General features: G+C 40.7%; 1 protein-coding gene across 1 annotated transcript; it reads right to left on the bottom strand.

Annotated features, from left to right (window-relative positions):
* Positions 1-21,219: 21,219 nt before the first annotated feature.
* Positions 21,220-32,096, bottom strand: Xrcc2 (X-ray repair cross complementing 2). Its single transcript, XM_080280997.1, has 2 exons — positions 31,965-32,096; positions 21,220-22,412 (listed from the first exon to the last, which is right to left on the bottom strand). The coding sequence occupies exon 2, from the start codon at positions 22,408-22,410 to the stop codon at positions 21,244-21,246; it is 1,167 nt and encodes a 388-aa protein (XP_080137123.1). The 5' UTR covers positions 22,411-22,412; positions 31,965-32,096; the 3' UTR covers positions 21,220-21,243.
* Positions 32,097-55,000: the final 22,904 nt, after the last annotated feature.

Genomic DNA, 55,000 nt, shown 5'->3' on the forward strand with positions numbered 1-55,000 from the left:
GAAAAAAAAACACAAGAGTAATAACAACAAGAAAGGAAGAAAAGAAGATGGAGAAGAAGAAGAAGAAGAAGAAGAAGAAGAAGAAGAAGAGAAAGTAGTAGAAGGAGCAGTGCAAGAAGAAGCGCTAAAAATACCAGTAAAACAGCTGTGGAAGGAGGGAAGCCACAAAAAGCACAGTCATCGTAAAAAAACATAGTGTACAAGGCTAGGAAGTTAATATGCAGGTAATTCCGAAAAAGATCCTGGGCAAAACAAAGGCAGAGTAAAAACAGAATATCCTGGAATAACCATGGTCACTATGAGAACCATTTTCTTCTTTTTCTTTTCCTTTTTCTTTCTTCTTTTTTTTGTGGCATGTATATATTCTCGTTCGTCAGTTATGTTGTTTGATTTTTTTACTGTTATTAAAGATTTAAGCAGCTTTGAAGAGAGTAGCCTATGAAGATGTAATATTAAAAAAATCGCTAAATGTTTTTAATTTGGCCTTGTTTATTTATTTATTTTTTATTTTTTAGCACGTCGTCCTTAGCAGTTTATATTTTAATGTTGCACGTTAATGTTCACCTGTATATTGTTCTTTTTTGTAATTTATTCCTGTATATAAGGGACATACAGTAATAATGAAAAAGACAATATAAAAGCGTTCAATGTAAAATAAATCACTACGGAACAGGTGCTACGAACTCTCCTAAGCTGACGATAATACGGGTCCTTTTCTTGTTTTCTTAGGGCACTGTCTGGCACGTCTTCCTCACCAGTATATTCCTGCCTTCTGGTTTGTGATTCCTCTCGTATATGAACATTATGAAAGCTACTTCGATATTTTACGGAAGAAAATAACGGAAGGGAATCTCCTAAAATTTTATAAACAAAACAAATCGTTAAGGAAGAGATGCCGTGTAGTCTACTAAGCCCACGAGCACACGGGACTTTTACCATGCCACTATCTAGGAAAACTTTAGGAAATCAGAAGAAAAACTCTGGGAAATTCAAGCAAAATTGTGAGGAAACTAGGAAAACTGTAACAAAACTCTAGAACTAGGAAAACTGTAAGGGAACTTTGAGAAAACTAGGAAAACTGCAGGAAAACTCTGAGAAGCTATAGAAAACTAGGAAAACTGCAGGAAAACTCTGAGAAGCTATAGAAAACTAGGAAAACTGCAGGAAAACTCTGAGAAGCTATAGAAAACTAGGAAAACTCAAGGAAATTTCTTTAGAAATTCTTGAAAGCTAAGAAAACTACGGAAACTCTAAGAAAAATCCAGAAAAATCGTAAGAAAACTGTTGTAGGAGAACTCAAAGAAAACTTTATACAGTATTTAGGAAAACTCTAGGACAACTAAGAAAACGCTAGCAAAACTCTGGGAAAACTCTAGGAAAACCCTGAGAAAAATCGGGGGAGCAGGTCATTCTCTTTCACTTTGATGCCGTGGCCTAAATTATTCTTCAGCTCACCAGACAATTGTTTCCAGATTCGGGCAGACGTCTGGGAGTGCAGAGGATAATGAAGGATTTAAAACCCTGACAATAATAATAATAATAATAATAATAATAAATTCCCAGGCTGAATAAAATCGTCTGAGCTGCTAATTAACCTCCAGCTCGAGAACGTTATTAGGTGTTTTCGTGGTGATTTCAGACGATTTTATCCAGCTAGGAGAGCATCTTGTAACGAAGAGGTTGATGAAGGGTATACGTAACCCCTTCAGCTCGAAAAGTCCCTTCTGGGTGAAATTAGTTTGTATGGATATTGCAAAAATAAAACACACACACACACACACACACACACACACACACACACACACACACACACACACACACACACACACACACACACACACACACACACACACACACACACACACACACACACACACACACACACACACACACACACACGATAATACTGACGTGCTGTATGTAGAGATAGCTGAGTAGGAAATAAATGCTGCGTCATTATATACAAAGCATAAATACACGAGAATACTAAAGTTTCATATGTGCAGTAGAAGTAAAGTGGTAGGAAAGACAAGTGCTATATTAGAAGGAATATTAACGTGCCATATAGAGATGTAAAATAGTAAAGAGGTGCTATAGGGAGCCTCTTAAACCTATTAGATTACAACTCCAGCAGGGCAGACGGAAAAACAGGAAATAACGACATACGGGGCGTCCTGAGGCGAGTACCGTATTGACAAAGTGGACAAAGACCCGCGCCACACCACCACCTGCCTCACATATTGTAGGAAAGTTTTTAAGACAGCTCATTAGTGCCGATGTAATTGGCATGAGTAATTGCGATAGAATTTTGACGTTTCCGATGCAGAGATAAGTTGGAACAGAGTAACTGCTTTACCTCTACTGGTATCGACATAGTTTACATGATTTATACTGTATATTATGCCATTTTAACTTCGCTTGGTTTATTGGGTTAGAGTGCATGCCATCGACTAGAGGATCACGCGTTCCATCCCACCCAAGGACGCCAAGGTTTACCCATTTCTGCAGTGTTACTGCTCATCAAAATTTGTCTAAATAAGGGTGCTGGCTGATCCCACTGATAAGGAACTGTACGGCGTGTAACTTCGTCATCATTATCATCATCATCGTCATCATCATCATCATCGTCGTCGTAGTAGTAGTCTTCGTCATCATCATCATCATACAAAGCGTACAGGTGCGGAAGACAAGCCTCCTGAACCCATGAACATACGGTCCCATCGCAATAGGAAGTAAGCAAATAATGGAACGTCTTGGTGTGAGTACCACCATGAATAAGACAAAGACCCACACCACACCACCTGCCTCCCCGTAGGAAACTTTTAGAGAGCAGGTTCATTAGTACTGACATTGTTTGCATAAATAAAACCGAGAAAATATTGATGATCCATAAGTAGATGTAATAAGTCACCAAAGCACATGAAAATACAACCGGGGTTCCAGAGTGTTCGAAGAGGAAGTAACCCAAAACGGACGATCCTGGATTGAGTTCCGTCGTGACAGAGTGGACAAAGACCCATTTCCCACCTCCCATACTCTAGGAAAACTTTAAGAGAGCACGAGTGATTATGGCAACGGTCACGCTTTCCTCTGACGCGAGCGGACCCGAAGGAGCGAACAAGGGAGAGCGGCCGGTGGTGGAGTCCCGGGGATCCCCGGTGGCCATCAACACCTGCCATGTTGCAACCGACGCACCGCACTCCACACCTGTTATGTAACTGGGTAAAGTTTGTGGAAGCTATGAAATTATTTGAATTACCATCTGAGGAAATTAGCTTTACGAATAATTTTTTATGTTTAATAATGTCATGACGTGATTAAGCAAAAAGGTACAGCTAAAGTAATGGATTTGCTCTTAGAGTTACATTTAAAGTCTTTTCACAGACCTTTGATTCATCAGAAGGACGAATTATTATCACGTTCTGAAACTGTGTTTATTATGATGATACAACAGTCTCGGCCCGACTGGACGCTTGTGTTAACTTTGCAATCAATACAAAATAAATATGCTGGTAATATTCATCCTTGAGACACTTTCTGTTTGTCTTTTATCCATAGGGAGAGAGGAAGACTTACTACTCATGTATAACTTCACACACACACACACACACACACACACACACACACACACACACACACACACACACACACACACACACACACACACACACACTGTAAGAATGGGAATATAGAGATCCCTCCCCTCCATATACAGGGTTAAGGATGATGGAACCTCACCGCCCAGCACTTGTGTTGCGAATGTCTCATATCTTTGACACAGGAAAGAGGAACGTTGTGCAGTACCTTGGACTTCATACTACTCTCATCTGCCCAATGAAATCAAGGAACCTCACTCAGGACCTCTCTATCCTATAACATGAAAATCGGAATTAGGAAGAAAATTACGTATGCTTGAATCAATAACTAAAAAAAAGTAAAGAAAATAAAAATAAAAAGAAAAGACAAAGAAAAAAGAACAGAAATAAAATGTGACAGGCAGTTTTGGAACATTGTCAGTGACTGATTTATGATTGGCTGTTTAGATTCTTTGCTTCTTCTTACGTAAGGGATGCAGTTAGAGGAGAGGAAAAACAAGAAGGATTAAATTTATGCCCATTGACTGCACGAAGATCACTGAGGCAGACAATTATTTTTCGTTGGGTCCCAGTTTTCGTCAAGAACACGGCCCGCATCAGTTGAATTTATATCCAGGTCCCCAGTTGTACTTCTACGTAAATAGAGACAAGGGGGATACAAACTGCTTCCTTCAATACAGTAATTCTTAGCCCTATGGACCGTCAAGCCCTATCAAGTCGGTCGGCAGTGATTTTACTTGTGGTGAGAGAGAGAGAGAGAGAGAGAGAGAGAGAGAGAGAGAGAGAGAGAGAGAGAGAGAGAGAGAGAGAGAGAAGCACTGAATGGTCTGAAATGCAGCATAAATGATTTAGTGTAGATTTTGTTAGCACATTTACTTAGTATACGGATTTTTCTTCAGGGGGATGCAACTGTGACCAAAAGCTAAAACTGGTCATCAGTTAGAAAAGCCACAGTCTGGCTGCCAAGCATAGAGTCGTAAATAAACCATTAGGCTATGGTTGAATAACTGGGACAAGGTGGTGATATGTGTGTGTGTGTGTGTGTGTGTGTGTGTGTGTGTGTGCAATACTTCACGCATGCTGACTATACGCATAAACTGAAGCACAGATTGCCAAAATTTCCTGTGAAATGGAAGAAATTCACACACACTCATACACAAAAAAAAAAAAAAAAAAAAAAAAAATCTAGCATTCAAATACCTCCTCGCAAAAGATATTAGACTTGACGGATTCGTGCTGTACATTTCGAGCGTTTCACGCAATATGTGTATTTATATGGTTCGCCTCTTTTCCCATTAATCACCCTTAAAAAAGAAAAAAGCTTAAATCAAATAAATGAAGAAGGTTTCTGAAGTTATTTTTCCAAGGAACGAGTGAACTGATGAAGAAATGAAGATGTGACACTTAATTTGACAAGCGTCTGGAAGAAAGAAGGAAAATAGATAGATAGATACATAGACAGAAACTGAACAAATACAGTATAGTCTCCCCAATTTGGTGGAAATCATTAATACGAGTATATACTGGTATTGATATTTTGTGCAGAGCTGAGCACCAGAGTTAAAGGAATGCATGGCCAGATAATTGTCGTTGTTTATTATGTTAACTATTTCATGTTTTTAGGGCAGTCACATATCTGAGTTTGTTTATGGCCAGCACGTCATATTATCGCTAATTCATTTCGTCATTATCTTCATTAACTTACTGTAGATACATTACTGACGTAGATAAGAGTTAGGCCAAAAGTTATGGGTCACAGAGGTTGCCCGATGTTTAGACTGTGGGTTGCTGTCAGAAGAGGACAACAACTTCTACTAGTCTCACCGATCCTTGGATCCAGCTCTGGTTCTTTCATTTGCAAGCTGGATATGCTAACCAGTGCACTACCATTTCCCCTAAGCATCCCCTCAAAAGAAAGAAAGAAAGAAAGAAAAAAATGGTGACAGCCCGTAAACTAGGGGCTTCGTAGTACCCCTATCTTTGCGATTTACTTTGCATGTTACATCTCCACATTCGCATTTTATTGACTCGTTTTAATATCAGTCTAGTTTGCATCAGTAACACATAAGAGGATACTGAGACGCAATGTGCAGAATAAGTCGCCAAGGATGAGATGTTACGAAACCTCCAAATCCACTTAGAATACGATACACAAAGCGCTCCGAACTCCTTGCCGACCTTAACCAACTCTTGCTGATTAAACCACACTGAAAAAATCTCTGTCTGGTGTTTGTGGAGTTTATTTCGTAGTGAGGCCCGTATTCCACGCGACATATGAGATTTCGTAGCTCCTCTTCCTTAGCAATTTATTCTGCATATTTCACCTCAGTATTATCTAGCGTGTTATTGCTGAAAGTAGAATCGGTATTAAAACTACATATTAAGAAAAAAAGGTGTAATATAAAAAACTGATCGCCTAATAAGAGGTGCTACGAAGATTCCGATATAAGTGATACAGAGTTTAGGCCCTGGGGTCGCTGGCTGCAGTTTAGGGTAGGTGGATTTTTCGTCATATTTCCTTTCTTATTTTTCCGACGCACATCCTGATATTTCATCTTATTACACACACACACACACACACACACACACACACACACACACACACACACACACACACACACACACACACACACACACACACACACACACACTTTCCGGTATATTGTTATTAGGTACAATAACGCTCTCATTCGCAGAAACCAAATAACGCCATTAGTATTAAAAAAAAAATGCTACCCAAAAAAAAAAAAAATCTCTGGGCCTTCATCCTTGGTTCAGATTTTCCTCTCATTGTTTCTCACAGCATTTACTGTATAAAAGGTATGATTAAATACATATCTATCTGTATCTATATCTATCTGTCTGTCTGTCTATCTATCTATCTATAAAGTATGATTATATATATACATATACATATATATATATATATATATATATATATATATATATATATATATATATATATATATATATATATATATATATATATATATATATATATATATATATATATATATATATATATAGAGAGAGAGAGAGAGAGAGAGAGAGAGAGAGAGAGAGAGAGAGAGAGAGAGAGAGAGAAATCAATAAATCACAGAGAATCAGCCTCTTCCACACTCTCTCATCCAACCACTTCCTCGTCTAGCACGTGTAAATCCCTGCTACAAAAACCAGTCAGTCTGCTTCACCAACGATGGCATTACCTAACCACACTACTGAGCCTTGAACGATGGCCTGGGCTTCCCCTTGCCGAGTAGAATCCTTTGGCGTTTGCTGGAATAAGAACAGAAGTCGTCAGCTGACATTTAGGAGTGTAGCAATCTCCACTAGAGGCAGTTTGCATTAAGAATAAAGCTTTAACCCATTCAGTCCGATGACTTTTTTTTTTTTGGGGGGGGGAGAGATTATGCTTGCTACCACCAGAGGATTCTGTTTAGCTTTGGGGAGACCTTTTGTAGTGAAGGGGTTAATGGAGGGTATTAGCTGACCCTTTCAGTGCGAGGTGTCTATCGTAACATAAATGAAAATTGCCCAGTGGTGGCAAAGATGAACATGAAAAGATGTAATTGTAGCGAGGAATTGACACCAATAGGAGCGGTTTTCTCTTAAATTGCAAGCTGCTTGACAGAGTTCAGAAGCAGCATGAATGAAATATTAAAGACAACAGTTGTACTGGAAGGGGGGTTTTCCAAAATACTAAATAAACCCTTCTGTCTGTAGTAAGAATATGAAACAGACATCACTGTAATGAAAAGCGTAATAGATATGTGAGCAGAAAGTGAATGTGTTTTCAATGCACTTAAATCATTACGTCATCAGCTGTGCAAAGAAGTGTTGAAAGTGCTATTGATTCTACAGTCACCATGGGGCAAGTGAAGGCCGGTTACATAACGCAAGATTATTTGTCTGTTTAAGCCGCCGTGACTTACAGTAGAGCGGCAATCAGGTGTGTGTGTGTGTGTGTGTGTATGGGTAATTTGCATAACCTTGAGACGTATGCTTGTGTGGTTGGGAGGTTCATTAGCACGTCCGTCTTACCTATTATATCGTGCACAGTAATACATACATACATACATACATACATATATACATACATACATATATATTGACGTTTGTTTGCTTGTGTGTGTGTGTGTGTGTGTGTGTGTGTGTGTGTGTGTGTGTGTGTGTGTGTGTGTGTGTAAACGTCTTTAGTACACCTACTTCTGCTTTTTATTTATTTATTTTTTCTTACGTATCAGACAGTGGGAATAAACTTTACCATTCCCTGATAACCAGCAGTCCTCTTGCCCACCACACACCTTCACTTGTCACCACTTGGGAGTTAATACCCACCGTCCATACTTAATACTGTACGTGATGTCTCATTCTGGACAGGTGTGATGCTGTGAGTGGGGGTATTTTTATATGTCGGTGGATCTTGTGGAAAATCATTTAAGTCTGTTTTAACGAAATTTACATAATCAAATTGATCCCTTAACTCTTTGGCTGGGAATCACCTTTGCAGCTTTAGGCTTACGTCAGACGAATTTACAACGCTCAGGAGGAATACTCGTACTGGAAACGAATATTACAAAGCGCTATCACAGCTAACTTTTGGCTGATGAAGAAAAAACGGATGTTATTTCAGGTTGCGACAGACATTAATATTTAGGCGCCAGATTATTTTCGTATTACATTCCAGCTTACGACAGACGACTTTATTCAGTTCATGGCAACTCACTGCAGCGAGAGAGTTACCTGGGGCCTTTTTATCAATCTAAACGTGAATGGAGTATGAAGTTGTGAGTGAGGCTGAAAGAACTGAAGGTTATGTAGAATGTTATGTGACCTGTGAAGAATGATTAGGCCGTATTATAGTGAGCTTGTGGCCCGTATTCTAAGTGGCTTTGTGGTTATTTCGAGACATTCTTTGCTATTTATTCTGCATGTTACTCCTCCATATCCTTTATTTATGTATTTAACTTAAGCCATGTCGATATGAAAGAGATATATATAGCATACAAGAGAACATTAAGGTATTACCGGTAGGAAAAATAAATCGCCGAGGAAAAGTGCATACGACCCTCGGAGTCCATCTAACGTCCCTTCTTCAGCAGTCTGGGCCCGAATTCACACAGACCTACGATAAATTCATTCTCGTTAAATTTGTAGGAGGAGCAAGAGATATAGGGTGTCTCTGCACTCTCCATTTCTTGTCTTTCCTACATAAATAAACAATAACTGCGATAATTGTCCTATCATTATGAAGATCTGTTTGCAGGAGAGAGAGAGAGAGAGAGAGAGAGAGAGAGAGAGAGAGAGAGAGAGAGAGAGAGAGAGAGAGAGAGAGAGAGAGAGAGAGATGGAAAAATTCTACATTTTCCATGTCCTTCCTGGAAAATCGAGCCAGTTACAAGTGGCAGATGATCCAATGGCTGCACGTGGAATTCGGCTTTATATCTATCTGTATATCTATACTGTATATCTATCTGTCTGTCTGTCTGTCTATCTATCTGTCTATGTATCTATACAAAAACATACATACATATATATATATATATATATATATATATATATATATATATGGCGTTCTGGAAAGAATGACAGTCAAGAAAGAGATGGGGGATTGTGGAAGGTCCGGACTTCCTGAACCTCCTCCTTCTCTTTGGATGCGTCACTATTTGTTGTCTCCCATGACTTCACTATAAGCTTTGTTCTCATTGGCTTAGCAGACCTCGTACCACCTCTTTCTTAGCGACTAATTTTGCTTATTACGACTTAATTATTTCTTGTATGTGATTTGTTTTTCTTAGTAATGAAAAAGTGCATGAATAATACCAGGGGTGAAGGTGCAATACCGGTATGTATAATTAGCAGCTGATAAGGGGGTGTTACGAAATCTGCAAACCTAACGAGAATATTTCCTCATTTCACATGGTGGCAGCAGAGAACCGCAGGAGGTTGATTCTCAGCTCCCAGTAGTTTCAGTGTGGTATTTTCCTCTTTCAGGAAAGGCAGGGAAACTAGAGTGCAGCACCTCCCAGTGTATTCCGTTCTTCCTGCAAACACAAATTTATCACAGTGATGTGTGGTAAGTTCCTCTTTCTCGTTCTTCTTAATATATATATATATATATATATATATATATATATATATATATATATATATATATATATATATATATATATATATATAATATTCAGAACGTATGAAAATTTCTCGTCAGATTATTTTTAATGTAAATATATTTTGTTAGTCGGTATGTGTGTAGCTGTTCTATAAGCTAAAAGAGGCAAATTATTATATAACCTGGTAATCTTACATCGTCATACCTCCTTATTAGGCTGCATACTGTAGATTTCGTAGGACCTCCTTCTCGAAGATTAATTTAGCATGTCACACAATTATATTTTCTCGTATGTTATGAATATCGACAGGATTTGCAGTAATAACAAACAAGAGGAAATTAGTGAGTAACAGGCAAAATAAATTGCTGTGGAAGCGGTGTTACGAAACCTTTTAAGCCAATGCCATTACGACCCTATTGTCCAGCTCTCCCACGATTTCACTTCAGGGCATCACGGGATAAAAAAAAGGCCATTCATAAGTGCGAAAACTCTTATTCTGTTTACGTTTACAGCAGCGTTACAGAACACGCGCTTACATTGGTCAGCTCACTTTTACACTTTTCGTTTCTTTATTTGTTCTTTTATATTTTATATTTCATTCATTCTTTTTGCCGTTCTCTCCCATTTCACGCTCCCAAAGTTTGAACTCGTGTTTCTCCTTGCTTACATGTGCGGTCAAACATTTCTTTATATCGTCTCAAAACTGCACCAGAATCTGATGATATTTTGCTAAATTCAACAGTAGTATTTAGCCCTATTGGTTCGAAACCCTAGGCGTGGAAAAGGATTATTAATCTCAAACGATACGTTAAATGGAACGTGGAAGTGTATAAGAGGAGCTGATAAGAATAGAATTTTAGGAAACCCCGGAATGATGCATTGTCATGGCCATTTTGTTGTCCCTTCTCCCATCTCTCCCCTACTCATCTCCTTCCCCCCTTTCCCCTTCTCCCCTTCCCTTCATACTCCGTTAGGACCTTCCTCTCTCCTCACACATCATCACAATCCCCTCTCCCCTTCCTTCTCCTCCTCATCCTCTTCTCCTTTCCCCCTAATCCTCTTTCCCTTTCCCCCTAATCCACTCCTCTTCCCCTCTCCCTATTTCCTTCTTTCAACATCAAGATGCACTCTCATCCACATCCTGTCCCAGCGCCCCTCTTGCCCTCCCCACGCCCCTCTTTCCTTTCTCACCCCTCCATTTACTCCCCACGTCCCCTCAAGCCCCTCTCCCTCACCACGCCCAGTTTTTCTTCCCCGCCTCCTTCCAGCACTCCCCTCCCCATGCCACCTCCTCACCCCTCAATAACCTTACCTCGGGGCTGCAGAGGACAGGAAGAAAGTCATTCACCCCTGCTGTACCGTGGAAAGCTCTTATTCCAGCTTTGCCACCACCAGACGGTTTTCTTCAGCAAAGGAGTGATTTTTCGTAGCGGAAGGGTGAAAATAATGCACTTGAACCTCAGCCCTGAAACACCTGCTACCTTCAGACGATTTTATTTAGCCAAGGGGAGACCTCCTGTGATGCAATGGTATGAAAGTAGAAAAAAAAAAATAAATTTGTCGATGTTAAGACGTCTTTTATACAGTATTCTTGCTGCCGAAGGAAAGGCTTCTGGCATCCTTTACATTTCATTCTTGCTAATACACTACCAGGCGATCTTAGTTTAATAGCGTCCTCTCGAACCAAAGGAGTTACCAGTAATTTACACGAGAAAGTCTTAATAAAACTCTTTGACCTGGGAAGTCCTTTTTTTTTTTTTTTTCGTATAGTTCTGGCCAACGAAATGCGATTTTAGTCATTAGAAAGAGTTTTAATAGCTTTCATTACATAATTTCCCCCTTGCTCTCCGAACCCTACCACACCCCATCCTTACGTGGGAAAAGAGGTCTGGATGATGATGATGATGATGACAGAGCTGCCCCGGTTTGAGGGTTAATCTTTTCTTTTTAGCACTTTTTTTTTTTCCCTTTAACCGTTAGACTATTTTACTCAGCTTTGGCGAAACTTGTCGAAGTGATAAAGTTAAGGTGACGAAACTTATTAACATATTTACCCAACACCCACTCTACAGAAAGTCTCATGTGTAAACGAATAAAACTGTCTGACGGTAGCACAGAGAGAGAGAGAGAGAGAGAGAGAGAGAGAGAGAGAGAGAGAGAGAGAGAGAGAGAGAGAGACATTTCTTAAGTTACAGGATACTTCTTCAATCCCTTTGCTACTGCAAGATAATATATAGGCTGAGTAAAGTTGCCTGACTGTACCAGGAATAAAATAGATATAAAAGTCTTGTAATTCCTCCCAGCGCTGTACCATAAAATTCTTGGAAAATATTGCCTCATCACGCAGATTAAAAAAAAAAAAAAAAGTTACTTAGTAACTGGTTTTCGTGGAAGGATCTTGACAATGCTGATATTAAGGCTTGGTTTTCCTTACCGATTATTTTTTTCTCTCTCTCTGGTTTTAATGGAAGGGTTCTGTCTCTCTCTCTCTGGTTTAATGGAAAGTTTCTCTCTCTCTCTCTCTCTGGTTTTAATGGAAAGGTTCTCTCTCTCTCTCTCTCTCTCTCTCTGGTTTTAATTGAAGGGTCCCGAAGATGCTGAGAAGGTTTGCTTATTATTTCCTTTAGTTATATTTTCTTTCTTAATTTACATACTGCGATCACTTTAATCCTCTTAGCACCATCACGTCACCTACATATTATTCTTGCAACCGGCAGACGATTTTATCCAATGAAGAGCCTAAAGTCAGCATTTTTAAGCCTTTCAGTCAGAAGTCTCCAAGGCTGAGCGAAATCGTCTTGTAGGAACGAATATTAACTTAAAAGGAGGAGAGGTCAGTCCATTTAACACCGTGACGTAATTTTTCTCGTGTTGCAACCACCAGGCGATTTTTTTCTTATTTGCTTTTTATTGATTGATTCATAGCAAAGGATAGAAGTGAAAAACTGTTAGATAAACTGTGCACTATCTGAACAGGATGAAATGGGGAATTATAGAGGGGCAGAAACTTGGATGTCAGAAAACCTGGTGCAGCCAACAGCAACAGTACAGGGTACACGAACACGAAGGAATGCGTACGTGATAGGTCAAATATCAAGCGAGGGGACGGACAGACGGACGGCTACACACACACACACACACACACACACACACACACACACACACACACACACACACACACACACACCGCTCGCTGGTGCAGTGGTAACGCTCTCGCTTGCCAACTGGTGGACGGGAGTTCGCGCCTCGCTCAGATTGCGAAAAGTTTCACTGACGAAGTGAGCGGTTACTGTCCCCCTTGAGCAAGGGGACGGGTGTGTGCGTGTGTGAAGGTCACAGCCTTGCCTTTAGATCGGACTATATGAGCTCTCAGCTCCCTTCCGGGAGGGTAAAAGCTGACGATCACGACCATCAAAGTGATCCTGACCGAACCGGTGAATTACACACACACACACACACACACAGGAAAGGAAAAATAAGTTGTTGTTCTCCCGTTCTACTTTCTGAAAAATGAAACAAAATGTTTTAATACCGGTACAAATCAGTAAGTTGGATAACGTCTGCCAGCATAAATAAAGTCAGTTCCACGCCTGAAAAGGTTGATGTACTGTAACTACAGTAACATGCGATTACTCTTTTTTTTTTTTCTTTTACCACTAGGAATTGCCACAGAAATGGAAACAACAGATACATTAATCTTATAGATCCACTTTCATCGAACGTGTGGGAAATGATACTTTTCTTATTACCATTACAATAGATTACATTATTTGGCACGGCGGGAAAGCAAAAGTGGTGTTCTGAGAATTCTGACCGGGTGTTGGAATTTCTGAGAACTACTGAATAAGAATGTTTATCCTGGAAGTCAGGAGATGAAGAATGAAATCAAGCAAGGACTGGTTATATGGACGTCAAAGTAAAAAAAAAAAAAAAAAAACTAAGGTGCGTGGAGGCTTGAAGTTGAAGGCTGGACCAATGAGTGCATGGATGAATTTTGTAATAGCTCTCCTGAAGGGGTTTATTCATTTTCATTTCAATGGTATGCTTTGCTCTGGGCTTCGGGATCGTCCCATATCCAGCTTCCAAGTCTGACTTAAGCCTTGTTCAAGCATACGGTCCTTAGTTCTAAAGGAGTCAATCTGCTGTGTCAAGGTACTGTTTAATATCCTTGTCTCACAGCCATAAAGCAAGACAGAGAACGCCAGCATCTTGAAGATGTGGATTTTCATCCTTCTACACAAATATTGATAATGCCAAATACTTGATGTGAGTGAATCCACAATATCTTAAGCCAGACTAATGTGATGAGACATCTCATCATCTGATCTGCCATTGTTATGGATCACACTACCAAGATAAGTGAATCTTTTCAAAAATTGTGTCCCCATCACATGCCTAAACAGACTCTACTGCTCAATGAAACAAGTGACCAAATGCATGGACCTGAGTCTTGGCCCAGTAGATCTTTAGTCTTAGTGGCTTTGCATTTTTTGCATCCCTCAAGAGTACTCAGGAGTGTCTCCAGCAACTTTGCTAAGATAATTACATCATTAGCAGTCATGGTCAATAACCTTAAATCCGCCAACTGATACTCCACAGTGACTCAAACTCACAGAACAAACCAGTACTCAATCCATACATGTGTTGGCAAGTGAGGGGGCAAGGAGACATCTCTGTCTCACTCCAAAACTTACTGGGAAAAAATTGGATGGTCCTCCCTCCACAATACAGTAGTCAGTACTCTGAATACAGTCTTATTTTCAACTGGATCACAAAGAGTTGCAGGAGTTTCTATAGAGATACAGAGAAGTGCTAGGATCTGGCCGACTAGACTTCTCGTGCGTGAATCCAGATTGCTTAGGCCTCTGAAACTTGCAAATGGCTCCAGATATGCGTCACAGCATGTGAGAATGAACCGTGCCTCGGACACTAAGCACTGTAACACCAAGTTAATTGCTGCAGTCACATTGGTTTCCTTTCCCCTACCAGACAGGGATGACTAAACCGGTAAACCCCTTGTGTGGTCAGGTGGAATGATATCAATATGCCAAATGACTTCTGTGTCTATCTGTCTATCTATTGTCAGACGCCTTAATCCCGTAAGGGGTGGCCACAAACAAATCACCTCCACGTCACCCTGTCCCCCGCTATTTTACTGCTCTCTCCCAGCTCACACCTCCGTCTTTTATATACCTCTCCACTCCATCCCTCCAACTCATCCTCGGCCTCCCCCTCCCTCTTCCCCCCCTCCACCCCTCTCACATACACTCTCCTCGTTAGTCTCTTGTTCTCCATCCTCTCCACATTGCTAAACCACCTCAATGTATTTCTCCTAAAGCTTTCTGTGACATCCACATCCACACCACAATTCTCCTTCAGTTCCTCATTTGCCAGTCAGTTTCTCCATGTAACTCCACATCTATCTATCTATCTATTGCCTGATGCCATAATCCCGTAAGGGGTGGCCATTTGACTCTGAGTTATTTGTTTTACGGGGAGGGACACTAACCCTCCACCAACCCACTTGTTGACAAGTTGGGAGCACGTATGGTTTGGTTATATGGTTACCACCCAGCATTGTAAATGGTTTCTTGGCTTACAGGAAACCATTTGGCTTGTCACTCAATGTAAAGCCACCTGTAAAGGAAAGCAATAAGAAGTGACAGGAAAGATGGAAGAAATAGGAAGAGAGGAGGGCACATGCTCCTCTCAAATAATTCATTTCTACTACTTGCACTCTTGTGTCCCTCCAACAAGGCCCAAGTTTTGCTTCCATTTGTTAGAGTTGGTATCACGATACTATCTTACATCTTTACTTCCATGCTCGCTTCCCTATTTCTTACCGCTGCTTTCAATGAACCAGCAACCTTTCTTCCTTGTACCCTTTCAAGCACTTCATCCTCCAAACTTCCATCCTTAATCATCACACTACCCAAGTACTGTACTTAAAAGCACTCACATTTTCTATTTCCTCCTCATCCAACCTCACTGTACATTCAGTGACTTCATTTCTCTTGAAGGCATAATCTTTCAGATTTCATTTCATACATACTCTCCCAAACTCATTCACCATGCCTTGCAGTTCCCCTTCGACTTCAAGTAACAATACAGTATCATCTGCAAACAACAGTACGGGAAGTTGCCAAACCCTACTCCAGCATCCACTGCCCTACCTAGTATCTCATTTATAACTCCATCCATATACAGCCTGAACAACCATGGAGACATGACGCATCCATTTCAGTCCAACATTCAGATAGAAAAATTCACTCAGGTCACTGTCCACACAAACTGCAGCCTTAGCACCCTCATACATACTCTTCACGGCATTCAACAACTTCCCATTTATTCCATATATTTTTAATCTTTTCTACATTCGTTGCCTATCCACTATGTCATATGCTTTCTCATAGTCCATGAAGCCATATACAACTTCATTCCCTTCTCTAGAAACTTTTCCACTAAAGACCTAAGGACGAATATCTGACCTACACAACCTCTTCCCTTCCTAAACCTCCCTGTTCTTCTCCAACTAATTCCTCTGTTATTTCTGTCAATAAATATCCTACCATATACTTTTCTGTGACTGCACATAATCCTGGAACATGGTTTCGACCCCAGCTTTGATCAGTTTTGCAGGGATGCCACAACACCAGCCTCCCTGCCACTTTACAACCTAATCACTGTCTTCCTGATTTCATCTAGAGAGGGCATGGCATCATCAGCTGATGGAATAGCAGTTAGTGGTCACGCACCAGCAATGGAAACACTCCATTTGGGCTTCTGCCATATACAGCTGGTAAAAGTACTCAGCTTAACAAGCCCTGTACTCACCCACCCCCTGACAAGCTGTGGAGTTAATATCTGAAAAATTAACCTGAGTGGTGGGTCTGGAGTGAAGTTTCTTCAGGGCAAAATAAGCAGGTTAAAGGTCATTTGCAGGAAGGCAATTTCCTATCTTCTCAGCTGTTTCTCTGACATAATTCTCCTTATCCTCTCTTAGTGAAACTCTTGCCCAGCAAGACCTAAGTCCACTAGCCATCTCTCTTTCCTAAACCCTCCCTTTTTTCAAGTGCTACCTCTACAGTTCTGTTCCAACTGATTTTTTTCTCTCACATACAGTTAGTCCACATTTCTTGTTCCAAATAAGAGTACCATTCTGCCTGAAGATATTCTGGCTTATCAGTGAGGGCTGAGTATAGTTTCCCTAGCACACTGAGTACATTAAGTTTCTTCCGTGGTTCCTTCCAGTGTTTCAAGGCACAATTACACCTTTCTTCCTGTCTTTTTAACCCTTCCCTTCTCCCATTCAGTCCTGTAAATTAATTTAACAAGTCAGTTACCAGTAATCCCAAACAATTCAATAATTATCTACAGTATATGGATAAGATGGGTGGAAGTGATAAATTTGGTAAGAACTTAATCCCTTCAGCCTAATGACATGTTTTCAGTTTTGTTCTTGGCTTTACCTTACAGTCTGATTCAGCTTTGGGGGAGACATCTTGTGGTGAAGGGAGTAATGAAGGTTATATCTAACCTCTTCATTTTGAGAAGTTTTTCGTTGGTGAATAAAATACAGTTGTCTAGTGGTTGAAAGAATATAAAAATACATCACTGTAATGAAGTGTCCAAGCTGAAAGGGAAATAATGAACTTAAACTATTTCCTGTGTTTTTCCTCTCACTCAGTTAATCCACTTGTTACTAAAATACCCTAACTGAGTGATGGGCTTGCATTAGTTCAGTCTCAAAGAGGTAACAAGAGGTTTTTTGAACATGTAATGTCATTGAGGGAAGTATATTAGATTGTGGAAGCCTAGCATTGGGTTCCAACATCCCAAAGAGGGTAAAACATTCTCTTAAAATCACTGTGTATCACTGACAGTTCACCATACATCTCGACCACTGTAAGAAATGTTTCCAAATTCATCACTTCCTTTTATCTACTTGTACTTTCCTTCCCTTCCACTACTGCCATACTAGAGGATGAATATGCCATTCATGTATAAACTGATTTCTTTAGAATATGAAGCACTTCAGCCCGAAGACAACTTTTGCTATCCCCAAACAACTTTATTCAGAGGAGGGAAGAATTTCTGAACTGGAGGGGTTAGATTTTGCTTTAATTTTCCTTCCATTTCCTGTGCTGAATGAAATCATTAGGAGTAAGAATAAAAATATGAAAGAAGTTCATTATACTGAAGTGGTTAAAGAGGAGACAAAAGATAAAAGATAGGGTTTGTTTCTTTCATCACCAACCCGATTTATATTAAAAAAAAAAACTGTTTTGTTATCATGTCTTGTTTTGTGCCATAACACATCCTGCCATCAGTCCATTTCATCACCAGTCTCAAATGGCAATTTGATCCAAAATGTTAGCATAGATTATGCATGATTCTCCTGTCCCCATCCTTGTCCATTTGTTTGTTAGGGCCCCCCGAGTTCATCAAAACTGACATCAGAATATACAATGAAGATGGCTTGACAGCTGCATGTCACATAATCATGGCCTCTGATGGAATGTTTAAAGCAGTAAGACAGTGACCTTATCAACTTTTCTGTTCAATTGTTCATAAACTCTGAAGATTTTGCTGAACATATTTTACTGGCTTTTGCATTAATGAGTGGAAGGTGTCAAGATTATGAAAAAATTTCAGGTAATCAAGCAGTTACTTGCACCTGACTCAGAAATTGAAGTCAACGTAGATTTTCAATTTGCCATGTGAACCTCCATGCAAAACCTGTTTCCCTCTGTTCACTTGCATGGCTGCACTGGGATCAGGTTGCCTGGCATAAGGTATTAGAAACTGGCCCAGCAACTCCTTCCAAGGAATATGTTCAAGGATAGGCCAATGACCTTGTATGGGATCTTGTAGCCCTTCCCTTCCTACCTTAGTCTAAGTGATATGTCAGACTTGCCCTTTGCAGAACTGCAGACTAGATTAGGACAGTCAGATCTTAAAACAAGTAAGTGAACCAAACCTAGTTTAACAGCATTGCAAGAGCACTGGGCAACTGGTGTAGCTTTGATGACTAAGAAAAACTAATAATGATTCAGAGGGTTGGCATCTGCATTTAGATCAGCACTGAGGGAAAAATAACCTTGGTTTTGATCTCTTAAGCCCCTTATTCACAGAGAGTCATCAATGGTTACCATACAGCAACAGTTAGCTGCAGAGGACAAGCTGAAATTAGCATCATACTGGGCCAACCAAAACATATAAATTCACCTCTGGACACTCTGGATTGATGAGAAAACAACCATCTCAACCACCAAGGTCCTTAAAGATTGTCAGGACCTTCTCAGTTCAGTAACACAGTAAACATAAGTGACAGGAGCATGATAAATATTATTCAGTTTTCGGCATCTGTGCAATAAACGGTGTACAAAATAGTGCACGTTATATTGCTTTTAGCAGATATATGTCCTTTTTTATTTTCCAGATATTAGTCTGCAGTAATATGTTTGAACAAGAGTATTATTATATATAGTTTTAATGCATTTTTAGTTATTCATCATTACGGTAATTGTAAACCATCCACTTATATTCACAGAAGCTCACTGCACTGAATACCTAATGAAGGTCCAAAGCCCTTGTAAGGTGATGACTAATTACAGTTACTCTGTAAAATGCAGTAACAGAACACAACATCCCATTAGACCTAAACAAGGAATGAAACTGTATTAATTTTCATAAACCCAACTGAGACCAAAGAGTCATCTAGCTGGCTGTAGCAGCCATGGCTCAGTGGGTTAGAGCGCTCTGACTGAAGGGTTGGAGGTTCGAGTCCACCCAAGGGTTCATGACATCAGGAAGGGCATCCGGCTGTAAAGTGCTACTTGCTCCAAAACCAAAGTCCTCTACCCAGGGGCAACACCTTAGCCGGTATCGAAAAAAGGGACACGGAGTTAAAAAAAACAAAAAAACAAAAACAAAAAACAAACAAACAATGAAACAAGCAGGATCTTTGTGATGAAATGGGCAGAATGTGGTGACAAAACTGGCAGAACACTGAGTTTACCAAATAGGTCTAAATTGTGGTGACAAAAAGGGTTGGGGTGTAGGGGCATACCCCCATTCCCTTCTTTTTGACAGATCAATGACTACTTAGAAGAAAAGTGTTGTTTACCAAAATATACACAATCAGTAACTTATATAAATGTTATCTTAGAACTGTATTAATTAAAAAAAGGCTCTTGTAATAAATTTTCAGGACTTTGGCAACAAGTCAGCATGAATTCAAATATACGTCAATTCTGCTAATAATTGAGCACCCTCTTTTTTCAGAGTGCTGGATCCAGCCCTGCATTTACATATCCATATATGCTGTCAGTACTTAACAGCTTCCCATTGTATTCTACAGATAGTAAATTGTTCTACATTAAAGAATCTGTACTTACAGTACATGGATATACAGTAGAGTACATCCTTGCTCTATGTCTGGGATGAGTTCCAAATAATTGGATTTTTTTTTTTTTTTCACATACTGTACCTGATATAGTACACCCTTGATATAATGAACTAATTGGTACCAGCCTCTTGACATTAAAGCCAAAAGTTCAGTACAGCCGAGACAGTACTGTAGTTTGTTAAAGCGGTAATTTCCCAGGCATCGTGGCTTTTACCAAACAAAGATTGTTAATAAACAGAGTGTTGCTTGGCTATGGAGTTGTACACAATAACATACAACATCTAAATGGCTCTTTTTCTCAATAAATGCTCTATTTATGGATCCTCTCACGATGATGGTCACCCAGAGACTGATGTGGCGTTCTGCAGAATGCGGAGGAACAGTGTGTGTGTGTGTGTGTGTGTGTGTGTGTTTGTGTGTGTGTGTGTGTGTGTTTGTGTGTGTGTGTGTGTGCTTGTTTGTTTGTACACATGCATGTACAATAGTATGTGGTTTTCTTTGTGTGTGTGTGTGTGTGTGTGTAAGCATGCGTGTGTGCGTGAAGCCACGCTGGTCAGTGTTTCCGGCACATCCATTCTTTTACCGAACAAAATTCGTTAACTGAAAATAACGTTCGGTGGTCATTAAAACTAAAGTTCATTAAAAGAGGGTTCGGTATATCGAGGGATTACTGTACTCTAAATTGGAGGAAACTGGTGCATCAGCTTTACAGGTAGCAATGAAACTGTACTATGCTAATGCTTTTTGTAATTTACTGTGGGCTTGTTGGCGGGGAAAAAATAAAGGCAACATATAAAAAGAACTTTATGTCTATTGTGATTAATAAACTCCTTCCTCATGAACTACAGTATATTTGGTTAATTATTTAACTGTGATGAAATTGCAGAATGATAATATTAATTTTCATATTTTCCTACAAATCAAGAAAATAATGATATACTGATACTGAAACTGGTATAAAATAAGATATAAATTCTTATAAAAATATAGTATAAAAACTATTCTGAATTAATAAGTATAAACTCATACCCTGGCTTATGGAAGATGCAGAGTATTGCTTTATTTCTGGCTAAACTGTGGCTAAAAACTGTTTCTGCATTTCACAATCCTTCCAAAAATCAAGTCACTGATTCTCCCATTTTAAACCATCCTCATGTATTGAATAAATTAATTTAGTTTTCTTCTGATTGGCTGAAACTTCTGCAAAGTATAGCTGTCGAGTACTCTCAGAGGGCAAACTTAAATTATCAGCAGATTTGCTAGCATTCTTATTTGGCACTGAGTCAGTTACTGAAGTGTTGACACTGTCCTTGCTAATACTGTTAACACTGACACTGCCATACTCAGAAGATATGTCAGTATTTACCACTGACAATGTTATCTTATGAGTCACACTGTTGGTCCACACACTGCCTAGATAATCCCTATCACTCCCTCCTACTTCCTGAAATGACTCATCCGGTTCTTTATGTTCATCTTCATCCTTGCTTTCTCCTAGTTGATTTTTGTATCTATCTTTATACTTTTCTTCTGTAAAATTCTTAGCAAAGAGGGTATGCCTTGTGGCTACCAATACAGCACTATACTTTTTGATGGAAGCTATAACCATTGCAAATAAATCATTATAATACTCTCTGAGCTTGAACCAATTCCTTGCTCTATAAATTCTATCATACCATGAGAAAGCTGAAAGGCTGTCTATCACAACTAATGATATGTTACTTTGCTCTACCAGATATTCCTCCATAGCTAGCATTGTGATGGAATACTGTGGACTGTTTGTGCATCTTAAGTAATAAAACGATTTCAAGCACTGCTTCACCAAACTGGCAATTTCAGCCTTCAAGCTCTCTTTGTCTGAGTGCAACAGTTTCCTTAACTCCTCAGCATTATCAATCAGACTCTTGTCATACTGTTGTCCCAGTTTCTTCTTCTTTAGAGCTTCTTTACCTTGTCTTAGGCTGTATTTTATTCTCTTCTGCATCATGTTATCAAGATGTATGATGCTGAAGTGGAGATCACAGTCCAAGAACAGAACGCCAGCACCACAACCTCTGATCCTGATGCCCCTCCATGCTTTAGGAAGGAGTGCAGCTGCCACCAGATGGACAGCAAGAGAAGATTTACCACAGTTTGAGCCTCCTGACACTTCTATCACTTCACCTGGCTGTGGTCCACCAGGAAAGAGGTGTGGGTCCAGGTGTAGTAACTGGGCAGGTGGGGTGTGGCAGCCCAGGCCAGTTATCAGAGATTTGATGGGTGAACTGGTCATGGCCATGGCTCCTAACATCACTGGAATATAAGTCACATTAAGATTTTTTTTTTTTTTTTCCAAATGAAAGGAACTGTAGAATGGGAAAAGATTACATACATACTGTACAAACATACAGGACAAATATACTGTAGAAGTTATTTGCAATCATACAGGTATATGAAAAAAAAATATAGCTTTCATGGTGGTAGGTGGGGGCACTCACCATCCACTCACGTGATGCAGTGCTGCTCTCGGGTGGCTGCCCTTTCCTGTCTTCCTTCCTTCCTCTTATGTCCTTCTTTCCACTCTTCGTTTCTTTTTCCTTCTGTCAACGGGTGACTCTACACTAAGTGACAAGCCAAATGGTTTCCTGTACACCAGGAAACCATTTACTATGCTGGGTGGTAACCATATAACCAAACTACGATGCCTGATGGTTTAGTGGGTAGTTAAGGCACTCTAACCGTATTGAGCCTGTCAGTTTATATCGAAGGGGTGGCTGGGGTTTATTGCTCACGTAATGCCACTCAGGGATGAATGAGGCTGGTCACTCTCATCTTAAATGTCAGGACAAACTTGCCTAGCTCCAGGCTCCTATGCTCCTCATGGGGCAATGCAGGATTGGATGATGTATGCACTGTATGTATGTAATAACTTTCAGGAAAATCTGAATCACAATCATCATCGTCATTATCATCATCATCCCTTTTAATATTAGCACTGGATTGCACTTATAAAAAATGGAAATACTGAAAGGGCAAATAACAATACTGAAAGTGTAAGAGCTACAGCAACATAGAAGACAATATTGAAACATTTCAAAAATGTCTATCTATCTCTATCTATAGCACGACGCCCTAATCCCGCAAAGGGTGGCCGCAGACAAAACGCCTCCAAGTCGCTTTGCCACTCACCATTTGACTACCGTCCCCCCAACTCACCCCACCCTCCCTCATATGAAAAATATAAACAAGTACAATTCAATTTACACTTGCAAGACTTGTGAAAGGCAACAACTGTGTGAGCTAAAATTGTAAAGCCAAATTTAATAAATTCTGGGGAAAACTCACTTAGGACCAGACTTCACAAGATTTTACTTTCAATGACTCTTCATCCCCTATTTACTCCAAACTTTAGCACCCTTCAAGCTTTACCTTACATACAACTTAAACAGGGGCATATTTATAGTACTTACCACATTATCCCTCCCTGACATTATTAAAAATAACTGCACTATATTCCACTACCTGCAAAACTTGAATAATAACATGATTTGTGTAACACAACTTTTAAATGCCAGTCAAAGGATAAGTTTTCATGAAACTGGGCTCTGTCAGTCTGGCTTTGGGCTCAGATTGTGCTGGGACTTAGATCTGTGCGAGACAGTACAGAGCACTGTGGTTCCCAGGTTGTTGTTTCCACCCAATAGTGAGGGGCATGAACCTGAGAGTGACGCCTTAAGAAACTGCCCCATCATTGGCTGTATAACTGTGAGGCAGTCACAGTACCAATGTGTGCTTGGATGGTTATCTCTGTGGCTGCCCTTGTGGGATGCCCTGAGGTCACTGCCACAACTACTGGCTATGGCTAGAGGCTTATGGCTCCCTGTTCCCCTGACTGAGCTCGGGGTCATTTGGGCAGGGCTGTGGTCTATCTTCTTTTATTTACCATCCATCCATCATCCAATCCTATGTTGCCCCATGAGAAGCATAGGAGCCTGGGGTTAGGCAAGTAGGTCCTGACATTTAAGATGAGAGTGACCAGCCACACTCATCCCTGAATGGCATTATGTGAGCAATAAACTCCAACCACCCCTTGGATATAAATCTACACAGGCTCAGTCCAATTGGAGCACTTTAATTACCTACAAAATAACCAGGCACCATAATTGGTTATATGGTCACCATCTATTTACCAACTATGACAAAAACCAAGCATAATATGAAAAGTATGGTCATATGAGATCTTTTAGAAAGTATCTGACCTTAGGCTCTAAGAAATGAAACAGCTAACCTGTTGAGCTAGGACACTAATCCCTCTCAAAGTAGGCCCCTTCTGACTTGACACACATAGCCAAGTGTTCTTTCCACTGCCTGAAACATTTTTCAAAGTCAGTTTTCGGTACCTCCTGCAGGTGCTTTGTCGCATACATCATAATCTCTTCTCTTAGATGAAGGTTGCTCAAGACATGTTGGAGTGTGGAAATTGTGATCCAGACTTTCTGAAGACTGTTATCACTGGCATGAGACTTAGGTGTATGGGTATGACCCAAAAACCAAAGCATAGTCGTCCCAGTGGAAGTGTACAGGGTTGCCTCAGACCCCCAAAAGCACACCAGGTCTGCAGCAAGATGAAATGCACTCATATGTTGACAGTTTCTTTTTTTTACTACTGTGGTGTTGTGCATCACAAATACACACCAGAAGGTCAGACTGTTTACATTACTACCTCGACGTTACTCATCGTCTTTGTGACACAGTTTGGCAGAAGAGACCAGACCTTTGGAAAGCAGCAGGTTGGAAGCTGCACCATGACAATGCACCTGCCCATGCATCTCAACTGATTCTGGAATTTTTGGTCAAGCACAACATCCCGTAGGTCCGGTAGGCTCCCTGCTCACCAGACATGGCTCTGTGTGACTCTTGGTTATTCCCCAAGCTCAAAACTCCGCTGAAGGGCTTCTGATTTGAGACGAGAGAAGAGATCATGACAAATGTGATAAAGCACCTGCAGCAGATACCGAAAACTGACTTTGAAAAATGTTTCAGGCAGTGGAAGAAACATTGGGCTACATGTTACATGTCAGAAGGGATCTACTTTGAGGGGGACTGGTGTCCTAGCTGAACAGATTAGCTATTTATTTTTTTACAGCCTAAGGTCGGACACTTTCTGAAAAGACCTTGTAGTGTGTGACTTCAGAAATATAGACCTGAACAGTGAGGCTGCTAGAGACTGAGCAGTGTGGAGAGCTGCCACTGGGTGACCAATGCAAGCATGTTGGAACCTTTATAAATGAAATAAAACTAAATAAGTCTGAAGGAATAAATTAACCTGATGGGTTCAGAGTGGCATCCTGATATAAGGGTAGTATTAGGGGCAGAGGTAGGAAGGAGGTAGAAATCTTGAGTGGGAGGTTCACGGATATCTGCTGCATACAGGAATTGAGATGGAGATGAGAATCAGCAAGCATAAGTGTTAGGGTGGACTGTAGGTACTGCACATGTTATTCTGGATGAGAAGTATGGAGAGATATGGTGGGGTGGGCATGCTTGTTAAAGAGAACTAGATGAGATATGTTGTAAACATTGTGAGAGTAAATGAAAGGTGTACAGTGTTGAAATTAATGGTTGGGAAACTCCTGGTAATGATAATATTGGCATAGCCTATGATCTACAGGTCGGCTTGAATGATTAAAAAAAAAAAAAATCTGGGATGATTTGATATGTATGGCTGGAGGTATGAGGGATGATGAGATTGTGGTTCTGGGTGAGGATTTTAATGACCATGTGGGTGAAGCAGCACAAGGGTATGAAGGTGTGTGCTACGGATGCAAGCATGGTACAAGGAATGCAGAAGGTGAAAGGATACTAAGAGTTTTGTGATGCAATGAACATGAGTGTGTGCAACACAAAAGAGTAGACTGATTACATATGAGTCTGGGGGTTAAAGTAAACAAATTGACTATTTCCTGTTCAAGGGGGCTAATAGGAGGCTAGTAAAGGATGTGAAGGTTATAGGTGGCAAAGAGTACGTATGTGTAGCAACACAGACTACAGATATGTGATGTGATACTGAAGATGATAGTGAAGAAAAGGGCCTATGTTCTCAGGAGGAAAGTATGGAACTTGAAAAAACAAACTGCAAAGGATGACTTCTACAACACGATGAGTAGAGTGGCGGCTGAACAAAGGACCAATGTCAAAAACTGTAAATGACCAGTAAAGAGCTCTCAGAACAATCTCTTAGGTTATTGATTCAGTGTATGGGTGGACTGGGGACCTACCAAAACATAAGGTAACATGGTGGTGGGATGAGGGAGTAGCAGCTGCAGTTAGAGAGAAAAGAAGACTGTTAAGGGAATGAAAAATGGGTGGTAACAAAGAAGAATATCTGTAGAGCAAAAAAGAAGGTACCATATAAAAATCAGAGTCAGAGTCTCAGAGACTCTTTCTGGAAAACCTAAACAGTGCTGAAAGGATAAATGCAATATTTGTTGTGGCTACACAAACTATGAGAGAAAACAGGGATATTATAGATGAGCACCGCATGAAGAATGATGAAAGAAGAGTAGTGGTGGATAGTGAGGATATCAAGATGCTTGGAGAAAGCATTACTGTGCAGTACAACCAACTGCTGAACGAGGAGTTTAACTGGAACAAGGAGAGTCCGGCGATGGCAGGTCCAGTGTTTGGCCTTTGGCTGATGTAGGTACCGTGGGCAAGGTAATTGACAGAATGCAACTGGGGAAGATGGTAGATGTGTTTGGGTTGACTGCTGAGGTAGTGAAAGTCTTCAGAGATATAGGAGTGAGTTTTGTTACTGATCTAATAAATTCTATTATGTGAATGCATTTCATTTTGCTGTGGACCTGTCGTGCTCTTGGGGGGCAGAGGCGACCCCGTATACTTTCACTGGGATGACTGTGCTTTCGTTTCTGGGTCATACCCAAACACCCAAGTCTCATCTCCAGTGATAACAGTCATCAGAAAGTCTGGATCGCAATTTCCACACTCCAACATGTCTTGAGCAACCTTCACCTGAGAAAAGAGATCATGATGTATGCGACGAAGCAACTGCAGGAGGTACTGAAAACTGACTTTGAAAAATGTTTCAGGCAGTGGAAAGAATGCTGGGCTGTGTGTGTCAAGTCAGAAGAGGCTACTTTGATGGGGATTACAGTAGTGTCCTAGCTCAACAGGTTAGCTATTTCATTTTTTAGAGCCTAAGGTTAGATACTTTCTTAAAAGATCACATATGACCATACTTTTCACATTATGCATGGTCTTAGTCACAGCTGGTAAATAAGTAGTAACCATATAACCAAATTATGGTGCCTGGTGATTTAGTAGGTAATTAAGGCGCTCCAATCAGATTGAGCCTGTGTAAATTTATATCGAAGGGGTGGTTGGGGTTTACTGCTCAAGTAATGCCACTCAGTGATGAGTGTGGCTGGGCACTCTCATCTTAAATGTCGGGACCAATTTGCCTAGCCCCGGGCTCTTACGGTCCTCATGGGGAAACATAGGATTGGATGATGGATGGATGTTGTTCCAGATGACTGCTTGAAAAGTATGATTGTAAATGTGTAAAAGACGAAGAGTAACGCCATGGAAAGAGAAAAATATAAAGAAATAAAGTTTTTGAACCAGATGATGAAGATATGGAGGAAGTCCTCAAAGGTATGATTAGCGAGAGTGAATACAGGTGAGATGCAGTTTGGGTTTATGCTAGGCAAAGGACCACTGGTGCAATATTCATTATCTGCCAACTTCACGAAATATATATAGGAAGAAAGGGAGAGCTGTACTGTACTTTATTTATGTTGATCTGAAGAAGGCTCTTGACAGAGTATTCAGGGAAGTGGTGAAGTGCGTATAGTAATGAGGAAGCTTGGGACTGAGAAATGGTTGGTTAGAGTGGTTATGGCAATGTATGAGAATTGCTCAAACCCAGATGAGACTGTACAGAGGGTTGAGAGGTGGATTTTTCATGAACAATCATGTGCATCAGGGGTCATTTTTAAGCCTCTTATTTATCATCCCATTATTATTAATCACTTATCTGACTTCAGAATTGGGCTTCCATGGGAGGTTCTATAAGCTGATGGCTTGGTGTTCGTTCATGAGAATGAAAGGGTAGCAAAGGAGAGCTTCATGAGGTTAAGAGATGGAATAGGGAAAAGTTTGAGAGTAAGTGTGGATAAACAAAAGTAATGATATCTTGGGCAGGTGGTGATACTGTCAAAGCAGAAGTGTGACCATGTGCAGTTTGCCACATGGGTGTGGGAGGTAATTTCATTCTTGGCATTGTTTATAAGTGGGTACATAAGTGATGTAGTGGTATTAGTGGAAAACAGCATAATACTGCAGATTCTCATTGTGCAATATGTAAAGGAGGGTAAAAAGAAACAGATAGGCAGGAAAGGATTAATCATACTGAAGAGTCTCTTCAGTATTGTATGTGGACGAGTTCTGTTATTTAGGGGAAGTGATATGTGCCGGAGGTGGGGCTGGAGCTAGCTCAGTAGCAAGGGTTAGGTATGGTTCAAGAAGTTTGGGGAGTTTTTGCCTCTCTTGACAATGAGAGGGCTCTCTATCTGTGTTACGGGATTCTTTTATGTATCACGTATTAGAAATGTAATGCTGTATGGCAGTAAGATGAGCAACAGAGATGGAGGGCATTCATAGGTTCAAACAAACAGTGATGAGAATCATTAGATGGATGTGTAGTGCATCCTTGAATGACAGGCCTCGGGGGATTTAGTACTGCAAATGAAAAGTTGAGAGGAAAGATGGAACTAGAATGTATTGCTGTTGTTATGAGAAGGGGTAGACTGAGATGGTTTGGGTATGTGGAGAAGATGAAGGATGACAACTGGGTATGGAGGGTGAAAGGTGTGAATGTTGAGGGCTGAGCTGTGAGAGGAAGATTGAAAAAGACCTGGGACAAAGTCACAGAGTAAGACCTCAGGGATAAAGGTATTGACCAGAGAGGCTGCTAGAGGTCAAGCAGCAGCGAGGGCTGCCAGTAGGTGATCAAGGCCTATGCATGCAAGCATGCTGGAGCCTTTATAAATAAATGAATGAATTCCATGTAGTAATTACACCAAGGTATGGATAAGAAGATTGCATTTAAATATGTGCATACTGGTGCAGGTGCATCTGAAATGGTGAGTTTCCCCCGTTTTTTTTTAATTCTTGTGGTAATGTGGCAGTCAGGCTAGTAATTTAGTTAACATATTAGCTTTATTATTATGGGTTGAAGGGACCCACTTAAATGGTATCCAATGACACAAGGAGTTAAAGCATTAGTCATGTAAGTTGAAGGTCTATTGTAGAGTATGTTATTCAGCTTAAGGGGAAATATCTTGCAGTGAAGGGGCTCATGAAAGCTATGCCTTACCTACCCTGTTTGAAAAGTCTATTCTAAGGTCTATCTATATACCTAGGCTGCTTCCCCCAAGGAAAGGGAGGTAGCCGAGACAGGACGACACACTCCCAATTTACTCATCCACACACACACATTCATTCCCATCTTAGCCCCAAGGGAAGAAGGGACAGATCCTTGCTGCACCACACCGCACTAGGGTCAACTACGCAATGCAATTAGCGACATCTGCAGCAGGGCCTGACAGCAGAGTTGGTTTACCCTTGTCACATCATAATGGATCCATCCCCTTACCCGCACCTGACCTGATCAGACCAAATGTGGGAGAATATCCCCTCAGGACTACGTCATCATTTATTCATTCACAGCTTCTCTCCAATCATTCCTATCATGCGCAGCCACTCTTCCTTGCTCAACAGACATCCTAAGGTACTGGTAAATAAAAATAACTTGATAATTGCTAGAAAAAATATGAAATAAAATTGTGTGACTGAATTGATTAGCATTATTACCATAAAGTGTCTTCCTCATGACTACAACCCTCATAAAATGATATTACTGTACCTTTTATATTCCAAACCATACCAAATATACTCAGAACCTTCCATATACTTTCTAAATACAGGAGACCCCTGAAATAAGCATTTCTGATATGCTTTTACAGATACTCGATTAATTCAATCATAGCCCATTTCCAGCTACTTGGCACTGTACCAACGTACTGTACATAGACTAATCTTGTTGGAAAATCCTCTGCAGAGGTTTTAAATCTGCCATGCAGCGAGATTGTTGCACAAAAGCCTCCCCCACAATGCATCATGCCATGCCACTTCTGTCTTATCATGTTTGTAAAAACTCTCATATCTGGATTTGCTTTGCAGAAAATCTCAAAAGAATTCAGTGCTCAAGAGTTACCAAGGTTACTTGTGTGTGTTATCCCAAGTGCATTACGGTACAGGCATTTATAATACCACTTGTGGTAAGTATGTCAGTTTGTACTAGGCCACTAAAACAAGAAATTTTATGATGCCCAGATAACCATGAGTAAGTTGTAAAATGTGGATTGTGCTTTTTTTATGTTAATGAATTTACATTGTACAATGGGTAATTCATCATCATCATCCCACCACTCTCCCACCTGCAGGAGGTCTGATGAGGAAAGCTAGGAAAAGGAGAGAATGTAACAGTGGGAGAACTAATCAACAAACCTGCCCAATGACGTGGGCCATACACCCATTCATTCACCAATCAAACCCCTGCAATCTTGGCTCCACCTACTGGGTGCACCTTTTTACACACAGCTTCAAAAGGACTTATCAGTCATGTCAAAAATGGGATGCCATACCCTTGTCATGAACTCCTCTGTACAGAACTCACCCAACCAGCTTGAACTCTTATCAATTCCCTAGCCTTGTCAGCCTCCATACTTCTCTTCCTCACAGATTCAAACACTATATCATATACCCTTTTCATCACTCTATTTATACCAATTTTCATGATATGATCATACCATCTAAGCTAACCATCTAAGCACCCTCTCTTCAACTCTATTGTCCACAGACTTCCTCACTCCACATCATTCACAAATCACATTACTTTTTTATCCTATCCACTCTCTGCACTTCACATATGTCCCTAATGAACCCTGTCTCCACTGCTCAAACTCTTGACTTTCTGTTTTCATGTCACACCAGAGTTTCACACCTAAATGTTAATGTGAGTGCTATAACTCCTTCATGCTGTCCTCTTGCAGCCATCATGCTCAGACTTGTTTTGTATCAAGGTAAAAATCCTGAAATAGTACAATATATCATCTTAAATCTGAGGAAGTGAAGTTTGAAGTGTTGTGAAGGACAGCGCACAATAGGAAAAGGTATCCTTTAGAAACCTGAAGCTGTTGTTGAGCAACCCCAGTCTGTTTTGCCGAGCAGACCCATCAACTATAGGCATGCAACTGCCCCTGCAGGGCCATCCCACGCACTGAACTACAGTAATGCTCCCCTGCTGCAGACAGCGCCTCACCACAGAGACGCGCAGGGAAAATTGTAGAGGTTTGGCTCCTGGATGGAGGCTGGATTTGCATCTCTCCACCCAGTTAACGAAGGAACCATTCGAGGTTTCATACCACCCTCTTATCTGGTTACATGATTACCACCCAGCATTGTAAATGACTTTCTGGACTGCAGGAAATCACAAGGCTTGTCACTCAGTGTAGAGCCACCTGAAGTGGATAGAGGACTAATAAGAAGTGACAGGAAGGATGGCAGAAATACAAAGAGAGGAGGGCCAACACAGAAAATGATTGCTAAAGGTGATGGAAGAAGTAGGCAGCACTACATCAAGTGACATGATGATGGTTCCCACCACCTATCATCAGACTCTTGAAGGAAGAACATACTATACCATACTGTTATTGTACAGTATTCCTGAAATAAATATATTAGGAAAAACATTAGAAAGTCTACATTAGAAATCTGGTTTACCAATATTTTCAGTTAGGAAGCTTCAACTGAGTCAGAAGATTAAGTGATTTTGGTGATGTCTTGAGTGTCCTGGTTAAAGTCTGGGTTTGACGCAAAACTACAGCAACAATAGTAGTGGAGTTTCTTCAGCCTTGTCTCCTTCCCATGCTGAAGTCACTAATACTGGTATTCATGATGGCTGTCATGGTTGTATCATCTTTCATAACACCTCTGAAATAAAATAATACACTGAAATTTTATTATACACTACTGTATTGTTTTAACGCTTGTTTTATGCATTAAAATGTACAACAGACTGATATTGCTGAGCCAAGATACATATCACTGTACTGAATCTATTTACAGATTAGTCACAGTTTATCTCAGACAATTTACTCTGGTACTTATCTTGTTAACAAGACAGTTTTTATTCAGCTCAAGAAATACTTTTCAATATGGTAATGCCATTTACATCTTGCTCCTGATGCTACCATACAATTTTTATGCAACTTTGGGGAGACTTATCATAATGGAGGGGAGAAAGAACATTGTTGTAACTGTTGTGGCCCCAGGCTCATCTGAACATTATCTTGGTGGAATGCAGACTAAAGTTGCCCATCACCTGCAGCCTGCCACCCTCATTTCTGGGGATGCGGTGGGAGGTGCGGGATACTTGCATAACCAGGCTGCAGAGCAGCCTAGTTATTTCAATATCACCACATTAAGGCATCCCTCTCTAGCACCCTACAAGCAGAGAATAACTGTAATACATATTGTTAGAATACTAGAGGTACCCCTTAAAATTTATGTTAGGTTACATAGTGCTTGTCATTCTAATGTTGCCAGTTAAGACCCAGCTTTTACCTATACTCATTAACCCCTTCAACTGGAGGATGTCTCTCTCTTTTATTATGGGCAGATGCATATACTGTATTCAACTTGGGAGACTCTTTGAAATGGAGGGGTTAGGTATGTCCTTATTAATCCCTTCTCTATAAGGGAGCTCTCCTAAACTGGAGTAAAGTCATCTGGAGATGGCAAAACATAATTTCAAAAGACACCACAATGTTGAAGGGTTAACTATGCACTGTAACATAATTTGGAAGTCAGAAATGACCATCTTTAACTTATAATTCCTTAGCCATAATATGTAAAACCCTAGCAGCCAAATTTTTATTACCAATACAACCTCAGGGATCTGGGGGACCACGCTGGGCTAACAGAGTCCACAACATTTAACCCCTTTGAAAGTGATGTGGTTTACTAATTCCATTCTTATTATCTCCAGTCAATTTAACTTAGCTTTTGGGAGACCTCATGTAGTAAAGGCTGTATTGAGTCTCTCTAGTTCAAAAAGTACTTCCAAAGCTTAATAAAAATGTCTGAATACAGCATGAATAAAATGCAAAATTCATCACTGGATTGAATGTACAGTACCTGTATTAATGACAAGCAAGAGGTCTGACCATGACTGCATTTACCTAATCAGAAAATTCCATTCTCCTCTGAGACATTCAGATTACTGCACACAAGGCAAGGTCATTGTGATGATTGGTGTATTCCACCATTAAACCATCAGGTACAGTTTGTATAAGAGCCCCCTTAATAAATAAATAAAATAAATAATGACCCATGCAAGGAGAAAACTACAGTCAATTTATGGCACTAGCTGTAGTTTGGGTTGAAGACATTTTTGAATTGGAATTAAGAGTGGTAGGTGGGTGCGTTCGCCATCCACTCACTCGATGTAGTGCTGCTCTCTGGTGACTGCCCTTTCCTTTCTTCCTCTCCTATCTTTCTTTCCTTCATTCTTTCCTCTTCCTTCTGTCTACGGGTGACTCTACACTGAGCGACAGGCCAAATGGTTTCCTGTATACCAGGAAATGATTTACCTACCCTGGATGGTAACCATATAACCAAATTACGACACCTTGTGGTTTAGTGGGTAATTATGGCACTCCTGTCGGACTGAGCCTATGCAGGTTTATATCCATGGGGTAGTTAGGGTTTATTGCTCATGTAATGCCACTCGGGGATGTGTAAGGGTGGTCACTCTCATCTTAAATGCCAGGACCAACTTGCCTAGCCTCAGGCTCCTTCGCTCCTTATGGGGCAACACAGGATTCGATGATGATGATGATGACTAATAGTTCTGCATTTTACAACTAGCTTTGCTCAGAATATGATATTAACCTTTCTTCCCAAGAATGCCTCTATTCTAAGCTAAAGAAAATTGTCTGATGTTCCATGGAATACAAACTGGCATTCTAGAGTTGAAGGAGGTACAGTAATGGAGATTGTTTCTGACTCCTATGGCTCATGGATAGTTTTCCTAATGTAAATTAAAATGCCTGGTATTAGCCAGAATATAATTTTTAAATAGAAGGGGTCAGTTGCAATGATGAATACACAAACAAGAATGCTGTGATCATCACCATCATCTCCAATGCTGTGCTTCTTACTGGGTACCCCACCGCTAACCTGCAAGAGAGAGAGAGAGAGAGAATGATAGATGGATATGCAAAAATGAAATGGCTTTGTAATTTACTAGTACACATCCCTCAGTTTGGCAAGTGAGCAAAAAATAAATATGTTAACAAGTAAAAAGGATATGGTAGCAATAAAGAATTACAGTGGGCTAGTGAAGACGCAAAAAATGAAAAAGAACTATGCTTTCAAAAACTTTCTTACTGTTTTTAACCTTGACAAAATGGAGCCTGAAGCAGAGCCACAGTGGGAGAGGTGGAAAGGGAAATGAATCCATCAGAAGTTTAATGAAAGAACAAAAAGGAAAAAAAAAAAAAGAAAGATAAATGGTGAAATGAGAAAATGGAACTTGAGGAACAGATCTGTGAAAGCATGAGGAAAGAACGTGCAATCAGGATGGGACTGTGTGTATGGAATGTAACATTTTTCATTTAAGCTTCAACTGATACCTTACCTACTGCCTGGTACCGTACTAAGAATATAACGGATACTGGTATGTACCTAAATTCTTACTCTTCTACTTTTGCAGACTCCATTGCTATCCCATGGAGACACTAACTAGGAGTCAACACATGACGGCACTGTGTATCCTGGGTGGGGTAAAGCAGCTGTGGTGTTCATCCAGGATCCTAATCTCCTCATATTTTCCTGCATCCCACCGTGGGGAAGGACCCTTGTCCAACCCTGGTGAAGTAAGTTACTGTCCACCACACAAGGATGTCACTTCTTTGCACAATGCATGTATTGTACTGTAGCAGTAGGACAGTCCAACAGAAGCATTTGCTTACCTGTAAGCTATGAGTTTGCTCAGCCAGACTGACCAGGGTTAAGCAACAATCATCTTTTCTTGGATAAGAGCTAACACTGCAATATGTTACGGTTGATTCCAAATCTCAGGATCACCCTCCTATGTTACTATAAAAAAGTTTATATATTTCAGTTAATTTGACAAATAAGAGGGCTGGAAAGCAGGCTACTGAATTTCCTATTTCAGAGCATGGCAGAAGCAGGTTATGACATGTGTGACTGATAGTTGAACTGATTCGCCAAAAACCAACATGCTACAAATAAAACTTTACCTAGCTGGTTGCTCAATTAGCACCCTCCAAATCTGCTGACCTGATAGTATTATTTCTTTAAAATCAATACTTCGTTTGCCAGAAACCATATTTCGGAGCCTGTGCTATTTGCTTTTAGATCTGAACTTCTCTACGTTAACGTTGCGATAAAATAATCCACTCCAGGTACCTAATCTATGTTAACGAAGGAATAAAGTTAGGGAATTACCAGTAGTATAGTCTTCCTGCAATTAGTGGCTACAGTCAAATATTTACATTGAACAGCTGATAAATGTTTACCTCGAAGGAAGTCTCCTCCTAAACATCCAATATCGCTAGTCTCGTTCTTGTTTTATTACGATACGGCCTTAATGATCTTGACATGTCTGCACTGTATCTAACGGAAACATTTACTTTATCTTATTTTAGTTATTTTTAGTAGGTTACTGTTTCTGTAACAAACTGGACCTTTATTTGGAAGTGGTACAAAAATAAGAATGTCTAGAACTGACAAAATTTGAGACAATCTCGGCTCTCGATTGTTCAACTGAGATGCAAATTATTTTCTATTAACTTGCTTTAAGAGAAAGAGGGACTCGTACTAGGACGCAAGTAATCATATGGTTGCTAAATCACTCATTGCAAATAATTAATTAATCAATCTATTTTTACATACTTATTCCAAGATAAGCCTTGTAGCATCAATCTAGCAGTCGACGGGAGGTGAGTGTTGCTGTATCCAGAATGCTTCTGAGCTTATGCTAATTAGCCCAGTCATATGTAATATGATTTATATTTTTTTCAACATGTGTCAGGGGACATAAATTTGCAATCTGAGCTCGATTATAAAGGAGGACTCATTGATTACCACGGAAGTACTCGAAGTCGTTACATAAATAGTGACTCGACATCACGTAAGGAAGTGTCATAAGATGGTGATATCTTAAATTACAGTAAAACTCCCCCTTTCATCATTATATAAATTCCTCTCGATAATTATATAAATCATATAAATTCCTCTCGATAAGTTTCCTCGTGAATCCGGGCCAATGAATGAGCTTGGGATATGTAGAGAGGGGAGGAGAGTCTAAGTTTAACCGAGTCACTATGACAAGGTCTTTACTAAACTGAAGAAAGTCGTTTGGGGGTTGTAAGAGAGAATTTATGTTATCGAGTAGAAGGGATTAATGAGGACTTACCCCTTCATTATGAGGATTCCCCACACCCCAATATACCAACATCACCTGCCTCTCCATCAACTTTCTTAACCCCCCCCCACCCACACCAGCATACTACTTCCCTTCCCCTCGCTCATGCCAACACCACCACACCAGAGTATCACCTTTCCTCGCTCATACCTGCACCACCACACCCACAGTGTAGTGACCAAACCAGCCACCTCACTTCTCTCTCATACCAATACCGTCGTACCACCTACCTTTCCCTTGCTCGCAACACCGCCGCCACACCATCATACCACCTCTTGCCCTTGCTCATACCAACACCCCCACGCCATCTCTTGCCCTCGCTCATACCAATACCACCACGCTATTGCCCTCGGTCGTACCACCACTACCATAATACCACTTACCTTTCCCACGCTCGTACTGGCACTACCATTCCACCTCCTTTCCCCTTGCCCATACCACCACCACCACATCATCATCACACCACTTCCCTTCCCCTCTCATACCAGCATCATTACATCCCCCTATCCCCCCCCCACCCTCACGTTATCAGCACACAGTCATACATGCCATTTTCACTCAATTTCTCCATCATCACCGTATTATCAACACCATACCACTTCCCCCCACCTCACCCACCTCAGTATACCTGACCCCAAGCCAGTGGTACATTGGTTAGCACTGTTAAATCGCAACTGGGAGAACATAATTTGGATTCTTGCACCGGTCAGACAAGTGGATTCAGTTTGCTTCTCCCTAATTCCTGTTCATCCAGCGGTAAAACTGGGGACTTGTATGTAAACTAAACAGACTTGCGGATTGTATTCTTGGAGAAGAGTGGGATTTAGCAGAAGGTGATTGTTTTAAGCCTATTGATCCTCGTTTAGTTAATAGGCACTCATCCAAGCATTCGTCTTCTTCCGCTTTGAAACATTATGGTGCACTTTTGTTGCACTGAGGCACTTGGACATAATTCAAAATAAAGCCATTAGATTAATCAGTAATCCTGCCATTACGCAGGACCTTCCTCCATTATCAGTACGTAGAAATGTTGCTTCTTTAGCATTATTTCATCGATATTTTTACCTTAAGTTCTTTGACGAACTGGCTTCAATTGTGCCTCCCCTTCATATTTTCTCCCGAAATACTCGGGCAGGTGGGAGCGCCCGTGAACTCACACTCTCGCCCCTGCAATGCAGAACCTTTGCTTATCAAAATTCATTTATCCCCAGAACTACTATTCTCTGGAATTCACTTCCTGGGAGTTTTTTCCCACAAATATTTAATCCACTTCAATTTAAATCCAGTTGTTATAAATATCCTATGAATGGAGGATGTTTTTTAGGCACATGGACTTATTTTTTTCCCTTTATTTTTCTTTCCTCCATTCATTATCTTAAAAAAAAAAAAAGATCTGTGCAAATCAGAATGTGCTGGTGGATGTGCTGACAACAAAGGAGGGATGACAGGTATGTGTGTGTGTGTGTGTGTGTGTGTGTGTGTACGGTCATGTGCACTGATGCTTCTTGCACTATGCACCCTTGACCCCTCACACACACACACACACACACACACACACACACACACACACACACACACACACACACATTTGTTATAGCTGTGTTATGTATGTTAGCACGTGTGTATAAATTTATAACATATTTATACAGTGATATTTTCATGACAACACGGAATAACAGGTAATAATTAAGATGCATTTTGTAATTAATCCTCACAAAATGACGATACCTTTCTTATTTCAGTATTTCTATCTTCAGACGCTGTTATTGAGCGAAGGAAGAACTTTTCGAACTGAAGGGGTTAACTGTAGGCTTCATTAATCCCTTCAATACGAGAGGTCTTACAGTAGTTGAATGTAGTCATTTTGCGTTCATAAGCTAAAATAAAAAGTCATCAGAGCCAAACGGCTAATTACTTCAGTAACGTCTCTGATTATTTTTTTTTTTTTGTCACTTCCACTTGTAATAGATCAATCTGCTTAAATTAGGAGAGACTCCCAGCTGGAGGGGTTGCTTATAGTGTTCATTATCCCCTTCAGTATTTGCGTGCTTTCTTGATGTCATTGCAATTGCCTGGGAGCCGTAAGAAATTTAAAAGACTCCATTTTATTGGAAGGATGTTAAGAGGAGAAATAGGAAAATGTGTGTTGATCATGTGCTTGCTAATTGGTTGCGTGGGTGCCGTCTCTCTGTCGTGAAAAGTGTGAGGTTACAGTTTTATTCTACTTCAGCTAACTCTAGGCGATTTTATTATGGTTAGAGTTAGAATGTTAATGGGAGAAATCCGGAATGTGCACATGCTGTTGTGTCTGGTTACTGCTTGCGTGGGTACCATCTGGCCGTAGCTCGTGATGCGCGTGACTTCACTCTCGTGTCCTTCCATTGGCTGTCATCAGGCGTCACGAAGAGGACTTCTTATGTAAGATTACGTCATATTTTCTCGCCGCGAACAGGTTTAGAGCAGCGCGTGCCGCCTCCTTCTCCTCCTCCTCCTCCTCCTGAGGCACGGATCTGGGAGGTGGGGGAGAGGGGGGTTGGGGCATACGTCATCTTTTTCTTGCAGACCAGTTACATAAAATTATGTAATTTACTAATATCTGTCTATCTAATCATGTATATATATATATATATATATATATATATATATATATATATATATATATATAGAGAGAGAGAGAGAGAGAGAGAGAGAGAGAGAGAGAGAGAGAGAGGCTATATATTCCATGTAATATCTTAAATAAACCTTATCAGCGATAACGGAATTATGGTAATACATTTTGAGGAGTAATGGTAATGAGGCAGCATGAATTAAGACTTTCTGTAATTCCAGTATGCTGGATACGGCCCTGTATATTGGTTTTAGTCGGTATGATGGACCTAGCGTGACCTGAAAGCCTTGAAAGTACCTGGGGTAAATTGACCATCATGATTATCATCGTCAGCCCCACTTTGTTCCATTTAATGAAGCGTAGGGGCCCGGGGCTTGGCTACTCAGTCCCGACATTTAAGGCAATAGTGACCAGCCTCAATCTTCTCTGAGCGGCATTACGTGAGCAATACTTTCAGACCACTTCTCAGATGGAACTCACACAGGCTCCATCCGGCTGGAAGCCTGGAACGCCTTAATCGACTAAACCACCAGGCACCTGTTCATGGAGGCTTCAGTTGATGTACTTGGGTCTCACATGGCTGAGATAAAGTAAATTAAATAGAATTTATCTACGTGAACTGGTGTATATGGATTGATGCCGTGTTATTTTGCTGCTTGCGACGAAAGAAAATTAAGATTTTTTTTTTTTTTCAAGCAGGAAATGCAGATCAGTGTGGTATCTTGAAACTTTTCAAGTGTTTCGGAATGTAAAGCACAGCTAGTGTAGCAAGTAGCCTTATTCTTATTTATACTACTGCTGCTACTGCTATTTTGTACTTCACTACAACTACTACCAAACTTAAAATTATTCTTGATTATATTTTAACACACTTGGAGACGGTGTAAGTGAACTGTTGACCGCACAGGGTCTAATATTTCTCTTTTTTTTTTTTTTTCTCTCTGCCTCTTCATCGTCTCCCTCAGCTGCGTCTCATCCATCATCATCATTAGCCATTTCCTCGTCCCTTACTATCCTATTCTCCCTCTCACACACTCTGATTCTCTTCATCCTCTTGCGACATCCCGTATTTTTCTCCAGTTTGTCATTCCTCCTCCTCCTTCTCCGTTTGTAGTTTTTCCTTTTCACTTTCTTCTTCATCATCTGCTTTGTCTTTTTTCTTTTTCTTCTCGTTTCTTTCACCTTTTATTCCTTCTTCTTCCTTTTCTTTACTACTACTTCATTTTCTTTAGTTTTCTTTCCCCTTTATATTGTTCTTTTTTTTCATCGTTTGTTCTACGACTCCCATAATTTTCTTCTTACCCTTCTCTTACAACATCTCTCTTTCCTCTCTCACAGCTTCTCATTTCCTCCACTAACATTATTATTATTCTTCATCCTCCTTCCTCTCTCCTTCTCTTCCTCTTTCAACATCCCTTTTCTCTCTCCACTACAGTCTGTCATTCCTACGTTTTTCTTTTCTGCTCTTCCTCCTCCGCCTTCCCCTCCTCCTCTCCCTCCTCCTCCTCCGCATCTATCACCCTCACGATTTCTCCATTTTCCTTCTTTTCCTTCCCCATCTTCAAAATGAGATGCAAATAAATCTTTATGGTATTATCACCCCCCGCTTCCCAGACCTCAACACACCTCTCTTCTCTTCCCCTCCACTCCCCTCCCCTTCTTTCCACTCCACTCCCCACTCCTCCCATTACCCAGCATCCGGTTGAGGTATCGTAAAAAAGGCAAAAAAAGAAAGAAAAAACTGCACACTCATTAACCTTTGAGAATATGGCATTGGTAAACAGGCCAAAGTTCACACGAAGAGATTGGTACTAAAGTCACGTATATGCCATGTAAAAGTTTTCTCTTCCTTCTCCTCCTCCTGCCTCCTTTCTTCTTTTTCCTCCTCCTTCTCCCTCTCATCCTCCTCTTCTCAGGTTGGGTGTGGCGTGAGAATGGAGGGAGGAGTCAGATTTGCAGTACTCGGTTTTATAGTTATAAATTTTCTCTGTTAACTTGCGTATTGGTTCCATAATTTTATGTTTTTGAACTTACTCGTATATTGTGTAGAAGATCGTATTTTTTTTTTTTTTTGTCTCAGTAAAGCTACCATACACATCACAAACAAATCATAGGGAATAATGACGTGATAATGCGACAAAAAATGCGACAAAAGAAGCGATAAAGCAAAGCAAAATACGAGAAAACAGCATCAAACAACGACAGTTACGAGAACGGCAGAGCATAATGCGACAAAAGCTTAAAACACAAAAAGCAACAAAGCAGACCTAAAAGCGAATAAGCAAAAAAATAAAAAAAGAAACTATAAAAAAGCGACAAAAACAAAATGCGACAAAAAAGCAACAAGGCAAAACAAAAATGCGACAAAAAGCAACAAAACAGAGCATAGTGCGATAAAAAAGGAAAAAAAAAAAAAATGCGACAAAACAAAAAATGTCTGACTTGCTTATCCTGCAGTTTAGTTAACCTTCACTCTGATAACGTATTTTTATTCATTTATGTTGCTACCAGACGATTTGTAAAGCTAAAGTTGGACCTCTATTAATGACTAGACTAAGTAAGGCCATATCTAACCCCTCCAGTTCGAAAATGTCTCTCTCAAGCTAAATAAAATGGTCTGGAAATAGCGAGAAGCCAACAGTATACGTCATCGGATTTTTTTTTTTTTTTTTAACGAAACCGAGATCCCGGACGCTGACTAGAAAAACTGGATCGTGGCCTTTCTTTTTTTTTTCTTTTTTTTTCGTTTTTATTTTTGTCCTCGTGGTTTTTGCTTCCCCAGGCAGGCGGTCGGACGTGTTTGGGTGGCTGAGATCAGAGGGTGGAGAAAGAGATGAATGCTGAGTGCGTACCTTCGATCCGTCTTCCCGCCAAAATGCCTTGTGTGTCGTTTTTGTGGGTCGAGTTTTGTAGGTGGCCCTAGAAATTTCGTAACACCTCGTCGTCAGCGATTTAATTTGCACACTTCTCCCTAATAATTCTTGTGTATTTTAAAATCGCAGACTGCATCAATATTTAGCAGACATACAGTACATACTCGTAACATACCAGTACTGGAGAAAACAAGGTACCCTACTGCTATATAATGGACAATAAATCACACAGGAAGATGCATTCTGAAGACTCCAGTGCCAAAGAGATTATTATAAGGGTTTTTGTCGAAGGAGGCTCTGCACCGATTGTTATGTTCTTAGAATAGTGCTAGATTTTTATTTTCAGTTATATATAAATGTAAATAAATAAATAATAAATAAATGAATATATGTAGATAGATAGATATAGATAAATAGATAGATAAATTGATCGATTGATAGACTGAGATAGATTGATTAAACTGATATGCAAAAGATGCTGTTCGAGGTGATAAGAAGGAAGTGGGTGAGTGATGTCAAGGCAGTAAAATAACGTGCATGAATGCAGTAGACGGAAATTCCCAGACGCACTGAATCAGTATTTTCACAGAATGCAGTATATGATGAAATGTGGTGATATCACACGGAAAGGATATCAGTGAGTTCTTAGTGAAAACAGCTTAGATAATAGAGATTTCTTTACTTGTCCTCCTTGCTTCCCGCCATATCAAAGTATCCCCTCCCCTCACCCTCCCCCCCACACACAGTCCACAGCAGGTAACTTTATGAAACCTAGAGGCATACAATCAGCGCAAATAATACTATAGGTGACCCGAAAAAGATGACCGTAACAGTAACATGGTTAGTCTTAAACCGGTTTTCTGTTACGGGACGCTCGCCCTTGTTTAGCAACGATTTCTTTCCGAACAACCTCCTCCTCCTTCTTCTCCTCCTCCTCCTCCTTGAAAGCGACCGCGCCCTTTCCACTCAGTGGGACGAAAAAAATTCTCGTTCATTCACTTTCACTCTTAATGGTCTGACCCTTCACTGCAAAAGGTTTCTTCTGGCAGTAATAAGAATAACGCAAAAGACGCCATTGTATTAAATAAGTGAATGGAGTGTTTCGGACCCCTTCACCGGTAGAGGTCTCGCCTGAGGTGCTGAAGAAAATTGTCTGTGGGTAGGAAGAACATATTATAAGACATTTTGGCAGTGAAGGGTGTACAGTATAAGAGGATGTAAAGTATGTGAAGGTTATAATGCAAGAATGAAACACGTAGCGGAATAGTAAAGATAAATAATAATGATAACGCCCAAAGGAAAGTCCGGAAGGCTGGGTGTGGAATTCCCTGGTCGTGAAAGATTTAAAAGAGGATGTCAGAACGTATGAAAGGCCCAGTAAAGAAACAGTAAACAGGTATGATAAAGATAAACTATGATGATGAAGCATTTTAAGGCCTTTAAAAACAGGTAAACACACATATAAAGAGATAAAGTATAACAACACTGCCAGTACTCCCAAGGGAATACACGATGGTCTCCACACAGATACAGTACACTGACATACTTCTGTGTAAAGTGCCATAGTGACTATGATCATACAAAATACAGGATGTCAAAACTTGTGTGTTTATATGGTTTGAGGTTTGTTCCCATAAATCCCTTTGGAAGACCCCTAAATTAAAGAAAGAAAGAAAAGGGTGTCAGGGGTTATTGACTCAAGGAACAATCGTGCCAAGTTTGAAGCGAACTGGTGAAGAAATAAGGGAATGGCACCAACTTGAAAAACCGTTTGGAAGAAAGAAACGGACGAAATACAGTAGCTCTCCATATTTTGGTTTGGAGGGCTGATGAGAAACGCCTGAAGGAAAGTCGATGAGGCAGGTAGGCTGTGGAATCCCCTGGCAGAGGAAGATATGAAACACGAAATAATGTAATGCCGATAAAGAAACAGAAATAAATGATAAAGACGAAACGTAATGATAAATGCCTTCAGGAAAGTCCATTGGGCAGGTACGTTGTGGAATTCCCTGGCACTGAAAGATTATTGAAGACAAAATACCGGATGTAGGACTAAGCCTGATAAAGAAGCAAACGTGTGCAGTAAATATAAAATATAACGATAAATGCCTTGAGGAAAGTCCATGGGGCAGGTAGGTCGTGGAATTCCCTGCCTCGGCGCATGAAGCGATGGTGGAGGTGCCGGAACCACTCGCAGTGCAGCCCAGCCGAAACAAAACCACGGCGGACCCGACCTTGAGACACTACAAAGACGACACGGACGATGTTACTGCCGATCTACACGCGGTGATAACCCTCACCATAGAAAAAGTAGCAGACAGTAAAGGGATGTTTAAACAACTAGGCATCAAAGAAAACAGATAAATGAACAGCCGCACCCAACATAAATTGTGCAAAAACCGAGGCAGAAAAGGGAGCTGAATCAAAGGCACATCCCCAAACCACCACCTGACTTAATTTGGCTAGATCCGTTTGCATGCACTTTGGAAGCTGCCTGACATTCCTTCCTGACCTCTTTGTTTCTGCATTATTCTTGTGTGTGTGTGTGTGTGTGTGTGTGTGTGTGTGTGTGTGTGTGTGTGTGTGTGTGTGTGTGTGTGTGTGTGTGTGTGTGTGTGTGTGTGTGTGGTATAAATCCTGCATCGATTGGCGGTAGCCAGAATAAAATAATCTGAATGGGAGCCGTCTCTCGGAAGGCTTAATTGAAATTTAAGAGTTTAAGCGGCAGGGGTTTGATATCTCTGAATAAAATCGTCTGTTGGAAGCTAAAATAAATTGACAGGGATCTGCTTCGTAATGGGTTTCTAACAAACTAGGGAAACTAAGCTGATACTATGGCAAATAAGTTGCTAGTGGGGAGATGTTAGCAGCCTCCAAAACACACTCCCTGAACGACCTTGAGTTTCTAAGGCGGTAATGGCGTGTCGTGTGTCAGGCGTCGCTCACATGAAGCAAAGGGAAAGGAGGGGGGGGAGGGACTGGGCCAAGGCTGATCCAGATTGAAGTGATTTGCTTGTTTTCACGACAGGGGATATTTACCTGGGTTGGAACAAGGCCAATAGCTTCACAAGACGCGCACCGGGTACCTGAGAGCGTCGCGTGCTTATTTCCGTGTTCTTCGTATTCTTTTTTGCCTTTTTTTAAAGATTTTTGTTTAGCTTTGACCGCCGGGTATATGAGAGCGTCGCGCGCTTATTCCCTTGCTCTTCTTATTTTTTTTGATTTTTTTTTATATAGCTTTGACGGAAATAACTAGAATTGAGTGCATGTTGTTTGATATTTCTCCTGTGATGTTTAACTAGAAATTCTTGTATAAATTAGTAAATAGTTGCATAAAGCAGACTGTGATACACGCAAACACAGGCATTAACTACAATATTTCCACTTTCACATACGTTGCTCTTACTAAACGTACCCCTTTCATGATTCGTATTTACCACCTATAACCAGACGCCTATTTCTCGCAAGGACTGACTTTTGCTATTAGGCTCAGGGTTGCCAAGGTCGCGGTTTTCCCGCCAAATTGGGCTCGTTTTGAAGCTCTTCCGCGGGCAGATTTTACCGGTCGCGGGTTGCGGTTTTTTGGGCTGGTTTGAAAACTGTCGCGGTTTTTTGGGCTAGTATGGAGTTAAACCACATCACGACAATATGCTGAGAGAGAGAGAGAGAGAGAGAGAGAGAGAGAGAGAGAGAGAGTGTTTAAACATATGGCGGAGAGAGACAGGGACCAGTGGATGCAGCCAGTGCGGAGACTCCGGAGAGAGTTTTGTTTTATCCCAATTATCGTTGCCAGCAAGCACTGCTGCAGTAGAGAGGTTTTTCTCTCAGTATAATTTAGTGAAAAGTAAATGAAGAAACAGACAGCAACATGAAACAGTTGAAAACACTCTTCATGTTAGAGCAATATGCAGACATAAAATGTGTTGTAATGATTTCACAAACAAAATTGTTAGCAAATTTCACATATGACGTACACAGCATCGAAACACAGTGATGATGATCATATAGATTTTTGAATAATATAAGTGTGATGGAAAGTTGACTCAGAGGGAGAGAAAATACCTTCACTTGCATGTTGTATTACCTAGTGTAATGATAAGTATATTTCAACAGAATCATTGTTGTTTTAAGGGCAATAGTGTATTTATGGCAAATAGGGAAAGTTTAAGTGAATCAAGTGATCATTTCAGGCATTAATAGGGACCTATATATGAATTATTAATATAAAACACTAATTTCGCATAATAAGAGGATTTTTAAAATAATTATTGGTGTTGGGCTACTTTTGGGCTGGTTTTCAGTTGGGTTTCCGCGGGCAGAGCAGGGTGCGACTTGGCAACCCTGATTAGGCTGCCCATCCTTTAACCCTCATACTGTATATCTCTTGATCCTATCCCTTCATCTTATTCTCAGTCGCCTCCTCCCCCCCTCCCACATTCGCATCCACTCATTTAGTCAGTCTCTCAGTCTCCATCCTTTCTACGTGGCCAAACCATTTCAAGAATATTTCACTCAGCGCTTTCATTCACATCCATATCAACACCACAACTTTCCTTCATTGGTGAGGTTAAATGATCCTGAAATATTAATATGCTGCTGTACACTAGAGTTTCATTATATCCGTTGAGAATGTACTTGTGTGTATGTGGAGTGTTTTTGTCGTGTGTGTATGTGTAGGCAGTATTTGTATATGTGGGTGTGTGAGTGTGTATGATTGTGTGAATGTGTGTGTGAATGTATATATGATTGTGTGAATGTGTGTGTGTGTGTGTGTGTGTGTGTGTGTGTGTGTGTGTGTGTGTGTGTGTGTGTGTGTGTGTGTGTGTGTGTAAGCTTGTGTATGTTTATGTGATGGGTGTGAGTTAGTGTGTATGAATGTGTTTTTTTTATAATTTTGTATATGTGTATGTATGTATGTTTGTATGTATGTATACACATGTGTGACGTTTGTTTGCATGTGTTTGTGTGTTTGTGTTTATGTGTGGTATGTGATAAATGCGTGTGTATTTTCGGTATATGTGTTTATGTGTTCTACGTAGAATCTGTCAGAGGTGGACGAGTAACTGTGTTGAGGTGGCTTTGTGTGTGTGTGTGTGTGTGTGTGTGTGTCCTACCTAGAGACAGAGGTGGAAGAGTGGCCGTGTGGGGATGGGTTTCCCAAGCCTGACGTTGGATGATATGTCTCATTGTCCTTACCTGGAGAGCACACATACACACAAACACACTACGTCATATATGCACACTCATACGTCACACACACACACGCACACACACACACACACACACACACGCACACGCACGCACGCACGCACGCACGCACGCACGCACGCACGCACGCACGCACGCACGCACACACACACACACACACACACACACACACACACACACACACACACACACACACACACACACACACACACACACACACACACACTCCGTAGTTATATACAGCCTCTGTTTATTAATATTTTATCATCTATGTATATACTTTTATTACCTATTGATAAACAGACATCCTTACGTCTTTCACACACAGCATCTATATTTTGTATCCTATCCTCTCTTTGTGACTTACGGTATAGACTAATTCCTGAACAATCCCAATGCTTTTCTCACATTTGAATTTTTTTGGCGACTCCATAATGGGCCCCACCTGCATTTTGCCTTATGACATTTAAGCACATGATAAGCATTACAATAACATCATTACTTATCAGTATTAAAAGAACTTAAACACTTTACAAATACGCACAGAAAGAACATATCATCATTCTTCTAGGTATGGCCCAAAAATTGCTGGATAGGACTCATAGGTTTTAGAATGCTTTATATAGCAAGTATATTTAATGCATTGCTTAAAACTTTGTGATCCATAGTGAACTATAACCAACAGATTTGTTTTTATTTTGCTATCAACAGTCAGTAGATATTTTTCATACTGACCTTTGCTCTCGGTTAGACCCTTATCAGACATGATTTTTTGAAATTTTACTTTTGAACATCTGAACTGAATTTATGATGTAGTAAACTTTATAATAAATTTTTTCTTTATATAGGGCCCTCTAGAGACGGAATCTCTCAAGTGGTATCTTGTACCGCTTGTACCCAGATCCTGCTTTGGGTATGAAGTATGGTATTGTGGGCGCCATCACAGCCACCACAGAGACCAGTATTCTCGACGGTTAAGAGAGCCCCGGCCTAACACCTTTTCCTTTGCGATTTACTTTCCATAGTACACTTTTGCCGCTTTCTTGTGTGTTCTTTGTGGAAGGCAGGAGCAACCCATAAGAGATTAATAACGAGTTTGTGCAAAAATAAAATGGTAAGGAAAAGATGCTAGGGGGCCTTCTTAACCTATTAGAATACGACCCACAGTGCTCTTGAGTCTTCTTGCAGCCTCCGTACTCTGTCTCCTATTCTTCATTAAGGCCTCCAAAGCATAAACCATTTTTCGTACTCTGCCATTCAACTTTGTACCTCATTTTCTACAAGTATTTCTTTTTCATATCGCGTAGGTTATGCCTTTTTTGCCTGTCCTGTATACCATCTTTGTTTCCCGAGTTACTTTTTTCTTTTTTATTTCTTAATGCACCAAATACTTTTCGTACTCTCGCCACTCTGTTTTCGGCATTATTTATATTAGGCTTATTTTTCTTATATTTATGCCGGTTTAAGTGTTTATGCGTGTACCAGCTCTTATTTAGATATCCTCTCTCTCTCTCTCTCTCTCTCTCTCTCTCTCTCTCTCTCTCAGCAAGCGTTAATTTACATCCACATTCATACTTAGCCATTCACTACATCCATAAAACCCCGAACCAGTCTGCAGGGGTCACAGTCAACATTAACAAGCAGCACATGATCATTTGCATACATCAGTTTAAAAATATTCCATCTCTTATCATTTATCAACTTCGCTTCCCTTTTCTACCACTTGTTCTGGCCTTTCTCAATACCCCATCCATATTCATACACTGAGCAACCGTGGGGATATCACACACTTTGGTCCCGCTCCGGCATAAGTTCTTCCGCCCGAGGATATTTTTATGTATTTTATCCATGCTGTCTTTGGATGATATTAGTTTGCTGAGGGGAGACATCGAGTAGGAGTGGTTTGATATACTCTTCGTTATCTCTTTTGCTGCTAAGGTGCCCTCCTTAGTTGAATAAAATATGCTACCAGGAAGAATGCAGTAAAACTAACGTCCTTTTCGCAGCACTGAACAGTTCCATTTCCACACCTTATATACCTACACATCACAGCATTCAACATTTTCTAGCGTCACAACAACAGAGTTACAATATCTCGGTGCTCACCTTGTCATATGCATCACCTAATCCATAACTATACATCGATATCGTAGCTATAGTTCTCTGCACACACTTTCTCCATTTTCCTCCGCACCGCAAAGATTTGATCCTCATATCCTCCCCCCCCCCTTTTTTTTTTGCTAGACATTTTGTTCAACACTTACCAAACATGCTGATATTCTTTCCATCTCATTCACCATTCAGCACATCATACTCACAACGCAAGACTGACTTAATCCACGAAACCTTTTTCACTCACTTTGGTCATCTTACTTTTGTAGATAAAGTCACAGCCTTTTTCCACTTCACTAATACAGCTTGATATGAGTGACTTATTTCGCGGTAAATTTGGCACTCACTTTGGCCACCTTTATTTTTTTGTAGATGGGTGTACCGTGACATTCTTTTTCAGTCCACTGGTACACTTCCATCCATCCAGGTTCTCGCGTGTTTTCCGTAAACAGCTCATTGCACACTCCCCGCTACCTTTTTTTTTTCCAATTCATCTTACGCACCATCAACACCTACTGCCTTCCCATTGTGTTTTCATGTTCTTCTTTTCTTTCTGTTTTCAAGTTTCTCCACGTCTATCAGTGATATATTCGTGGGCACTTTATTCTTTACACTACCAAACTACTGAAGTCGATGTTGTTATAATTACTGCATTTTGGTGAGCTGTTTATTATTTTCTTGAAGCATAGTCAGTGTGGTAGTGGGAAGAATGTATTTGCTACTGACGTGCAATAGTTGTACTCTGCACCTTAACTTGGCCCAGGTTATCGTCCTTTTAATTTTTTTTTTTTTTTTTTCACGTAGCTCAGTGGTAGAATAAGACAGTACTGCAGCTCCACATCCTTTCTATAACACTTCACCGTGAACAGTATCATATCCATTGTTAAAACTTAACATTAGAGATGGAGAGATTAAAATTTTTGGCCAAGTTAAAGTGAAAGGAGTATAATAAAAGCTTTCATTTCCTAAAGCCGGATGAACAACATACGGTACCTTAAAAAAAAAAGTATTGATACCTTCACTTCACTAACATTCGATCTGGTTGAGGATGGAGGTGACTTTACATTATGCAAAGTATACCGGTAGTCGCTTTGTTTTACCTGAGAAAAAATTTGTAACACTTAAAAGCTCAATTGATTGCCAATGTAGTCAAACGGGAGGATTGATCTGACTAGTAACCAAGGGGACTTATTCCTGCCTTATGACTATGGCTTATCGAGTTTCATGCAATCACAGTTTAGTACTTGAGTTTTGGTAGTGGTCCAGTTCCGTCAAATGAAAACAAACCGGCTATAGCTTGCGTAATGCACAGACTTCAAAGCAGAACACAAAACATAGGAAAATGCATCTGATAAACCTATATTGCAGCATGAAAACGGCAACATTAACCTATTCTTGGTCAAGACAATTCTGGCATTTTATTCAGGGTAACACCAAGGTAATGCAGTCAGTTCAGGGTGAGTATAGGAGCCTCAGAATGCTTAATATTGGAATTATTAACCCTGTCATGATCGAGACAACACTAGTATATCATAGTAGGCTATATCATTCAAGCGAACACTAAAAGCTAAAAGATTTTATTAAGATGAGACTCGATATAGGAGCCTGAAAATGTTATTACTATTACCTTTTACCCTCACGTGGTTGGGAACAATCTTTTTCCAGGTTATGACAGACGATACTATTCAGCTGAGAGTGAACCATGTGTGTCTGAGAGTGCTGAAGACCTAAGAAGTCATCGTTCAGTAGGTCTACTGTCTGGTGTATACAAGCTTTTTATAGAGGTCCATACAAACCAAAATTAGTCTTTCACGATAGTATTAAATTTAGGAGGGATGTCTGGTCGTAAAGGTGATTATACTCGTTCACTTTAACATGGCCTGAAATTGTTGTCTTTCCGTCTTGAATGCTGAGTTGTAACAATAGATTTACACTCGATTATGGTGTTAGTCATGAACAAGTGCTATGAGAAGGATGTAGAGCTGTAGCACTGTGTTTTTCTGACACTTGGATCCCTGAAATTAGATGCAAAAAGACGAAAGTTCGGGCCACCTCAAAGTGAATGAGGTATACTTAAGGCTCTGGCCAGTCCCTACGGTTCAGTGAGTCTTCCCTAAACTGAATAGAATAGTCAGGAATTAGCAAGAATTAAACAAAAATAGACGTCCTCTGGTTCACGTGATTAACCAACGGGTCCCAGCCAGTTAACAGCGTCGTTTTGGGGGTGAGCTGGAGTGGAAGGAGGATGAGTTTGGTTAAAAATCTTGCCTGGCTACATTCTCCTGACATTCACCTGTTTATTGCCCACATTACTGAAGTGGGAGAAGGTCATAATGCAAGTCCGGTCGATAAGCAAGGTTTCTTGACGCTTTTGAACCCAGTGGCGACGTCTTTGTTTCTTTCTTTCTTTATGTATTTGCGCGCGCGCGCGTGTGTGTAGTGATAAGATTGAAGCAGAAATACATCATCGAATTAAAGGCATTAACGGCCCTTAAACAACAGAGTTAATAATTTAGAAAGTCACTGTATGAGGAACAGACTTGTATGGTTCAGGGATCATACAAACTAAGGATATATAATTCTGGAGTCCTTTCCTTGCTACAGACTACTTGCACGATGCTTGAGCTGACGCATTTTGGTAACATAAGTGGCACAGGAATACGCTACGTAGAGGGCTCATGTGTCTTGTTTCAGTGTAGCGAGTCACGGCAATGTGTTATAGTTCCAGAAGGCGGTGGTATAGTAGGGAAATTAATGAGGACATGGAATATTTTTCAGTGTAAAATAATATGACTAATGTACGACAGATAAGCACATGTAATTAATTTCGAATGTACTACATGCGCTGGGTATTATTCCAAAACATTTAAAGTATCCATTATGTGCTGGCATCGTGGACATTACAGTTTCATAATATACTTTCCAGCATTCCATGACTCTTGCCTACGGATGCCATGCTTCAGATGAACTCACGTGAAACTGTGAGATAGGTTTGTGATGGTATGGTAGGTCACTGAGACTTCCCGCGGTGCAGGCAGACGACGAGATGGCGGGATTCTCGTGGGAATTTCCCCTCCATGGTCCTCCCAAGTGTTGTTACGTCAGAAGGGAATGATGATGAAGAAAGGAGGGTGGAAAGCGAAAGAAAGTGCGTGGAAGAGTGCTTGGTTGCTAGAAAGAATTACACTATCTGTACAGGAAACATACTGCGTTTTTTAATGCTTCATATTTTGTCTCTTTCAGCCTGAGGGGTGTTTCCTGAGTTTAATAAAAGACCTGGTGGATCCGAAAAGGTTACTTTGGAATGATTTTAGTCCCCCTCAGCTCTTGGACTGTTTTCTAATTTGAAAAAAAAAAAATGGTTTAAGCCAAAATATAAAAAATGGAAAAAGGACCTTGGAATAAAGGAGTAAATTTTCTTAACATCTCAGTCGTCCAGGGGTTTGCGTATAAATTAAAGCGTTGGATATTAACCGGAGTGCATTAAATAATCGGATATTAGGCAGTATTAAATCTCAAAGTGCGTCAGAAGTACTCAAAGGGTTGGTCAGCCGCCACTATCTTTCTCTCTGTCGTCCGTATCTGTCCATTTCCTTTGTTTACCTTTCCCAGCGGGGTGGATTCTTGCATCCTCTTCCAACTTTCCTACTGGTACGTCACAGGGCCGGCGCACGTCATACCCACCTGCTGACACTTCTGATAATACAAGGGATTGTTCTGGGTACGGAGAATGGAGATCGTGGGTTTAGACATGAAGGCAGGGCATTGTGAGGCTCATACACAGGATATTTCACTGGGTCAAGGATACACGTCACACTGGCAATTCTTTCTGGCAATACTGGGGAATGTTGTGATTACTGAGTAGATCGTGCGTCTACACATGTGGATAGGGTATCTTTAGGCTAGTACGCAGGATATTTCACTGGGCCAGCACATCATGTCACACTGGCTGCTCTTTGTGGCAATACTAGGGAAAGTTTTGGGTACTGATGGAGTCGATCGTACGTACTGACATGTAGGCCGCGCATTGTGAGGCTCGTGCAAAAGATATTTCGCGTGGTCAGGGTTGCACGCCGCACTCTCTGTTCCTTTTGGTAGTATGAGGAAGGATAAAAATGGTTAGGTGAAAGTGTATAGACTGCAAAAAGCTTATCAAGTTAGACAGTTCACTTTCTGCTAAGGGTCAGTCTTGCTGTCTAGAATAAAACACGCAGTAATCGTATTTTCATCAACTTACCAAACATACCGCAGGGTGAACAAACAGGAAAAACAAACATTCTCGAGAGTCTGACCGGCCAGAGAATCGAACTCAGGTCCTTTCATCTTCGAGCCATTTGTGCTTACCAGTGGACCACCAGCTGTTCAAACACGCGGGAATCTTCTTGGTAGTATGGGTGGAGCTAATGACAAGTTAGCAGGGAAGTGTTAACTCCTTTCATCTCGGTTATGAAAAGGATGTATCATTTGACTTTATTTTTATTACCTCCAGCCGATTATAGTTACTTTAAGCGAGGATTTCTAGTTGTGAAGGAGTTATTGAAGGCTATATATTATCCCCCCCCCCCGTTCAAAAATTCTTAATCGTGTGGCATCTTTCCCCAATTTTCCTACCGTTATGTCTCATCATAATGGCTGCTACATTACGGAATACTGGAGGTAGTTTTTAGAAATGAAGGTGTATATCGTGGGTATGTACATGTAGACTGGGCGCTGTGAGGCTTGAGCAGAGGATATTTCATTGTGTGTGTGTGTGTGTGTGTGTGTGTGTGTGTGTGTGTGCATTGTGTAAGGGGCTGGTATGTCATGTCTGTGGCCTATTAGGAATGCGAAGGTTCGGAAGGAGACGGAGATAATATGTCACCTCCCCTCCCTGTCTCCCAGCCTCTTCCATGGATGTGTCACTGATGAGAAAAACAACTCATCTGAAAAAGTTATCTTCCTCCTCCTCCTCCTCCTCTTCCTCCTCCTCCTCCTCCTCCTCTTCCTCCTCCTCCTCCTCCTCCTCCTCCTCTTCCTCCTCCTCCTCCTCCTCCTCCTCCTCCTCCTACTTTTACTCCTATACGTCCAGTGATGTCCCAGTACCAAGAAAGATCGTCGGCCAGAGTAGAAGAGATAAATCATCCCCCAAGGTTTCAGTGTACCCTTTTTTGCTCAGTCCAAGTTTTCCCCTAGAATACCACCCGCAGCAGTCAGGTTTACATCCAGGTGCCCAATTGTACTGCTGGGGGAACAGGGACAAAAGGGAAATAAACTTCGTCCACCAGTCTGGCCGGCGCGAGATAGGCTGAGCGATAATGTTGAAGAGTATGTGAGGGAGGGGTGTGTGTGGTGAGAGGAGGGCTTGGTAATGAGAGAGAGAGAGAGAGAGAGAGAGAGAGAGAGAGAGACACACACACACACACACACACACACACACACACACACACACACACACACACAAAAGAATCAGCACCAGTCATCCATCCATTCATACAATCCTCAGCCTTTTCCTGCAACCGAGAAG

Source organism: Coenobita brevimanus, chromosome 87, assembly GCF_032717465.1.
Source record: "Coenobita brevimanus isolate Jiangsu-jjx chromosome 87, ASM3271746v2, whole genome shotgun sequence".
Classification (NCBI taxonomy): domain Eukaryota; kingdom Metazoa; phylum Arthropoda; class Malacostraca; order Decapoda; family Coenobitidae; genus Coenobita; species Coenobita brevimanus.

Excerpts from the sequence above, each read along its gene's own strand:
- Xrcc2 (XM_080280997.1), bottom strand. The coding sequence starts at position 22,410 with ATGTTAGGAGCCATGGCCATGACCAGTTCACCCATCAAATCTCTGATA.